Source organism: Sus scrofa, chromosome 7, assembly GCF_054392235.1.
Source record: "Sus scrofa isolate SSC_HxYL_T2T_F1_AM1 chromosome 7, Sscrofa_HxYL_maternal_Yorkshire_Landrace_v2.0, whole genome shotgun sequence".
NCBI classification, from domain to species: domain Eukaryota; kingdom Metazoa; phylum Chordata; class Mammalia; order Artiodactyla; family Suidae; genus Sus; species Sus scrofa.
Window position 1 is genome coordinate 5,349,336 of NC_139389.1, and position 72,089 is coordinate 5,421,424.

The following is a 72,089-nucleotide window of genomic DNA, read 5'->3' on the forward strand; positions in this document are numbered from 1 at the left end:
CCGGCGTTGCTGTGAGCTGTGTGGTGTAGGTTGCAGACGCAGCTTGGATCCTGCGTTGCTGTGGCTCTGGTGTAGGCTGGCGGCTACAGCTCCCATTAGACCCCTAGCCTGGAAACCTCCACATGCCGCAGGAGCAGCCCAAGAAATGGCAAAAAGACAAAAAAAAAAAAAAAAAATTTTATTGAAGTATAGTTGACTTACAATGTTGTGTTAATTTCTGCTGTAGAGCAAAGTGATTCAGCTCTACATGTGTTTCATATTCCTTTCCATTATGGCTTATCACAGTATACTGAATATAGTTCCCTGCGCTAGACAGTAGGACCTTGTTCATTCATTCTGTATGCAGTAGTGTGCATCTGCTAATCTCAAACTCCCAATCTTTCCACCCCCACCCAACAACCAGCAACCACAAGTCTGTTCTCTATGTCTGAATCTGCTTCTAGTTCATAGATGGGTTCATTTGTGTCACGGTTTAGATTGCACACCTAAGTGACATCACAAGGCGTTTGTCTCTTTCTGACCTGCTTCACTTAGTATGATAATCTCTAGGTCCATCCATGCTGCTGCAAATGGAAACATGCCATTTCTGTAAGAGAAATCTCACTAGCTACCGAACACCAAACATGCTAGAAAAAAAATCAACTGTACTTTTTATTCAGGGTTGAGTTCATAATAAACTAATGAAAGTAACTGAAGGCAGAGTGGGAAACAGTGAGATTCCATAGGATAATCTGGCTCTGGACCTGTCCTGTGTCCCCATCCCTGTAGCCTAGAAGGACCCAGTTTTGAGGAGCCATGCCTGCCCGGGGGCAGGGGTCAAGGCCTGGGAGTGGTTAGTCTGCCAGGGCCATCATAACAAAACACCATAGATGAAGTAGCTTATTCAAAAGAAATCTATTTTCTTACAGTTCTGGAGTCAAGAAGTCCAAGATTAAGGGACCGGATGATTCCATGCTGGTGAGGCCTCTTGTTGGTTTGCAGTTGGGCACCCTTTTTGCTGTAACCATACGACCATGCCTCTGCGTGCCCATGAAGAGAGGGGTGCTGTGTTCTCTTCCTCTTTTAGAAGGACACCAGGGTTATCCGATCAGGGCTCTGCTGTTCCGACCTCATTCAACCTTAATTACCTCCTTACAGGCCCTGTCTCCATCCACACGAGGTCACACGGTGGGGGGCGGAATTCAGTTCGTAGCAGGGACTGAGCTGGATGAGGCGAGGACTGGAGACTCCCCGAAGGGTGTCACTCTCGGTGACTGAACTAGAAGCACACCTCAGGTCTTTCCTCTTCTTCACTCCAGGGAGAGCTGTGGGGAGGAAAATGCCTCCTCGAGGAGCGTCTTATCACAGCCCAGCACTGGCCTGTGTCTGAGGATGAGACGCCCACTGCCCGCGAGCAGGTCCCTGGGAACGAACACACACACACACACACACACACACACACACACACACACACACACACACACACACACCCGAAGGACAGGGCGGGAGCAGTGATGAGACCCGAGGTGAAAAGTGACGTTAAAGCAGTCCATGTCTAGCAGCACCACGACAAAAAAACAGAGATGCTGGAAAGAAAATAAATCTTCATAGAAACATACTTTGTTTTGTTTATTGCTTTTGTCTTTTCTAGGGCCTCACCTGGGGCATGTGGACGTTCCCAGGCTAGGGGTCTAATCAGAGCTGTAGCCGCCGGCCTATGTCACAGCCACGGCAACGCCAGATTTGAGCCACATCTTCGACCTACACCACAACTCACGGCAACACCGGATCCTTAAGCCGCTGAGCAAGGCCAGGGATTGAACCTGCCACCTCATGGTCCCTAGTTGGATTTGTTAACCACTGAGCCACATATGGGAACTCCCACAGAAACATACCTTAAATCAAAATTCCCCAAAATCAAGTTTCAGAGGAATGTGAACTCACAATAAAACATCAGAAAACAAGTCATCATAAATAATAAACAACAAAATGCAGTTTCAGATCCACAAAAAAGGAAGAAAAATACTGGAATTCCCATATATATTACATAAAGAAAGTACATGTAATATGTTTAAAAAGGAAAACAGGAAGTAATAGAACCTTCCCAAATGACCAAGAAAGTCTGAGAAAGACCCAAATGACACTTCTGGAAATGAAAACAAATAAACAAACAAACAAAAAACAAAACCCACAACATAATTAAAAACTTGATAGGTTAATTGGGTTAGAGACAGTGAGAAGACAGAATTAGTGAAACAGACATCAGATTTAAAGAAAGTACACGGAATTCAATAGAGAGACAAGACAGAAAATGTGACACAGAGACGGAGGTATGGAGAACAGAATGAGATGGTGAAACATGTCTAATTCTATTTCCTCCAGGAGAGAAATGAGAGAAGGGAAGGCGCAATATTTAAAGGCAGAAGAGTTGAAAATTTCCATAATCCATGTAAGGTACTGGTTCTCAGATTTAAGGAGCTGAGTGAATCTGAACAGATTCATGAGAATAAATCCACAGTAGGTTTATTGTAGGATAATTACATCTGATTGCAGAACACCAAAGACGAAGACCTTAGACATAAATGGAGAGAGAAGACAGGGCAGCTGCAAAGGAATACTGACCAGACTGAGAGCTGTCACTGCAGGAGCAACAATGGAAACTTGGGATTCTGGGACAGTATCATTAAATTCTGAGAGAACATAACTCTCAATCTAGAATTGTGTAGGTAACTAACTTTCAATGACAATAAACTGGTAAACTTATAAGTAAACCTAAAAAAACTGACTGTATAAAATAACTACTTTTGGAGTTAAACTGAGATAAAACTAAATTCTAGACACTTACAAGTTAAGAGGAGGCAAGCAGACTCTGTTTCCAAAGTCTAATGTTTAGGAAAAGAGTGAAGACATTCACTTTAGATTCTGTAAAGTTTTAACTATGCAAATTAAATTTCATGGTAAGCATTGAGAAGATTAAAAAATGATTTTTACCTTTTAAAACTAATAGAGGAAAGGTAAATGGAAAAACAAAACAAAACTCAATACTCTGAAAGAAGGCAAAAACTAAAACAAGGAAAGTGAGGAAGGAAAAAAATAGGTGTAACAAAAAGCACAATAAGATGGTATAAATAAATTCTAATATATTAGTAGTTTCAACAAATATAAATGGATTCAAGTGTCCAATGAAATGACAGAAAAAATCTAGTTATAGGTTTGAAGGGGCACATGAAAACAGAACAAAAGATGCAACAGAAGGATAAAGAAGTATATGCCATACTACTACTAACCAGCTGGTGTGGCCTATGTAAATATTTCTTTTAGGAGTTCCCATCGTGGTGCAGCGGAAACGAATCCGACTAGGAACGATGAGGTTGCGGGTTCGATCCCTGGCCTCGCTCAGTGTTGCTGTGAGCTGTGGTATAGGTCGCAGACGCAGCTCAGATCTGGCGTTGCTATGGCTGTGGTGTTAGGTCATATAGCAAATTTCAACAAAGTCTAACCTTCAGTCTTATATGAATCTATTCTCAGACCATAATCCATTTAAAGCAGAATCAATAATAAGGACAGAACTTAAAAAAATCTACATGTTAATAAGAAATCAAAGAAAATCCCACCTACATATATATAAGTCAAAAAAGAAATCATGATGAAAGATAAAAAAGTACTAGAACTGAAAAACAATATTTCTATAGCACTCTAAATGGACAACACATTATTGCATTTGATCCTGTGAGCTACATATAATCCGCATCATCTCTGTTCAATAGCATAACAGCAGAAATGTATATTATGTACTACGAAAGCTAACTTTTTTTTTTTTTTTTTTGTCTTTTTGCCATTTCTAGGGCTGCTCCCGCGGCATATGGAGATTCCCAGGCTAGGGGTCGAATCAGAGCTATAGCCGCTGCCTACACCACAGCCACAGCAACGCTGGATCCTTAAGCCACTGAGCAAGGCCAGGGATGGAACCCGCAACCTCATGGTTCCAAGTCAGATTCGTTAACCACTGAGCCATGACGGGAACTCCCGAAAGTTAATTTTTATATGTAAATAAAATACATATCCAAAGCAACTTAGAAACTGGGAAATGTAAGTAAAAGAGTTCACGACAAAATATTAAAGAGAAAGTAAACCAATCATCCCTCTCAGAACTTATATATATTGAACAGCTAATAAAGTTACAAAGAAAGAATTTAGTATTCATGTTTAAAGTTCAGCAAGCCCATTAAATCATTTCGGTTTAAGAAGTCCCTTAGATCCTTATATAATATACACAAACTCATATGGCAAAGTATTTATTATTCCCATGAGATGAAGAAACCCTATTAGAAATCCCTGCACAAGGCGAGGGACTGCAGTTAGGAGCACGCTCCTGCTCCTCCACAGTCCTGGCTTCTCGGTTCCAGCATCTGTTCACAGTGCCCTGGCGATTAATAGCCCTCTGAGATCTGCCTACAGTACAAAGGGAATTTTCATTTAAGGTTCCCCTCCCTTTTCATGTGTGGGATATTTTTGGAAGCAGGTTTTTTTTTTTTTTTTCCCATCCACTGAAAGAGAATTAAGAAAATCCCAACATGCCTGAGTGTCAGCAAGTGCTCTTTTTAGTCCAGGTACCAGAAGATGATGGATGAACCTGTCAAGCCTACAGTAGCGGACAGAGAGAGTTGGCAGAAGTTCAGTGTTATTGAAAGAAATCTCAAATACTTATTTCATCTCCTCTATTAACTTTAATCACATTTTCAACATGCAGCCAAGAATGAAGCTTTGACAGTAAGCCATAAATTTACACAAGCAAGCATTGTCGCTGTTCTGCAGTAGCAACGCTGAGATAACACCAGAGAGCTGGGTGTTTTCTCTCTTGAGCCTTTCTTTACTGAAGAGCAATAAAAAAAATATCTCAAAGGTTTATCCATACCTCAAACTCCTGTGCCATAAATCTCTTGAAATTATTGCATTTAATTTTGCTTGGTTTATGGCAAATAAAAAAATCAACTCAGTTCCTCAATTAGATAGTTAAATGCAGATTTTTAAAGATCACAGTGATGACAGAATTGGTACACGTTTCATCACAATACACCTGCTTATGAGAACAGACGTTAAACACTAAAAAGCATTTACAGTTACCGTGGATTGTTTGCCATGTGGGCAAATACTTCTGGTTTACTCAGAGCCAGGATTTTTATATGGTTCCACAGGGACTCCCTGGCAGAGTTAGCTGATTACTCATTAAACAGTTGAAACATGTATAGACATTATTTATCTTCCAAAGCTCACCCACAGCAAAACAGACACGACATGAGGTAAATACTATGGGCAAGGTTATGGTTCTTGGAAAGACTAAAATCAACTAAAGCTTTGGTAAGCTTTTCCTTGTACGCATGTTTTCAAAGCTGAAAATAGGAAGTGCTAGAAGGCCAGCCCTTACCAAGTGTGTCTTGTCATCAGTGAACCCCAGGACTACGGTGCAGCGAAGCCTGCAACCCCACCCGAGCGGCCGTTCAAAGACCGGCACGGCTCTCTCCGCACAGCAGAGACAAGGTTTGGACTCGCCTCTCGCTCCAGTGTGGTCTCTGCTCCCAGGACAGGTGTGTTTGCCTACACTGTTCCTGGAACAACGCGGTACACACTCCTCCAGCAGCCGAGGCGGCTCTGACAGGCAGCCCTCGTATCCGCCTTCCAGCCATGACAACACACGAACATTAACCCAGCATGGGATGAATAAGAGTACTCGTCCCTGGAGTTCCCGTCGTGGTGCAGCGGTTAACGAGTCCGACTAGGAACCATGAGGTTTCGGGTTCGATCCCTGGCCTTGCTCAGTGGGCGAAGGATCCCGGCGTTGCCGTGAGCTGTGGTGTAGGTTGCCGAAGCGGCTCGGATCCCGGGTTGCTGTGGCTCTGGCATGGGCTGGTGGCAACAGCTCCGATTCGACCCCGAGCCTGGGAACCTCCATATGCCACGGGAACGGACCAAGAAATGGCAAGAAAAAAAAGTACCCTTCCAAGAAGTCTGTACTCACAGTTCTCGGCGATAACACCCAGTGGAAACGGAGACCCGTCCTCGTCACAAAGAGCACATTTACACCGCCTTCCTCCTGCTCCCCCCTCTCCAGTCATGACATGGAGGCACTTACACCGGAAAGAGGTGGCACTCTTCCTCTGCAAACATCTACATGAGACTCCAGGAGAAGCTTCTCTCTGCTGATGGAGTGCCACTGAACAATATTGCTAAGTTTGAAGCAGAGGCTAAACGGTTTGGTGGGAGCAGTTCTTTGGGGAGGAAGTCAAGGTTTTCTCATGAGTGTCTCGTTTTCGTGGCTCAAGTTCTCAGAAGGTTGAAAACTTTGCCAGGTCCTTCTCCATCTCGGCATACTGCTCTTTAAGCTTCTCCATGGCCTTTCTGTGCTCTTCGTCCACGTCTGCCTGTTTGCTGTGCTGCTCTTTCATGAAATCCTCCCACTGCATTATGTGCTGTTTTTCACTAGCTATTAAATGGTCATTATGAACCTGAGAAAAGAAAATGTGAGAGTCACGTGACATTTTCCAGACAGCTATTTTCTATGCAGAAGAGACAGAAATAACTTCACCTCTGGATATTTGCTTCCTACACTGTAACAATCAGCTTTTAAATCACAGGGATAAAACTACATCGTACTTTTAATGACCAAAAGAGCACGACCACCAGAAACAGCTGAGGTTTCTCTTCCATGACTGAATGTGGGCACTCACATCTCCGAAGTTTCAAAATGTCTAGTACCTTTAAATGACCGAGTCAAACATAACTCAGGTAAATTTTCATACCTGTTTCTCTCCAAATTCCATTTAATTGCAAATAATTTAAAAATTAGGTTTAAAGAACATATGCCAAAAATTATTTTAAGAAATTAAAACGCAGGTCTTACATAAAATATTTTTGAGACACATTAAAAAACCATACTTTTTCTTTTTTTTTTTTTTAGAACCACACCTGCAGCATATGGAAGCTCCTGGGCTAGGGGTCGACTCAGAGCTGCAGCTGCAGGGCCATGCCACAGCCATGCTAGATCTGAGCTGCACCTTCGACCTATGCCACAGTTTATGGCAGCACTGGATCCTTAACCCACTGAGTGAGGCCAGAGATCCAACATGCATCTTCATGGATACCAGTAGAATTCTTAACCCCTTAGCCCCAACAGGAACTCCAGAATCACTGATTATTTAATCAATGGAAGAGAACTCAAGAAACCTCTGGGTTCAGGTCCAATCCTTAAGGTAAATAAACACCAAGAGCATCTGTGTCAAGTATCTATATCCTTCTTGAGATGATCCTTAATATTTCTCCATGAAGATAAAGCTTTTTCCTTTGAGTACCACAATAAAGAGGAAATAAGTTAAAAAGGCATACATTTAATTTCAATTATCTCTGAATATGTACAAAGAGCTAAATACAAAAGGAGGGTATAAAGAATAACTTCCAGAGTTCCCGTCGTGGCGCAGTGGTTAACAAATCCGACTAGGAACCATGAGGTTGCAGGTTCGATCCCTGGCTTTGCTCAGTGGGTTGAGGATCCAGTGTTGCCATGAGCTGTGGTGTAGGTCGCAGACGCCGCTCAGGTCTGGCATTGCTGTGGCTGTGGTGTAGGCTGGCACCTATAGCTCCGATTAGACCCCTAGCCTGGGAACCTCCACATGCCACGGGTGCAGCCCTCAAAAGACAGAAACAAAACAAAACAAAACAAAACAAAAACAACACCTTCCTATCTCTGCTTCAAATATTTCACACACTTGTCTTTAGAAGTTTCATCACAGACTAAGTCCCATTAAACGAACAAACATTATGACAGATGCAAACCATAAAAACCTACAAAGCACCTCAAGTCTTACTAATGCCAGAGCTTGAAGGAAAAGGGGGCACCTGGTATACTCAGAATGCTGGTAACACAGACCCTGGCCACCAGCAAGAGAGTTAACAGGAAGAAGACTGAGGCCGTGGTTTCCTGCCGCCCCTAATGTCCTTGCCAGTCCATCTTCTCTCTCGTCTGGGTCACGATGAAAAGCAGGGTGGAAGCTGGATAAGCCAGAGTGCTCTGCGTATGCACGAAATGTGCATTTCTGCTACTTGCATATATCTTATCTCCTTCTGAGGGTCGAGCTTTCTCATGCTTCAGATGAAGGAATTTCGGCTTAAGGACACTAAATCTCCTTCTGCGTGGTCACTCGGCTATTAAACTGGAGACTCGCACTTAGCTCTTGCTGACGCCCAAAGCGATGCCTTTCCCATCGTGGAGTGCAGATCAGATCTTCCCACGAAAGTTTTATGTAGATGGCTAAAAGTCTTTTGCAAAACGAAACAAGAAAAGCTACTGCATGAGTTTTTTTTTTTTTGCTGCCAATCTGATCTAAAGTTCCTCAGTACCAAGGCTTTTGATGTCAAAAGAGGTTAGAGGTGAATCTCAGTTTCAGCTGTGGTGAAACCTTCCTGCAGACCTGGCATCTGAGTAGGCAGTACTGCGCTGGGGAGAGAGGGTCAGGACGGGGTTTGCTGACCCGAAACATTTGGGAAACATGTTCAACAAAATTTCAAACATGACTTTCGAACCTTTCAGCCTCATGGACTCGAATTCTCCAAAAGAAGAATAAAACACAGTAATACTTTACATTCACAAGTAAATTCATATCAAGTTCCTAAATATTCTTATACAAATATAAGCAATGCATCTAGAAAGCAGATCGAACCACTTTTTAATCCTCCTCATCCTAGGGTTTTTAATCTTTAATTTTAATCCTCTAATTTTAGCAAAGATTTTTATAATTCAAACAAGACAAGGCAACTCAAATAAAAACAAGTTTCTCCCCCCCATTCCCACAGGCAGTTCACTCCTCCTGGATGACGCCACTATTTACCACTTGGTTATAAGAAAAGACCTTAAATTAAGACACTGCAAAGACCAGTATCTCTCTTTTGTAGCCTCAGAACAGTATGACCAAAGATATATATCCAGGCAGCTTTTTCATATAAGACGGATATTACTTCTTGGCCTCCTCGTCCAGGCGAGAAGAAGGTGAATGCTACCAGCTCCTCACCCAGTTGAAAATCTAGTCTTGCTTTCATATCAAGAAGCTCTGGAAGTCACCCTACTTTATCCTTTCTTATTTAGTCCACCCTTAATAACAATAACTGCTTTGCAATCTTGCATTCTTCACAACAGTTAGTCAAAAAAGAGGGAGGGGTAGCTTGTTATTCCTCTACTGGCAACACTGCACTCTTTATATGGAAATGATACCCAGCAACCGGAAAGTAAAACCCACTTGAAACTTAGTTGAGAACTATTTGGCAAGAACTTTAAGCCATCAAAAATATTAACATACACAAACACGCAACCAATACCCCAAACGACAACCTAACACAGAGTCCGTTTATAAATACTGTAGTATTCATGAAAAGCGCTCTGATTCTGAATTTATCGGCCCTATTTTATACACAACCCTAACCAGGTTAGTTAACTGGTTTCCAAACCCACACCACATTAAAAGTCACAAATTAGATAAAGAAAATGCTGATAAATAAGAGGGAAAGACATGACAGACATCAGCCTTTGAGTAAAGGAGAAAGCAGATACAAAAACTTAAAAACAGACAGCACCTGAGGGCATTTAGAATAAATACTCTTTCTAATTCCCTGAGGAATGGCGACATGTGTACCATAACGTAAAATTTTATATTCTCAGTAATTCCTAATCCTTAAAAAAATTAACCTGTAACATTTAATATATTTTTTATGAAAACCAGGAAAGTGTAGAATATATTTTTAAAGATTTCCATCTAAAATAGTTATAAAAGAACAATGCTTAAAAAGACAGAACTCTCAGCTTTGTGCAGGCCTGGCTGTAAGGAATGACTCGTGCTCTAAGACTTCTGACACCTGAGGTTTTATGGAACACACGAGCAGAGAAGTCCCGAACTAGCAAATTTAACACATGGCCAGGAAAAGTGAGGCGTGAAGGTTACCCGAGGGCACACCTATTGCAAGGGTCAGGAACTGCAGTCCGGTCAGCTGCAGCCTCAACAGGACAGGATGACAAGGAGACTCCCTGACCTGAGGCGGCCGAGACGCCGCCTCCTAACAGGGAGCCACGGCAGCTCCTCGTCTCCGAGAGCCCTTCCAACAGGAGTCGCCTCCGCTCACTCGTGAGCAAGTCGTAACGGCCAAGGACCACGTTCAATCAAAGCCTAACATGGCCGTGAACCTGTTCACAACTAAACACGCCTCTCAGAAACAAGGGAAAATCTTTTCTAAACAGTGAGCTAACTGCAGACATCATCGCCTTGCAGAGGCATTCTGCTTTTCTGTTCGGTACATGGGGCTCTACGTAAGATTTAATCTGAAATAAGGATTCCTCTAATTTAAAACACGTTTGAAAGATAATAGTCAGAAACCATCATGCTAAGTGAAGTCAGCCATACAATGAGACACCAACATCCAATGCTTTCACTGACATGTGGAATCTGAAAAAAGGACAGACAGAACTTCTCTGCAGAGCAGATGCTGACTCACAGACATTGAAAAGCTTATGGTCTCCGGAGGAGACAGTTTGGGGGGAGGGGGGATGTGCTTGGGCTGTGGGATGGAAATCCTGTGAAATCAGATGGTTATGATCATTATACAACTACAGATGTGGTAAATTCATTTGAGTAATAAAAAAAATTAAAAAAATACAAAGAAAAAAAATAATGGTCATATCTGACTACAGTTATGCTCAGACAGATTCACACAAGACTAACAGAGGGAACATGATATAGAGCAATGGAACTATTTACCATTTAAAGCTTAAAATGACCTGTAATAGATAATTACAGTTAGCAGTTAAATTTCTAGCAGCTACCAAAAAAGTATACTACATTATACATTTAAAAGTTGATATTCAGAGTTCCCGTTGTGGCTCAGCGGGTTAAGAACCTGACATAGTGTGCCCAGGGATGTGGGTTCATTTGTTGGCCTCACTCAGTGGGTTAAGGATCTGGCATTGCCGCAAGCTGCAGGATAGGTCACAGATGCAGCTCAGATCCTGAGTTGCTGTGGCTGTGGCCTAGGCCGGCAGCTGAAGCTCTGATTTGACCCCTAGCCCAGGAACTTCCATATGCCACAGGTGTGGCCATGAAAATAAAAATAAAAAAATAAAAGTTGGGAGTTCCCATTGTGGCTCAGTGGAAATGAATCCGACTAGTATCTATGAGGATGCAGGTTCGATCCCTAGCCTCTCTCAGTGGGTTAAGGATCCGGCAGTGCCGTGAGCTGTGGTGTAGGTTGCAGACACTGCTCAGATCTGGCGTTGCTGTGGTGTAGGCTGGCAGCTGTAGCTCCGATTTGACCCCTAGCCTGGGAACCTCCATATGCCGTGGGTGTGGCCCTAAAAATAAAATACGATAAAATAAAACTCCCTGTTCCACTCTCTTAAAAAAAAAAAGGTTGATATTCACAGTGGTGGGAGTAATTAGTATCTTCATGAAGGGCAATTTTCAAAAAATCCGTTTAAAAAAGTGCAATATTTACGGCTCAGTAATTCCTCTTACATTAGCATTTCCCCTTAATTTTTATCAACGAAGTGTCACAGATCTTAGAAGCAAATTCAAGTACAAGAATATAAAGGGACAGTTCCCTCTACCCCCCCCCACCACACACACACATCAAATCCTTCCCCTGTACCCTTCTCCCTAGCATTATTAGCAGTTTGATGGCTGCACTTACAGACTTCTGTGTCTGTAAACGTGTGTCTTTAGTATCAACAAGATGTAGTCATATACATATGACAGGGCTGTAGCTTTCTGTTTTCAATTACAACGCACTATGTTCTAAGAGCATTCCAACAGCGGGGCGGGGGAGGGGGCAGGGCGGGCGCAAGCAATAAGGGGGTGCACAGTCTGAACAGAACTTAAACCAGTGACTCTGACAACCAAAAGGCTTTTTTATTTTCACGAGGCACTGGCAATACTGAATAATGTTACTCACAAAACATTCCAAAATCCTTCTTTGGTCTGAGTTCTAAACAATCACGGAGGTTACCACTGAAGTTTGGTAAAACATGCATCCGATTTGCACATTTTCATTGTTTATCCTTTAGGAAACTCTGTATTCCACACCGAAGTTAATTTAAAGGACTTCCAGTAATAGAGCCAGTCCTGGACAAAGTGCATCAGCTACACACAGACTGATTTCCAAAGTAAATCCCTGACAGTTCAGAATCATGTCACCTTTCTAACCCTTGGGTTACTAAACATTCTTGCATTTTAAAAAATGATAGGGAGTCAGAGACAAGATGCTGAGTAGAAGGACTTGAGCTCACCTCCTCTCACGAAAACAAAATTACAACGAACTGCTGAACAACCATCAACAAAACAGACTGGAAGCTACCAAAAAAGATACCCTACACCCAAAGACAAAGACACAGCCCCATCGAGATGGTAGGACAGGCATTTTCGTGATATAAGCAATCCCTTGCCTGCTGATGGGCGACCCACCAACTGGAAAATAACTATGGCAGAGGCTCTCCGACAGGAGTGAGAGTTCCAAACCCCATGTCAGGTCCCCCAGGCTGGGGGTCTGGCATCGGGAGGAGGAGCCCCTGGAGCATTTGGTGCTGAGGGCCAGCGGGGCTTGTGCACAGGAGCGCCCCAGGACTAAGGGCGCCTGCAGGGTTTCATGTGCACTGGGTCCCAGGGCAAAGCGGGGACTCCACAAGGATCTGGGTCAGACCTACCTGCCCATCTTGGAGCGTCTCCTGGGAAAGCGGGACGGCTGTGGCTCCCTGGGGGGCAGGACACCGGAGGCGGAGGTCCAAAGGAGTCATCCCTGGTGTGAACGTCCCTAGAGGTGGCCGTTTTGGAAAAATCTGACCCCAACCATCAGGGCTGAGAGGCCCCAGGCCAAACAACAGACAAGGTGGGAACACAGCTCCGCTCATCAGCAAACACACTACCCAAAGTCCTCCAGATACACAGCCACCTCTAATTACACCAAAGACAAAGCCCCGCCTACAAGAGGGACAAGACTCAGCTCCACCTACCAGTGGGCAGGTACCAGTCCCTCCCATCAGGAGGCCTGGCACAAGCCCCCTATCCACTTCACCCAGAAGAGAGAAGAGGCCAGAAGCAAGAGAAGCTAAAGCCCTGTACCCTCAAAAACGAGACCATTCAAAAAGCTAAACAAAACGAAGAGGCAGAGAAATAGGAGCCAGATGATGGAATAAAGAAAAAACCCCAGAAAAACAGCTAAATGAACTGGAGATTAGCAACCTCCATGAAAAAGACTTTAGAGTAATGATAGCAAAGACGATCCCAGATCTCAGAAAAAAAACTGGAGCCAAAGAGGGACACATGACAAGAAATGCTTAACAAAGACATAAAAGATTTGAACGAGCAAAGATGAACAACACAATAGCCAGTTCACAAGAAGGAACCCGGAGCAGGATACGGAAGACAGGAGAACAAATAAGCAAGGTGGAAGACGACTGGTGGAAATCTTTACTATTATCGTCTTCACTGTTTTGTCTTTTGTCTTTTTAGGGCCGTACCTATAGCATATGGAGGTTCCCAGGCTAGGGGTCTAATTGGAGCTACAGCTGCTGGCCTACCCCACAGACACAGCGACACAAGATCTGAGCTGCAGGAGTTCCCACTGTGGCTCAGTGGTTAACCAATCCGACTAGGAACCATGAGGTTGTGGGTTCAATCCCTGGCCTTGCTCAGTGGGTTAAGGATCTGGTGTTGCCATGAGCTGTGATGCAGGTAACAGACGCGGCTTGGATCCCATGTTGCTGTGGCTGTGGCGTAGGTCGGCAGCTACAACTCCGATTAGACCCCTAGCCTGGAAACCTCCATATGCCGTGAGAGTGGCCCTGGAAAAGGCAAAAAGACAAAAAAAAAAAAAAATCTGAGCTGCATTTGTGACCTACACCACAGCTCACGACAATGCCTGATCCTTAACCCACTGACTGAGGCCAAGGATCAAGCCTGCATCCTCAAGGACACTAGTCATATTTGCTTCTGCTGAGCCATGACCAGAACTCCAAAGACTCCACTTTTGCCGCTTCTATTCCATATATTTTAAGTCCTAGCCAGAAATTAGACAACAAAAGGCATCCAAATTTGAAAGGAAGTAAAATTATCTGTGTTCACAGAAACATGATCTTACATGTAGAAAACCACATATTCCACCAAAAAACCTGTTAGAATTAATAAATTCAGCAAAGCCACAGGATACAAAATCAATGCTCAAAAATCAGTTGTGCTTCTTTACACTGACAATGGACAATCCAAACATTCCCATTAACAACAGCACTGAAAGGAATAAAATACTTAGGAACAGGTTTAACCAAGGTGGCAAAAGACTTGTATACCAAACTATCGAACACCGATGAAAGTAGACACAAATCAATGGAAAGATATCCACGTTCACAGACTAGAGAATTTAGCATTCTTAAGACAATACCACCCAAAGTGATCTACAAAGTCAGTGGAACCCCTACAAAAGAAAGAGCAAAGGTGGAGGCCCCACACTACATTAACCACAAGTTCCTGATGCTGGGACACCTGGGCCCCGCCGATCCTGAGACTGTCCCTCCCAGGGCCGGCCTATTAGTAGAGATGGTAAGTGGCGCCCAGAGAGCATACCCTTTACCTGCAAGCCCACCACCCCAGAGCCCACGCCCCAACCACCTTTTTTACTGGGCTCTCACGCGCTGGGCCAGTACCCATCTGCCCAACTAGGGCCCGCCCCTGTGGCCCAGCACCTGCTGAAACTATTCAACCCAGCGAATCCTAAACCTGCCTACTCTGCCTCACCTGTCTTCCTAAGGAAATCACAATAAAAGCTTCTGTCCATGTCCCCCCGCCCAACTCTGCCTCCTGATCGACTTTGGTGCTTCCCCATGTGGCATGGCTCCCCCTTCTCCTGGGAACTGTGAGTGACAAGCTGTCTTTCTGTGGCCATCATCCCCTGGTCTGTTGACCTCACTAGATCTGAATAAAAATAAAACTTACCTTAAAAAAAACCCGTATTTCCTGATTTCGAAATTTCCCACAGAGCTATGGTAATCAATGCAGTGTGGTATAGGCATAAAGACAGACATACGGGCCAATGAACCAAAACAGAGAGTCCAGAAATAAACCCTCACATACACGGCCCAATGATTTCTGACAAGGGTGCCAAGACCATTTAATGGAGAAAGAATAATCTTTTCAACAAATGGAGCTGAGAAAACTGGATATCCACAGGCAAAAAAGAAAAAAGGAAACAGGACCCTTACCTCGCATCATATACAAAAATTAATGCGACACCTAAAACTATTAAATTCTTAGAAGAAAACTCAGCGGGAAAGCTTCATGACAGTAGATTTGGCAGGGATTTCTTGGACAGACACCAAAAGCACAGAGACGATAGTACAAACAGACAAAGTGGACTTCATCAATTTAAAAACTTTTGTGCATCAAAGGACACTATCAACAGACTGAAAAGGCAATTCACACAGTGGGAGGAACTATGTTCGAACCAGTATCTGACAAGGGATTAATATCCAGAACCTGTGAAGAACTCCTACAACCCAGCAACGACCAAAACCAAACCACCTGATTAAAAACTGGGCAAAGGGCTTAAGTGGACATTTCTCCAAAGAAGATACACCACTGGCAAAAAAGCACATTCAAAGATGCTTGACCTCACGAATCATTAAGGAAATGCAAATGAAACCACAACAAGATATCATTTATACCTATTACCACGGCTACTACCAAAGACACAGAAAATAGCAAGTACTGGTGAGTGTGGAGAAACACTGCTGGTGAAAACACGGTAAGAGGCAACCAGTGGTGAAAACAGTGTGATGGCTCCTCACAAAAGTAAAAACAGAATTACCGTGTGATCTACTTGCGGGTACGCAACCAAAAGACCTGAAAGCAGGAATCTGAACAACACTGTACACCCGAGTTAACAGCAGTGTTACCCACAACAGTCAAGAGGAGAAGCAACCTGTGTCCATCAACAGGCGAACGGACACACGAAACGCGGTCAACTCATACAACGGAAGGGGATTCAGCCATGAAAAGGAAGGATATTCTAACACGCGGCACAACAGGGATAAACCCTGAAGACACTGTGCTAAGTGAAATAAACAAGTCAGAAAGGTACAGAGAGTGTATGATTCTTTATACGAGATACTCAGAGGCGTCTAAGAGGCAGAAGTGCAATGCTGGTTTACAGGGGTGGGAGGAAGTGGGTGCAGGCCGGTAAGTGTTTAATGGGTAGTCTCAGGGATGATGAAATGGACAGTGGTGACGGTTGCAGAACAACGTGAATGAACTTAACGCGAGAGAATTGCACTCTCGAAAATGGTTAAAATGGTAAATTTCTGATATGTATATTTTATCACAATTTAAAACATTCAAATCACGTTTCAAAGGGTTCTTCCTCAAAGAAATCAATCGGATATTCAAAAAAAACGGATGTATCTCTCAAGATAAAAAAGAAAGTGCCAACTTTAAAAGAAAATAAAGAGAAAATGTATTAATGAGTTATAATGGCGCACCCAAAGTAATTAGCTATAATGGTTTCGGCCCTTCCACAACAGAGGAAGAAAGAGAAATAAAAACCCAGCTTACACAGAGCTCATTGGAGGTAAATTCAAAGGGAAGTCAATCCTCAGGGCAAACTGTGTCCAGGACCAGGTCTATCAGGGATACATGATAAAAACAAATTTTTGCACGCATCAGTCTAAGTCTGTAATTCTCAACTAGGGGGCGACTTTGATGCTTCTGTCCCCCAGATTTCTGGTCACAGCACAGGATAGGGGAGGTGATACTGGCACCAGCGGGTGGAGGCCAAGAACGCTGCTCAACATCCCACGACATACAGGACAAACTCCACGACGAAGAATTATCTGCTGCAAAATGTCAACAGAGCAGAGGCTGAAAAACCCTAACCTAAGGGCAATGCTGAAGAAGCCAACTCAAGTCAAAACGGTCTTCCAGAACATCTGTCAGCAGTACATGTGCCAGCAATTGTACACATGCCTTCTATGGGTACGTGAAGAAGTATTTATTTCGATGAGAAGTGTCAGAATAACAACTCTCGGGAATGATTTTAAATGGAACATTATGTACCATCATCGCTTGGGATCCGTGGGGTTTTGGTTGCAGGACCCCCCATGGATACCCAAATCCACGGATGCTCGAGTCTCTCATAAAAACGATGCAGGATTTGCACATAACCTGGACATCCTCCCAGGTGCTCATCTCCAGATTACTTCTAACACCTAACACGATGTAAACGCTATGTAAATACAATTTAAATGCTGTGGAAATAGTTGCCAGCATATAGCGACTTCAAGTTTTGCATTCTGGAACCTTCTGGAATTTAAAAATATACATTTTAAATATTTTGGTTGAATCCACAGATGGGGAACCTGTAGAAACAGAGGGCCGACTGTATTGATCCATTATCCTGCATCTTCAGACTCTATCAGGAAGAAATCTCATTGCTTGCAGCACACGCAAGTTCCTGGGCCAGGGATCAAACCTGCACCACCGCAGGGACAATGCCAAATCCCTAACCACCAGGCCACCAGGGAACTCCTCAGTTGGTAGTCTTTGAAAATGTATGGCAAATAACTGGGGAATGTGCGTTTATTGTTCTTCTGAATGTACTTTTAGATATCAATTGTGGGAAATGTGATGTAGATGAATGACGTTTATCATAACTTACTTCCCACAGAATTCCACAAATTGTCTTGACATAAAAGAATTAATGATTAATGGCAAGAGTCTATGTTATTCCATTACTACTCCCATCTTTCTTTGTTCTGAGAGCCATTCAAATACACAAAATGCGGCCCACAGTATAACCAAGGCAACAATTAACACTACATTGTAAAATGCAGCTAGAGGTCAATTTTGCTTTGCGCATTTTTGCTAGATGAGAAATTAAACTTTACCCCTCTGTCTTATGTATATATGTAGTCCAAAACATCTGCCACACAGTTTTAGCAAGACCAGATATGGCAGTAAAACACAAACACAAATTACCTTAAGGATTCTGCTAACTACATAAGCACTAGCAAGAGAAACAAGGATGACATTTCAACATAGTCTAAAAGACTGATTTTTAATATACATTCCATAAAAAATACTTTAGTAACATTCTCTGAGATAATACCTGTAAGAGATACATTTAAGACCAAAAGATCCTAAGGGTTTTATTATTTCTTAAGGCTATTTTTCTTAAGCCAAGGGACAGTCTATTTTAACATAGAAAATCGTCTTTCACCGATTGGAACTGACCACAGTAGGGCTCTTATCCATAGACGGGTTGCCTGCATCTTAAACAAACAATCGGGCTGGCAGGGCACAAATGCCAGCTGACATCCGAATGGGAAAGCTATTTTGCATAAATTATGTAACATAATATATCAGGTAAGTAGAACCAATATTTACCTGGAAGCTGAACTATCTGCCCAAGGGCACAGAGCTAGCTAATAAGGGGAAGCACCAGAAAGAGAAGATACCAGGTATGTTTTTTACATAATCTAGTCATTTTCCTACTTATATACAGTTAATACACCAAATGTGAAAAAAGTTCAAAGTGACTAGAGGCGCTAACCCAATTATAATTTAATTTCAGGTTAGTTCTGCTCAAGAATGACAAGAATTGCCATTTTATCAGAATCATAACCACTCTGAGAATGTCTTAGAATGTCTTTTATGTGAGTGCATATTCTTGTAAAAAACATCCCCTTTGCATTTTTATTTTGAAAGCCAAGAGCCTGTGTTACAGCCAGTAACTACCAGCACTGCCAGTATTTGATGATTCTCAACCACAGAACTGGTCCTGGTGCTTCAGTGGCGAATTATTCCGCTTAGCACGATGATGCTCTCCACTCCTCTCCGGAAATCTCCATGGAGACCGGGCACAGGCCAGCTCCCTGAGACCCCGGGCTTCTCCCATCTTTTGCCTTTGCTTCCACTGTGTCCCTTACCCCACGAGCTCTTTCTTCCCATCATCTATGGACTGGATTCCTTCTCACTGATCAAGGCTGGGCTTCAATGCCACTACCGTCCTAGCAAATTACACTTTTTGCCAAGAGCATGCAAAGCTCTTGTAATTTAATCACTGCTCTTACTCTGTCCTACGTTACATTATCATTAGCGGTTTGGGCCTCCTAGACTTTCAGCTTCTGTGTGTACTAACTGCCTTAAACTTGACAAACTAAAATCTTTCACCCCTAGTGGCACCTTGCGAAGTAGAGGACTAACAAAATATCAGCTGCCCAGCTGGGCGTGGCACACCGAGACCCTCCTGTGCCTTCAGACCGCTCTCCAGACCCTGTGCATGCCCTGCACCCCGACACCCCAACGTCCTGCCATCTCACCCAGGGCTCAGCAGCAGCCCTGCTGTCCGACCTGGCCCGCCGGGATCCCACTCCTCTCAGGCAGCCTTCCCACCCGGCCTGACTGTCAGGTCCTGTGGAAGGCCTGATTCATCAAATTGTTGAATTTCTAAACTTTTTTCTTTCTTTGTCTTTTGTCTTTTTGTTGTTGTTGTTGTTGTTGCTATTTCTTGGGCCGTTCCCGCGGCATATGGAGGTTCCCAGGCTAGGGGTCCAATCGGAGCTGTAGCCACTGGCCTACGCCAGAGCCACAGCAACGCGGGATCCGAGCCGCGTCTGCAACCTACACCACAGCTCACGGCAACGCCGGATCGTTAACCCACTGAGCAAGGGCAGGGACCGAACCCGCAACCTCATGGTTCCCAGTCGGATTCGTTAACCACTGCGCCACGACGGGAACTCCTCTAAACTTTACTATTATTTTTTTTTTGTCTTTTTTTTGCCATTTCTTGGGCCGCTCCCGCGGCATATGGAGGTTCCCAGGCTAGGGGTCGAATCGGAGCTGTAGCCACTGGCCTACGCCAGAGCCACAGCAACGCGGGATCCGAGCCGCGTCTGCAACCTACACCACTGCTCACGGCAACGCCGGATCCTTAACCCACTGAGCAAGGGCAGGGACCGAACCCGCAACCTCATGGTTCCTAGTCTGATTCGATAACCACTGCACCACGACGGGAACTCCTGAATTTCTAAGCTTTATACCCACATTGAGAATTGAGCAGAGGGTGTAGAGATTTAAACTCTGGCATGGTTAATTTTTTTTTTTTTTTTTACAGTGTCAGATCTGACCATTATTGTGGATTAACCAGCATCCCAGAGAAATGGAGACAGTTAACACTTGTTGATACACACGCACACAAAAAGGCATTCTTTTCAGAGTGACTTAGTATTTTTAACATTTCTTAGTAAGTGTATCTTTAGTAGTTTAGAGCAATAAATAAGTTATAAAAGTACTTATGGGAACCATAGTTAAAACATCAAATTATCGCCGGAACTTAAATTCTTGTGCTATTTTTTTCTTCCACGTCTGAATTTAGTTAAGATAGAATTCAAATAAGCAAAGCACTACCCAGCAAGTGATTGGCACTCTTAGGACTATTCATTAAAGAACTCATCTGCAGGCAGGAATGCTTTCTTTTCTAGAAGAAATATACACAATATACGCTAGGCTTTAGGCTCAAAGATTTATATTTCCAGTCGGAATCTGGTGGGTATTTTTTGTTCCATGTCAGAGTCCTATTCACTTTCCTCCAAGAGACAAATACCACTTTCAGGGAAAAGATGGAAATGTTGAAAAGCAAAAAAAGAGAGGTCTGAAATTTGCATTATAAAGCCATAGATGGTGCAATTATGGGACCACACCTCCACAACACAGCATCAACGAATCAGCCACCTTTTAACCTTTTAAAATCACTGCACAAAAGAAAACAAATCCAGAGAATTTTTTATCGAAACCAACTGCTAAAAATACGGCGAAAACAAAAGCCCCGGAGTTACAGGCCCCATTATCCGAATGACCCTCTTTTACCTTTTTCCGCTCCTGTTCCCTCTGTTGGAGTCTACAGACCGAGGCAGTAGCTGCTTGCACTGAAATAAAACAGACAGTGGGTTTTCAATCAGCAGCCCTTGTTTAAGGGGAGACGTACCTGGATTAAAAAAAAAAACACACTCGGATAGTTTTAGTTCTCAAGAAACCACACAAAAAAAGACTTTTTTTTTAATGAGTTAAAACTCAGTTTTTAATAAGTTACAATTGCTGGTCATGGAGCGGGGGGGCTAAAAGGGAAAAAACAGGCCGGCCAGTATAGTCAGGCTGTTCTACCATTCGTGAGCCTTGAGCTGCATCTGGCAGGACTTCCAAAGGCAAGCTGTCGTCGTTGGGGACCCCAGAATTCTCTAAATAGGTCTGAAACACCTGACAGATGTCCCTTCCATCTGCCGAGGAAGCCTTCCTATCTCCGTGACTCACACACTCCCTCCCCTCCCCCTCTTCTTGCTGGCACCTCTGCTCTCCCGCAGGCAGTACCTGGCATCTAGAATGCCTCAACGACTTTCTGCGCTTCCTCACACCCCTTCTCTCGTCTTCCAGCTCATCCTGGCTGCCACTGCCAGTTCAGAGGTCTCTGGACCTTTCACTGAGTCATTTCTCTTTGTAGTGAGTTAAAACTGTTGGTAATCACTGTAGGATTATGTGCTAAGTACTTTCCAGGTATTACCCCTCTTAATCCCACTTTCCTACTAGGTGAGAATCACTATCCCATTTTACAGATTTTTGGCATCTGTGAAAAACTGCGCCATAGGGAGTTCCCACTGTGGCGCAGAGATAACAAAGCCAGCTAGCATCCATGAGGATGTGGGTTTGATCCCTGGCCTTGCTCATTGGGTTAAGGATCCAGCATTGCTGTGAGCTGTGGTGTAGGTCGCAGATACAGCTCGGAACCTGCGTTGCTGTGGCTGTGGCGTAGGCTGGCAGCTACAGCTCCAATTGGACCCCTAGCCTGGGAACCTCCATATGCCATACGTTCGGCCGTAAAAAGCAAAAAACAAAACAAAACAAAACTGCAGCATAAAGAAGTGAAATGATACTTGAGGTAATATGACTACAGGTACAGAAATCAGGCCTTAAAATTTGACCTCTGGCCCTGAGGACTTGGCTCTTCAACACTCTACTCTCATGATTTCAGCAATAAAATTGGTTTCACTCCATCAGGGGTTCAAACCTCTTCATCTACTGGACTGAGTTTTGAACACAGGGGTCTTTCACCTACTTCGCAGGTCGGTCGCAGGCAAGAGCCCGTCAGTCAAGCGTGGAGCTGAGCTCGTGTTACTCGTGTCACGGACCTTGGACACGTCTGCTCGCTCGTTCATTCAGCCACGGGTTGTGTGTTTATTGAGCAGCTGCCACGTGCCAGGTACCACCGTGGCTACTCCTAGCCCCGCAGCATCGTGGTACCTCATTTATAAAATGAACCTAACAGCCACCACGAGGCCTCAGACGGACAGAAGAAGAGATGAGACGACGCGGTAGGTACTACGCTGACGAAGTTTAATAAGAAGAGCCCCTTAGAGAGGTGTTTCCCACACGGGAAGCGGCCAAGAGGCGTCACTGCTACCAGGGCTCGGCGCTCGCCCCATCCTCCCTCACTCACTCCTTCCTTCTAATCAAAGTCTTCGCGTGCTTCGAACCCCGGCTCCAGGCCTAGTGCCTTTATGGAGCCCTTCCACATACGGATTTTCTCTCATTTGAAAGTCTTTCTTGAGGTATGCGTGTGTTCTCCCGCTTAACCACGCACTGGTTTAACTGAGGTTTACTAAGGGTTCCACAATCGTGCCTTTCTATCCCACCCCGCCCGGCCCCCCAGTTCAGACAGGGCAGGGGCTGTGATTTCTCTTTCAGAAAAATGCTCTGTCCCTCCCTATTGGAATATGGCAAAGAGGAGGATGCAGAGTTTTTTAAAAGTCGTGTTTTGAGCAGTAACCATTCATTTTAGTCATAGCAAAGATAATACTTCAGTACTTAAAACTCAGTTCCCAATCATTGTTTGTTCTAACAGAGAAGCCGAAAACAAAACAAAGGGAGCCGATTAGATCTGCCTTCTTTCTGTGGCATGTTAATATTACATCATCTCTCCCGAGCAGTAGTTCCATCATGTCCTGTTTTTCTTGTCTCTTTTTTTTTTCCTGGCTCTGAACAGAACTTTAAGAAAAAGCCACTTTGTGGTCTCTGGGTACCTCAGCATTTTAAGATCATTCTAGGCTTAATCTAAAAGAAGACTTAGGAGACTGTGGCATTTAGTTTGTCGCTGGGAGTGGGTGGCCTTTAACAATTCAGCGAGATCTGACAAAGGCCGGCTTTTGCTCCTCAGGATAATCTTCCGACTTGGCACATGCACTTGGAGAAACTGCAGTCTCTGGAATGATGCACTTTTTCTTTCTTCAGCCCCATGATTGAAAAAAAGTTTCCTTTCCGAACGGCGTGAAATCTGCTTCTGCAGCATCTCAGAGACCCGCCTGACCAGGCCCCGCGCCCCGCTTTGGAGGCCGCAGCCTCTGCCCGTCCCGGCGAGACGCGCGCGCGGAAGACTCAACGCCCCGACTCGTTCTCTCCAAACCCAAAGGGTCTGGTACCGCGCGCGGTAACTCAGCGTCCCTAGGTCCTCACGTCAAAAGGAAAGCAAGTCACTCCGTCTGCCGGCGGGGGCAGGCGGTCAGGTGCGCCAGGGGCGCAGGTGAGGCGGCCTCTCACGCACCCACCTCAACCCACAAGCGCCGACGTCGCGGCGCCGAAGCGCCAGGCTCTGCTCCGGGGGCCGAGAGGCTGCAGAGAACAGCGCCCCTGCTCGTGGGGAGACAGCGCCCCTGGGCGGAGACGGTCGGCGAGCCGGGGTGACGGATGCTCCGGAGCAGGAGCACAGAGCGAGGCGGGGAGGCCGGGGGAGACGGGAGCGCAGAGGCCCCGGGGCAGAAGCGGCCCTCGAGGAAGGAGGAGGAGGGAAGAGGAAAGGTCGGAAACGACAGCGGGGGGGTGGGGGGGTGGGGGGGGGGCATCGTGCAGAACATTCGGGCCACTGGGAGGGTTCGGGCTTGTACGATAAGCAAGGTGAGGCGCTTCTGATGCAGTAAGAACAAGAGCCAAGCTGGATTTTAAAGGGACCATTAGGATCTCTAAGCAGAGAACAGGGAGTAAAGAGAGACGCAGAGGTGAGTCACGGGGCGACGAGGAGAGCAATCCAAGGGAGAGATGACTGCGGCTTAAACCAGGGTCATCCGACTCCGGCGACATTCTCAACGTTGAGCCAAAAGGATCTGCTAATAGGATACACAGGAGGGAGGGAGAGAAGGAAAAGGGGGAGGAAGGAGGGCAAGATCAGGAGGAAAAGAGGGAGGAGGAGAGAAGAGGGAAGGCGGGAGGTGGACAGAGAGGTGGGCAGGGAGCACTTCGGAGACAGCAAGGCGGCCGGGCGGGGGCGGGGGGGACGGGAGTTCCGCTTTTTCAGCCTGAGGAGGGGGGGGGGGGGAAATGGCGCTGCCATTACTGCAATGGGATGAAAGGAACTGAGGGAGACGTTCCAGCTCAATTCTGGACAAGTTACTCTGCTGACATGCTTGCAAGACACCCAGGTGGACTAGGCAGCTGGATATAAAAGTCTGGACTTCCAGGAGTGGTCCAGGGTGAAGACGTAAATATAGAATGACGGACTGCTACCAAGAAGCATTATTTAAAGCTGTGATGCCATATGAAATCACCAGGCAAGTGTGTACAGATGGAAAAGACGTCCCAGAACCCAGCCTCGGGGCCCCCCAATGTCACAAGTCCAAGAGAGGAGTAGAAACTAACCAAGTACACTGAGAAGGAGAAGCCTGCGTTGTGGGAGAAAAGCCGGCAGAAAATGAGTCCTGGAAGCAAGGGGGACGGACTTTCCTTAGGACCTTTTGAAAGACACGCAGAAGCATCATCCTGAATTTGAAGAGGCCTGAGCTCTGGAGGCAGAACAACTAAGTCTGCACGATGGTTCCTCCAGTTGCCATGGAGAAGAACCATGGATGCTGAAAAACACTACACATTTCTGTTTCCTCAACTGTAAATACAGTGGGGAGAGGATGATAAATATTCACACGGTTAAGATAGTTAATGAAGAAATTACAGGCAAAAATTCTGATTAGTAAAGTGCTGTTAAAGTTAGTACTTTAAGGAGTTCCCGTCGTGGCACAGTGGTTAACGAATCCGACTAGGAACCATGAGGTTGAGGGTTCAGTCCCTGGCCTTGCTCAGTGGGTTAAGGATCTGGTGCTGCTGTGAGCTGTGGTGTAGGTTGCAGAGGCGGCTTGGATCCCACATTGCTGTGGCGCTGGTGTAGGCTGGTGGCTACGGCTCCGATTAGACCCCTAGCCTGGGAACCTCCATATGCCGAAGGAGCAGCCCTAGAAAAGGCAAAAAGACAAAAAAAAAAAAAAAAAAAAAAAAAGTTAGTACTTTGAAAAATGAGTTCTTAAAAGATTTCGAGTACAGAGGCAGAGTGAAGCAAAATCAAACTCAATCTCCAAAATATCTTATAAAATAAATAAGAAGCTTTTTAAAAAGGCAAAAAAAAAAAAAAAAAATGAGTTTCCATTGTGGCTCAGTGGGTTAAGGATTCGATGTGTGAGGATGTGGGTTCGGTCCCTGGCCTTGCTCAGAGGGTTTTGCCATGAGATGTGGTGTAGGTTGCACACACGGCTGGGGTCCAGCATTGCCATGGCTGTGGCATAGGCCCCAGCTGTAGCTTCAATGTGACCCCAGCCTGGGAATTTCCATATGCCGCAGGTGTAGCCTTAAAAGGTGGGGCGGGGGGGGGGGGAGCAAAGAAAAAAATCCATTTACTGAACAACTAAGAATTATATAACTACATTTACGCTTTGAAAAGTGGTGTCCAAGAACAGAACACAAATTCTATAAAGAACTGAGATTCCTCACCTACCTTAACTGCTCCATCTCCCCAACAATGAGAAAAAGAAAACAGGAGTTCCCGTCGTGGCGCAGTGGTTAACGAATCCGACTAGGAACCATGAGGTTGCGGGTTCGGTCCCTGCCCTTGCTCAGTGGGTTAACGATCCGGCGTTGCCATGAGCTGTGGTGTAGGTTGCAGACGCGGCTCGGATCCTGCGTTGCTGTGGCTCTGGCGTGGGCCGGTGGCTACAGCTCCGATTCAACCCCTAGCCTGGGAACCTCCATATGCCGTGGGAGCGGCCCAAGAAATAGCAACAATAACAACAACAACAACAAAAGACAAAAAGACAAAAAAAAAAAAAAAAAAAAAAAAAAAAGAAAAAGAAAACAGGTTGACATCATTCTTTTTTTTTTTTGTCTTTTTAGGGCTGCACCATGGCATTCGGAGGTTTCCAGGCTAGGGGTTGAATTGGAGCTGCAGCTGCTGGCCTACACCACAGCCACAGCCACGCTGGATCCAAGCCACGTCTGCCACCTACACCACAGCTCACGGCAACGCCGGATCCTTAACCCACTGAGCGAGGCCGGGGATCAAACCCGCAACCTCATGGTTCCTAGTCGGATTCGTTTCCACTGTGCCATGACAGGAACTCCAAGTTGCAATCATTCTTGTAACTCTAATACGCTTTCATTTGTAGAGAGAGTGGGCTGGGGAGAAAGAAATATAATATGCGAGAGAGAGAGAGAGAGAGAACAGACAGAAAGCATCCATTCTGAAAGATAACTAAAGAATGCTTCATAGGTCCTTTGAAATACAAGACGACAGTATGACTTTTTAAAAAGAGATCAAACATAGAGCCTGAAAAGTGAGACTGCAGAGCTAAGGAAAGAAGCAGAATTACAACCACATCGTTGCAAATCTAAAAATAAATTAAAAACAGAGAGAAACGGAACAGTCTAAGACTACATAAGTAACTGGCGACATCATTACTGCAGAATGGAAAACAAACACCATAATCCCTCATCCGTAAACAAAGTTCCGATCCACGAACAGGAGGCTGGGGAGGAGGGGCGAGCGGGAAGGTCTGCTGTCCTGACCCCCCATCCCTCGTCACATTAATTACTGCAGAAACAACGACACGACGGTAACGTCTGCACTTTTCAAATAACTACCTTGCTTTGAATGATCTTTTAGTAACTACTACCTTTTATAAAAAGGAACATTTATTTCAAAGTATTTCCTGTGTTTTACTTGCGATTTTTATTCTAGTACATTCGAATAAAATTTAAAATTGATACCTTAACTAAAAGCCCGTCTGACCTCATTCTTAGCAAAGCTCTCCCTGAGCCTCAAACCCTCCCATCCATTCATTCGGCTTCCACTCCTCCATGCATCCCTCTGTGTGAATACACACACACAGGTCTGGAGTGACAGTCCTCAAAGTTAAGCCACAACGGCTATCTTTAGGTAGTTCAGGTAATTTACTGCTTTCTTCTTTTTCTTTCTTATTTCCTTACTTCTGTTTTCTTTTACTTAGCATATGTCCTTTTGTTTAAATATTAAAAAAAAGATAAAGTCACTGCTCTTAAAAAGAGAGAGGAAGGCAGGAAGGGAGAGAAAATTCTTTTACTGTGGCTTTGTTAGTTACTTTGAGTGAGGAATAACCTAGAGGCTTTCTGTCCCTCTTACCCCCTAAAATCAAGGACAGGTCCTCAATACTAAGCAAGATTTCTAGACGACCAACGTGGGCAAGTCTACAAGCTTATGAAATGCATAAGAAGTAGATCCTGAACACTCGCCAGTGTCTTCAGTATGAGAAAAATGTAAAGCCCATATGTTTTTTCCGTCTTTCTAGGGCCACACCTGGAGTACAGGGAGGTTCCCAGGCTAGGGGTCGGATCTGAGCTGCAGCTGCCGGCCTACACCACAGCCACAGCCATGCCGGGTCCAACCTGAATCTGTGATCTACACCACAGCTCATGGCAATGCTGGATCCTTAACCCACTAGGTGGGGCCAGGGATGGAACCTGCATCCTCATGGACACCGGTTGGGTTCTTAGCCCACTGAGCCACAACGGGAACTCCTAAAGCCTGTATGTTGATGTTACTTTATGGGTTACTGTTACATATACTCTTAGAGCTCCCATTTTTTAACGGTTTTTTAGGGACTACAGGTGAGTTTTGATTCCAAAGCTTGTGCTCACCAAAGACAAAGACACTTTGCTAGGATGCTCTAACAGTCTCTGTTTGAACACTCTGAGACGCGCCCTCCCCTGCCCCCCCCACTGCTCCACAGTTGCTTATTATTAGACCAAGAGCTTAAGACCCACCACCCAGTTCTGAGTCGTTCAGCTGACCACACTCCCAGCTCAGCTCTCAAACATGCAGAGATGAGAGAAACGTGGCAGATCTGCTAACAGACACAAAACGAAACTCAACTATCACTGACCTGGTAAAGTATTGCTTAGGTCGCTGTATCTCCCATAGATAAACCCCCTCATAAGCAAGCCAGCAGCACCTCACGAACAAATGTCAAGTTTTTAAACATGAAATCTCCCAGGAACAACAGCTGGGTCCAGGCCAATTTTAAAAACTACGTCGGCTCTAAAAGCAGATACTTATCTCCACTGTACCCTGATGCTCAAGACACTAGCGACAAGGAAACACTTAGGCTGGAGCCTGCTCAGGAAGCCGTGTCTGCTCGTAGCAGCGAAATCTCCTCCAAAGCCTGCAGCTCGTGGTTTCTCATGCTGACAAGGAGGTGCTCCTCGGAGGCTGAAACGTCCATAATGACTTCACACTGTCTGTGTTTTAATTCTTCCCTTTAGGAGGACAGCATGGATTCCCTGTGACCAGTGAAACTCAGCGATTTCATTGTGGAGACTATGCTTTTAACATGAGGCTTAACACCAGAAATAGCTTTGGCCCATGGTTCCCGTCACGGAGCAGCACTCAAGAACCCAACTAGCATCCGTGAGGATGCAGGTGCAATCCCTGGCCTCACTCCGTGGGTTAAGGATCTGGCGTTGTTGTGGCTGTGGTGTAGGCCAGCAGCTGTAGCTCCAATTCGACCCCTGGCCTGGGAACCTCCATAGGCCTCGGGTGTGGCCCTAAAAAGCAAAAGCCAAAGAAATTAAAAAAATATATATTTTGCTTAATGAAGAAAGTGATAAAATACAAACATTTATATAGGATTTTTTTTAACATTAGAAACACTCATATCCCGTTTGAAAAAGAAGATTCATTTCACATTCTAATCCCTGGTCATCGAACTTTTTCTCACAGCCAAGTTTTTTTAAGGTAAAACATGTTTCGATTTTCTTACATCCACCGTGCTTTGCAGGATCAATGCTCTCAACATCCGGGGCAACACAGTAAGCACGGGCGCACCACCTTCTCTGTGACTTGCCTCTCACGGGTCCTGCTTAAGAAATCTCTCTCCACCTCCCTCCAAACACGGGCGAAGCCCACCCTGGCGGAGCATCTGAAAGCAACACCCACAACGGCGGGCTTACATCTCTGGAGAACGTGGCTCAAGCTGTCTTCCATGGTTTCTGTACATGTGGGGAGAGTGTGTTCATTTGTTTCATGGATCATGTTCTTCAAGTTTTCAAGCGCTCGCATTTCTCGAAGACCACGTTTCTCCTGTTAAAAGAAAGCACACAGCTAGTACACACTGTGTCTTAAGGCTTCATAACTACTTTCTGGGATTTCCACCCAGGTTTTGGTTGTTATGTGACTACTCACTGAAACGTACACAGCCTTCTTCTAATGGAAGCATTTTTTGAAATTATGAAATGCTTCAAAACGTGTTAATATCTTCATACCCCTGTCTTAAAATGGGCATGAGAAATACTAGAAGAACAAGAGACCTAGATTTGACGTGTTTCATTCTGAGATGATCTGACTTGACATTGCATTTTGTTGCTCTTATCATCATATAGCTTCTATTTTATTCTCTGATTCCACTTTCCTCAAATAAAAATGTGTGGTAAAGTAAGACACTTTAGACACTTTAGACACTTCCGACACTTCCTTCTGCAGAAAAGAGTTAACACTGGGCCTGAGACCAGAAAGGCCTGCTTGCAAGGCTGGCATCTGGGGACTTGACCAGCAAACCTACCCCACATGGTATAAAACTCCCCGTAAATGAAAAGACACCTCTTTCCTGCCCGGGGTCTGAATTTTGATAGATGCGAGGCAGAGGCTGCCTACCTGTCCAGCCCCCAGTGAACACCCCCGACTCCCAGGCTCAGACGAGCTTGCCTGGGAAACAGCTCGCAGGTCACGACTTGTTCCCGGGGACCGAAGCGAGTCCTGTGAGACTTCACAGGGTGAGGAGGACCCTTGGAAGTTTCCGCTGGGTTTCCTGCAGCCTTCTCCCCATGCACCTGTTCCCTTTGCTGGTTTAGCTCTGCGTCCCTTGCCCAGAATAAAGCCTCACCACCAGGAGGACCATCTGCTGAGACCTGTTAGTGAAACATGAACTTGGGGGTGGTCTTGGAAGGGAACCCATCCCCCCTTCAGAAAGCTGAGCTGAAACCACCCTCTCACTTGAGGGTGGGCTAGACTTAGTGACTTGCTTCCAAAGAACCGAGAGGGGAATGAGAAAACGATTAGCCTCATGTGGAGTCAATGAAGGTGACATCACCCGTGACGTCATGGGTGCAGCACGCACCTCCTGACGGAAGGCGACAGGAGGGCACTTCACGTCTCTGGTATCCTCTCCCACAACCAGAGTTTAATCTTAAGAAAAACATCAGACAAACCCAGACTGAGGGACATTCTACAGGATGCTGGCCAGGACTCAAGACTGACAAGATTCTGAAAAACAAGGAAAGACTGAGAAATTGCCACAGACCAAAGAGGGCTAGAGAGACATGACAATTAAACGCAGTGTGGTGCCCTGGATTAGATCCCGGAACAGAAAGAGGGCTGTAATGGAAAAACTGGTGAAATCCAAGTCAAGTCTGGTGTTTCATTAGCAGGAATGTACGAATGCTGGTTTCTTAGTTTTTGCCAACGTACTGCAGTAACGTAAGACATTAGCACCGGGAGAAGGGGGACGAGGGGCATCCAGGAGCTCTGCACCGTGTCCGTGACTTCACCGTAAGTCTTAACATAATTCAAGACGAAAGGCTTACTCTAAAAAAGAAGGGGGATAAACTTGATTGGCAAGAAATCATGCTCGTGACTGGGGGTTTTGGTTTTGAACCATCCTTAGGGAGCAGCTGTGGTCAGGTTTTTACTCTAATGCTTCAGGAATAAAAAAGTTATATAGAAATTTATATAAAAGTTGAGAGAGGATTAAAATAATGAACCCTATGTACTTATCACCAGGCTTCAACTCTGGCCGGCTGTGCCCTCGACAACACTGCAAACATCCTCCACTCGCCAGCCTAGATTCTTTTTAGGCAAATCTCAGATAGTAAATCACCTCAACTGTGAATATTTCAACATCTACCTTTAAAAGACAGACTCTTCTTAAAAAAAAAAAAAAAAAAAAAGAGTAAGACCAGACACCTCCCCCCCCCCCGCGCCTCTCTCTCACACACACGCCCTGGAGTCAACAATAAATCTCTAAAACTAAGCATTGAGGGAGTATGCACACTCCCGCAAATGTCCCAATGTTTCTTTTTTATCCCCCAAGTCATTTAGGCCAACATCTAAATAAGATTCATACACTGCAACTGCCTAATGTGTTTCTTAAATCTTACATAATTGAGAGTTCCCCTCCCTCTTTCCCCTACACAATTTATTGAAAGAAATGTGAGTCACCTGTTCCGTAGTTTCCCACAATATGTTTTTCCTGAATGAGTCCTAAGGGTGTATTTAAAGACGTTCTTGGAGTTCCAGTCCTGGTTCAGTGGTTAATGAACCCGACTAGTATCCATGAGGACTTGGGTTTGATCCTTGGTCTTGCTCAGTGGGTGAAGGATCTGGGGTTGCCGTGGGCTTTGGTGTAGGTTGAAGATGTGGTTCGGATCACCCCACATTGCTGTGGCTGTGGTGGAGACCGGCGGCTATAGCTCTAATTCAACCCCTAGCCTGGGAACCCCCTATGCTGCAGGTGTGGCCCTAAACAGACAAAAACAAAACAAAACAAAAAAAACGCTGTTTTAAAATTTTTTGAAACAATTTCTCTCAATTTCCACTATTCTAAAACTTAGGTTTGCTTTACTACATGTTACTTGATTTTTAGGGATGGCTCCTTAAAATTTCACCTTTTAAATTATGTAAAATACTTACATGGCCCCTAAATCTCATCTATAAAAGCATGTATATTCACAAAGTCTTGCTTCTATCACTATCCTTTGTATTCTCTCTCTCTCTCGCTTTTTTTTTTTTTTTTTTGGTCTTTTTGCCTTTTCTAGGGCCGCTCCCTCAGCATATGGAGGTTCCCAGGCTAGGGGTCTAATCAGAGCTGTAGATGCCAGCCTACGCCACAGCCACAGCAACGCGAGATCTGAGCCGCGTTTGCAACCTACACCACAGCTCACGGCAACGCCGGATCCTTAACCCACTGAGCAAGGCCAGGGATCGAACCCGCAACCTCATGGCTCCTGGTCAGATTTGTTAACCACTGAGCCACGATGGGAGCTCCCCATCACTCTCTCTTTAGGTAATTACTTTAAAACTTTATCCTCCCATTGTTTTAACTATAAGGATATACATCCACGTATGTACACATGTACCTATATATAAACACACATGCAGATATATAAACGTGTGTAGACACACGTGTAATTGTATATATGTGAGAGTACGTGTGTGTGTGAATATATATACATATATTCCAATTGTTTCCTTCTTAAACAGGAACATGATATAAGCTTTTAATCACTGACGTATGGTTGATTTACAACGTAGCAATGACTTCTACGGTACGACACAGTGATTCAATGATACACGTATACGCATCCATTCTTTCTCAGATTCTTTTCCCATGTAGATTACCACAGAATACTGGGGCGAGTCCCCGCTGGCCAGTCACTCTAGACACAGTGTGCAGGTGCCGACCGCAAACCACCGTCTGTCCCCTTTCGTAACCACAGGTTTGTTTTCAAAGTCCATGAGTCTGTTTCTGTTCTGCAGATAAACCCTTGAGCATCCTTTGGTTACGTTCCACCCAGAAGTCATGTATGTCTGCCCTTCACTGACCAACCTCACTTAGTACGATGATGTCCAGCTGCAGCCACGTGGCTGCAGGTGGCACTATTTCATTCTCCTTTATGGCTAACATTCCGCGGTACACTGGCAAGCACATCTTCATCCGCCGCCCTGTTGGTGGGCATTTAGGTTGCTTCCAGGCCTTAGCTATCGTAAGCAGGCCTGTTGTGAACACCGGGGTTCATGGATCTTTTCGAAATACAGTTTTCTCTGGATACCCAGGAGTGGTAACTCTAGTTTCAGTTTTCCGAGGCGCCTCCAGACTGCTTTCCGTGGTGGTTGTTTCGATTTACATGCCGACCGACAGTGCGGGGCCTTCTCTTTTCTCCACTCTCTCCAGCCTTCACTGTCGTAGACCCTTTGATGATGCCCGTTCTGACGGTGCGAGGTGGTACCTCGCTGTAGCTCTGACTTGCGTTTCTCTAGCAACCCGCGATGTTGAGCATCTCGTCATGCGTGTTTGGCATCTACGCAGACTTCTCTGATTTCACTTCCAGTCAAATTCGTCAACACACATGCATAAGTACACAGGCTGCCTCTATGTGGCCACGTGGTCTATGTGTGCTCTCTTCTGGGTTTCTCCGTGCTTTTAAAAAGCCGGCGGCGTTTCTGCCTCACAGTTATGTTTATGCTAATTAATACCTGATATAATACCCTCTCCCTGAGGACCCCATGCGGAGGGGCGTCCTTTTACTCCCAGCTAAGATTTACAAGATGACGAGTGAGGCTGCTCTCCTTTTCACGCAGCCCCTGCCCCCAAACCCCATTCTCTGAGAGGCTGTGTCTACACTGGAGGACACAGAGCCAGGGCATGCAACCTGGCGAGACTCTCTCTCTTATAACCACCGTTTAGCCTGAAAGAACATGCTGTACTAAGTGAATTTGTACCCTCACCTTTTTAACAGCCCATTAGCGACAATTATTAGTTTAAACAACAAAGAGGCCCATCTGGTCTGTGCTTATTTTTATGCTGATATTTTGGCTAAGGTGTACTGTTGACACCTACTACAAAAGGATGATTATAAACTAATGTCTATTTGTTATATGAGTTATTTCTGGGGTAGGAATTCTCAGAGCACAGCTCAGCACAAACGAAGCTTGTTTTCCGAGGTATAACACCCCATCAAATTACACACACAGTTAATTTTTCTCAAGTTGAAACTGCTAACAAGTGCTCATGGAATGTGCTTAAAACAATGCCTGGCACTAAACACTTAAAAATATTAGCCATACTCTTCGTTAATACTCTTAGTACAGTTACTATTATATTTACATTAAAGATGTAATTTGGTCGTATTAGGAAATGAGAGAACCAATGCAATAGTTAAAATTCTCTCTCAATCACAAAGTCAGTCAGTTCCACGAGGCTTTAGACCATACTGGAGACAAATACGTTTAGCATACGCCATGTGGGATAGACCGTTTCCTGGTATTTAATAACCTGACAGTGACTCCCACAATCTAATAAAAATGAGAGATCAGATGTCAAGGGAAATTCTGCTTTTTCCTGCCTTTATCAATTCAACTCACATTCACATGTATCAACATGAATGTTGACAACACCTGTAATCACGATATTTCTCTGAACCATCCTTTTTTTTTTTTTTTTAAATCCCAATTTTAATCACATTTCCTCTATTTTTTCCCTATTTCCCTAACATCTCTTCTTCAAAGCAAACACCAGCCCCTCTCAGGTGGGAGTCGTTTCTGGAGCTGTTCCCTCTTCTGAGCTCTCAATCACTCTGTGCTTTTTTATCATCAAAATTCCGCCATGACAATTCTTGACGTTCTCAGCAGACTATAAACTCCTGGAGGTGGAGACTGTGTCCTACTTATTTGTGCCTAGCTGGTGTGACCGACAGTTCTGGATCCACTCCCCGCTTCTCTCAATACCCAGTACTATCTGGTGCTAAGTGTGCATGTCACAGAGCCACAGAGTGAAGGCCGGCTGTCACCCCCGCCTTCCTTTCTGCTGCATGAAACACACGTCACAGCTGTGAGCGTGGGCACAGGAGCAGCACAGCAGGGAGGACAAGGGGAGGCGGGAGGAGGATGTTGACATCGTAGGGCCGCCAGGCCTGCCCGGCTCTGGGTGCTGCCAGAGAGAAGCAAGCACTTAGGAGAGCCACTCTCCCAGGGGTCTGTCACTGGTGCCCTACGCCTTCTCCATGAGACGCCCAGCACGCAGTAACCAGTCAACCAAGCAGTCAGAGAATGACGTTTGCTAAAGATGACCGAAGCAACTGGTACAGGCCGCACGGCCCCGAGCCTGAGCAGCACAGGTCTCTCCTCGGCCCTGAGGAGGCGCCGGCATCTCTGGGGCTGCAAAGATAGCGCTGCAGCGACCATGCCTTTACGTGCTGGCACAACCAGGCTGATGCTCACTGGTGCCCTCCCCCCGCCCTGCTCCCTGCTCGGGGATCTCTGTCCACAGCACTTGCTGGAATCAAGGGAATCCAAGAGGTGGGTCCAGTCCAGAGCAACTGTCCTCAAGCACTAACCAACACAGAAAGAGAGCAGAGAAAGAACCTAAATACTGTAACAGAAGGCTGACAATTTAAGTAATGCTGCCACCGTGTGGCACTTCCTCCCTTCTTGCAGAAATGAAATTTCATGAAGGAAAAGACGATCACTGCCGTGTGCACTGACTTCTTAAAATATATCAACTATGAACACATGAACTTTTATTTTATTTTATTTTATTTATCTTTTGTCTTTGTTGTTGTTGTTGTTGCTATCTCTTGGGCCGCTCCCGCGGCATATGGAGGTTCCCAGGCTAGGGGTTGAATCGGAGCTGTAGCCACCGGCCCACGCCAGAGGCACAGCAACGCGGGATCCGAGCCGCGTCTGCAACCTACACCACAGCTCACGGCAACGCCGGATCGTTAACCCACGGAGCAAGGGCAGGGACCGAACCCGCAACCTCATGGTTCCTAGTCAGATTCGTTAACCACTGCGTCACGACGGGAACTCCCACATTAACTTTTAAATGCTAGCCAGTTCTTCTTGAAGTGAACCACGCTGAAATGGTACTGAGAAGATGAAACTTGAGGACCTACTGTGCAGCACAGGGAACTGTATTCAGTATCACGTAATAACCTAAAATGGAAAAGAATCTGAAAAAGAATGTATGTATGCATGTGTTTATATACACGCATGTATGTACGTGTACATATACGTGTAACTGAATCACTCTGCTGTTCACCTGAAACACCGTACACCAACTGCACTTCAGTAAATTAAAAAAAAAAAGAGGAGTTTCCTTCGTGGCTCAGTGGTTAACAAACCCATCTAGTATCCATGAGGACACAGGTTCAATCCCTGGCCATGCTCAGGGGTTAAGGATCTGGCATGGCTGTGAGCTGTGGTGTAGGTTGCAGACGCAGCTCGGATCCTGCATTGCTGTGGCTGTGGTGCAGGCTGGCAGCTGCAGCTCCGATTTGACCCGTAGCCTGGGAACCTCCATGTGCTGCGGGTGTGGCCCTAAAAAGACGCACACACACAAATTAAAATACACAAATTTTTAAAAATTAAAAAAAGACAAAAATTCTAAGAAGCCCTGACAGCTCTGCCTTGCCATCCCTCCCTGTCCTGATGAGGCACTTTCATTAAATAGACGGTGTTAGTATTTGGGCCAAGAGAGTAAAGAACCGTAAATAATGCACATTATCTATTCAAATCTAAATCTCTAAAATGCTTATACATGGAATCGAAACTATGGCACAAATGAACCTGTCTACACAACAGAGACAGACTCAGATACAGAGAAGAGACCTGCGGTGGCCAAGGCGGAGGGAGGGGGATGGACGGGGAGTTGGAGGTTGGTAGATGCAGACTATTCCATTTACAAAGGATGAACTCGACCCAGTCTCTCGGGACGGACCGCGATGGAGGAGACATGAGAAAGGGGATTTACACACAGGCACGACCAGGTGACTGCTGCACAGCAGAAGTGAACGGGCACAGCGCTCTAAGTCAGCACTAAGTGCGTTCAGCTTTTCTCCCGGGAGCTGAGGGGCGCTGTCGGAGGATCACAGAAAAGGCGGCTGGGCCCAACGTAAAGGGTCGTGTCCACGCGACACAAAACCCTCGGCAAGATGGACCGGGAGGTCCCTAAGGACCACCCCGAGCACTTTTCAGGAAAAGGAGCGACTCTGTGACAGCCGGAGAGAAGGGAAACCCTGCTGACAAAGTATTTCCAAGCCCCTCAGAGACCCTTGGTCAAGGACAACCCGCGGCGGCCCTGCTTCGGGAAGGGTGGGCCCGTGTCTGGGTCACTCACAGACGCAGCACTGGTTCCTGACGCGACGCCTCACTCCGGAGACACGCTCAAGACGCGGTGTCTGCCCTCCCACAGTAAGCCCACAACTGTCACACCCAGTGTGAAAATCGTATCCTTTAGTATACACTTTCCATGATGTTTATGCCATTTGCTTAGCAAATCCCTATATCCCTAAAAATACTAGACATTGAACCAAAACTCATTCAAGATATTGCATATTCTAGATGAATACATTTTATTTGTCTATGCTTTTTTAGGGCCGCACCTGCAGTATACGGAGGTTCCTAGGCTAGGAGCTGAATCGGAACTACAGCTGCCAGCCAACGCCACAGCCACAGCAACACCAGACCCGAGCTGCATCTGCAACCTACACCACAGCTCACAGCGACGTCAGATCCTTAACCCACTGAGTGAACCCAGGGATTAAACCTGCATCCTTATGGATACTAGTTGGGTTCGTTACTACTGAGCCACAACGGGAACTCCTAGATTAATACATTTTAATTTGATTTCACTTGCCTTTCTCTTAGTAACAGTTACCGACATTTGTCTAACATTGATCTAACAGGGATTTTTTTTTTTTTTTTTTTTTTTTTTTTTTTTTTTTTTTTTTTTTGCTTTTTAGGGCTGCAGCCAAGGCATGTGGAGGTTCCCAGGCTAGGGGTCAAATCGGAGCTGTAGCTGTCAGCCTACACCACAGCCAGATCCTTAACCCACTGAATGAAGCCAGGGATTAAACCTGCAACCTCACGGTTCCTGGTCGGATTCATTTCCACTGCACCATGACGGGAACTCCTGACAGGGATTTTTTAAAAAATGATACATCATTTAATCCTTAGAAAATCTCTGCATTACATACGGCTTTTCCCATTTTTTAAAAGAGGAAACTAAACCTTAACGAAGCAAATAAGCATAGCCAGGAAGAGGGATGCCAGCATTTGAACCTGGACATGCCAGCCACACCCAGCTCCAAGGCCCAGGTTCTCCAGGCTTTAGCACAGCCTCCGCTCCATGCAGAGCTGGGAAATTTCTCTCCTCTCCGGCACACGCCCATCTCCTGATGGTGGCTGTCCCCACCCCAGTTAAAGGAGGTGCTGCCTTCAAAGGGAGTGAGCTCTTGAACGTGACATATTCTGCGGCTGAAATGTACCAGCACTTCTTTCGTCCTCTGTTCAAGACTCAGACTCACTCACACGGCCCTTTCCCAGAAGCCACCTACATTATCCAATGAGCGCTCAGCCACTACCTGCTGTGCGACTTGCCGCACACTGTTGTCCATCTCTGTGCTCAGTTTCCATTAGGTGAGGGCTGGATCAGGGAAGCCACCTTAATTTGAAAATTCTATGCTTCTTTTAATATTGAGTTGACCTTTACAGCTACATTTACAAATTTTAAAAAATAAAAATTATTCAGAATTCCAAATTAACCAGACCGGCAAAAAAAAAAAAAAAAAGACAAGACTTATGAAAAGCCAGACACTGGAAAAGCCAGGTTTTAGTTCAAACTCTGTTAACTGTTCTTCTGGATAATATTAAGCACCTACAAGGTACAAGACATTCTTTCAGGCATTTTGAACACAATAAAGACAATCAAATAGCTATATTCTAACGAAGGAAGACAATCGATGAACAAGAGTAAGAAAGACAGAGGTAATTCTAAGCGCTTGTGGTGGGTGAGAGGGTCCCTGAGATCCCAGCCCCCATCCACACACACCTCTCAGTTCCTCACACCCTAATGGAGCTGCTGCCGCGAAGCGCCTCTGCAGGTACAGCTGAAGTGTCAAATCAGCCGACCCTGGAGTTCCTGCTGTGGTTCAGTGGGTTAAGAACCTGACCAGTATCCGTCAGGATTCGGGTTCAATCTCTGGTCTCGCCCAGTGGGTTACGGAGCTGGCGCTGCTGTAAGCTGTGGTCATGGATGTGGCTCGGGCCGGGTGGACCCCCAGCCTAGGAACGTCCATATGCTGCAGGTGTGGCCCTAAAAAGACAAAAATAAATAAGTAAATAATTTTTAGAAACACTCATTCAAATCAGGCAATCTTAAGGGACCCGACTTACTCAGCTGAGTGTGGAACTGAGCAGGGCCCGGTGGGGCTCTGGGCTCAATGGCCTTTCTGTGTCCCCCATTTCTTGTTCTTAGGAAATGGGCCTGGTTCAGCCTCCACGGCCTTCCCTGGGTTCCTAGGGGCAGGTTCGGACAGCTGCTGATCAGGGAGGGGAGGGGATGCAGAGACCAGGGAGGAGCAGTCAAGAAACAGGGCAGCACGGCCTTGGGGCAGGGTCCTGGCTCCCTCTCAAGGGAGGCACAGAATAACACAGGCGTCTCACACACCCAAGTGAAGACTTATTTTCCTGATGCTTTCGTTTTGAAATGAATATTTTAAAACTGAACAGCTTGGAGCTCTTCCTTCCGCTTCTCCCTCACCTGACTATACGCTAAACCCAATCACCTGTAAGCTAAAGATGAGGCACCCTGGGCACGACTGCCTGTTGGTTAAAGATTACTAACACGTGTTTTTCGGGAACTTTACTAGTTTGTTCTCTCTCATCAAGATGCCCCTTCCACGAGGACTGTTACTCTAGGCAATAACCCAGAAGACCGCCCCCAGGATCCCACCCAGACTGGACCCCAGCTTCCACGACTGAGATTCCCCAAAAGAAAGAATGCATGTCCGCCCCAACCCTGCTTCTCATCGGAAACCCTCTTTTTCTCCTTTTGGCTATGAAACTGCCTGCAGTTCTTCCCCAAGGGGGGGGCACAGTCATTACAGCATTTGCCTGCTGTGGCCCCCTTTGCCTTATGCTGCAGCTCTGTTCCTCGACCTTGAGAGCTCTGTACCACAAGATTTCTGGACTTTTTCGGGGTTTATGGAAAGGTGCTCACCCAAAACTCTGTCTCTGTGTCTCTACTCGGCACCCACGGACAGAGGCCAAATTTCAGCAACAGGACCTTAACGGGACCTGGGCTCTTCTCAGCGAGAGAGCCTGCAGCAGGTCTCTGAAGACGGAAGGGGCTGTGCAGCAAGGAATGGGTGCAGTCCCAGGAGCAGAGAGCGCCGCGGCTGACAGCAATGAGCTTGGCAACAAGCCGAGTGCTGCCACAGTCCCGTCACCCAGAAGGAGGCCCCCGGGCACCAAGTAAGAACAGAGCCTGGCCAACCCTTTACACTGAACCTTGTAAGCCCCTGAGCAGAGTACCCGCCACGCTGCGCCCGCCCAGACGTTATTCTCATTACTTTATCTACATTATTGTTAATACACATCTTTATGTAGCATAAGGAAGTGGTCTCTGGTCAATTTTCTATGTGCGGGATAACTATTTATATCCTACAACAATAATAATGACGAAAGTAACTAACAGTTATTCCCAGGTACCAGACAATATTCTAGGATATACACACCTTTTTTTTTTTTTAGTCTTTTTGTTCTTTTAGGGCTGCACCCACGCACATGGAGGTTCCCAGGCTAGGGGCTGAATCAGAGCTACAGCTGCTGGCCTACCCCACAGCCACAGCCACGTCAGATCTGAGTCACGTCTGTGACCTACACCACAGCTCATGGCAACACTGGATCCTTAACCCACTGAGCGAGGCCAGGGATCGAACCCAAGACCTCATGGTTCCTAGCCGGATTAGTTTCCGCTGCGCCACAACAGGAACTCCATAGGATAGACACACCTTTAATCTTCACAAAAACCCAGGTATGATGCAGATTTTGAACTCAGAGATGGTGCCTTATGCTGCAGCTCTGTTCCTCTACCTTGAGAGCTTTCTGGACTTTTTCGGGGTTTATGGAAAGGTGCTCTCCTTTTAGCAGGCTCAGACTTCCTGATTGGTGCCTCACTGAAAATAAAACCCCAACTTACACAGTCACACATCGCTTGTGTGACACCACTTACCATCTACCCAGCAGCAGTTTGGGATGCAACGGTTCACTGCTCAGTGAACCTGCTGTGCACGTGCAAACCCCGTCATAGGAGACAGGCAGGCTGGTGCCTCAGCACTGCTGGGACACAGCACACGAGCCGGGTGGCAGATGGAAAAGCTAGGAGAGCGGCCAGGTCATAGAAGGATGCTTAAGCGCTGTCCTATAGAGAGAAAATGCTATCAGAGGGTTTTAAAAGGCGAACTCCTGTCAGTGCGCTCCAGCAGCAGGGCAAAGACTGGCAGACTGGGCTGAGTGAGCAGGAAATTACCCTTCTGTATGTTAACACACTAACAGGGCAATCTTTTTACCCAAGCAGTTTCAAATACTCACCTCAAATTCTTTCACAAAATAACGGGTTTCACCTTGGATGACTGGTCTGTGATCTAAAAGCCTTGAATGAATTTCTCCAAGATCTGTAAAGACAACATGAAATCCCAGGTCAATCAATGCTCAGTGGCACAATTTCTCGCTCGTCTCACTCTTGCGGTTCCTCATAAACAGATACAAGTTAACATCTGCTTCAGACTATGTACTAAGAGGAAATCTCACCCGCTGCTAGCAAACCGGGAAAGTGCTTCAGAGAGCAGTGTGGCAACATCTAATAGAGCCAAAGACACGCGACTAGTAAGGAAGGTGCCCTAGGAAAACTCTTACGCACATGAGAGAGAAATGTATAATGTTTATTACAGGATGAACATAACGTCAAAAAAAAGAAAAAAGGGGAAACAAACACATTCATAGCATGGCTACTGCAAACCAGCGAGTGAAAATGGATACACGAGAGTTCCTTTTATTAACATGGATAAATCCCACAAACATAATGTTGGACAAAAAAGAAAGTTTCAGGGAGTTCCCTTGCGGCACAGAGGGTGAAGGATCTAACCTGCATTGTTGCTGCTGTGTTGAGGGTTCGATCCCTGGCCTGGGAATTTCCACAGGCCATGCCGACTCTGGCCTCACACTTTTGCTCACACTGTTCCAAACTAAGCCCCCAATACCCTTGCCCTCTCTTCTCGACTGCTCACACTTTATTCTTCAAGCCTCGGACCAGACACTCCATGCACGGGAAGCTCCCCCCACCTCCTAACACCCACCCAGGGACCAGAAACACTCACAGACCCGGCGCGTAAGTACTGAAGCCATCTACGTATTTCCCTTTCACCAGATCCTGGCAATAAAACTCAACAAGTACCTTTTCACAACTGAGAGTCTTCAAGTAAGGTGAACTAAAAACCTATTTTCAGAACAAAAAGAGTAAATAGGGCCACCAAAAAAGCCAAGGAGGTTCTAGACATAGTTTCAATTATTACTAAATTTTGGATTAACGTGAAAAAGTTTCCTCGGAACTATCGTCTTTGAAAGAAAATTAGATCTGAAACTAATATAATATTGTAAATGAACTATACTTTGATTCTAAAGAAAGTACTACTTGGAGTTTCTGCTGTGGCGCAGTGCATTAAGAGTCCGACTGCAGCAGCTCAGATAGCTGTGGAGGCGCCGTGGGGTAAAGGATCCAGTGTTGCTGCAACTGTGGGAAGGATCACAGCTGTGGCTCAGATTTAATCCCTGAGCAGGAAACTGCCGTAAGCCACAGGTACAGGCTTTATTAAAAAAAAAAAAAAAAAAAAAAAAAACCTTACATCAAAAGCCCAAATTTCTGTTTATCAAAGGACACAACCGAGTGAAAAGGCAACCCATGGAGAAAAAGAACATATGCTGCTCGTGTCTGAAAAAGAATTATAATTCAAATTAGAAAAAGAACTCCTACAACTCAACAAGAACAACAAAAACCAACTACCTGATTAAAAAATGAGCAACAGGAGTTCCTGTTGTGGTGCAGTGGTTAACGAATCCGACTAGGAACCATGAGGTTGCGGGTTCGGTCCCTGCCCTTGCTCAGTGGGTTAACGATCCGGCGTTGCCGTGAGCTGTGGTGTAGGTTGCAGACGCGGCTCGGATCCCGTGTTGCTGTGGCTGTGGTGTAGGCCGGTAGCTACAGCTCCGATTCGACCCCTAGCCTGGGAACCTCCATATGCCGCGGCAGCGGCCCAAGAAATAGCAAAAAGACAAACAAAAAAAAAAAGAAAAGGCAAAAAGACCAAAAAAAAAAATGAGCAACAGAACAAATCGACATTTCTCCAAATAAGATACACACATGGTCAAATAGCACATAAATAGAGGCTCAACATCACTAACCTTGGGGAAATTCAAAGCAAAACTGCAAGATACTATCTCACACCTATGAATGGTCACTACCTAAGAAACAGAAAATAAGTATTGTTTTTGATGCGGAGAAATTGGAAACCTTGTGAACTGTTGTAAGAATGTAAAACAATTCAGCTGACATGGAAAACTGTGTGCTGACTGCTCAAAGTTAAAAAAGGGACTTATTGTTTGATCCGGCACCTCAGTTGTGGGTATACAGCATGTAAGAACCTTACCAGACATTCCTACATCACAACAGCCAAAAGTGGGAAGCACCCAAGTGTCCGTCCATGGATGAATGGATATACAAAATGTGGTATATATACACACACACAATGAAATATTTAATTTTCAGCCTTAAAAAGAAAAGGAAATTCTGGAGTTCCCTGATGGGTCACTGGGTTAAGGATCCCATGCTGTCACTGCTGTGGAGTGGATTCCATTCCTGGCGGGGAACTTCCACATGCTTTGGGTGAAGCCAAAAAAATTAAATTAAAAAAAATAAATAAATAAAAGGGAAGTTCTGATGCAGGAATGCACCCTGAGGTAATTATGCTCAGTGAAATAAGGCTTTGAAAACAAAGGACATGCATGATTTCATTTACATGAAGTACCTGAAGTAGTCACATTCAGAGACAGAAAGCAGAAAGGTGACTGCCAGGGGCTGGGGGTGAAGGGCAGGTTGGGAAGTTAGTGTTTAACGACTACAGAGTTTCAGTTTGGTAAGATGAAAAAGTTATGGAGATGGATGTTGGTGATAGGAACCATGAGGTTTCAGGTTCAATCCCTGGCCTTGCTCAGTGGGTTAAAGATCCAGCATTGCCGTGAGCTGTGCTCCAATCTTTCGTGGCTGTGGCTGTGGCGTAGGCCAACAACTACAGCTCCAATTAGACCCCTAGCCTGGGAACTTCCATATGCCACCGGTGCGGCCCTAAAAAAGGACAAAAGACAAAAAAAAAAAAAAGGGGGGGGGGAGTTAGGATAAACTTCAGGGGTTCCCACTACAGCTCAGGCTCAGGGGGTTATGGACCCAAGGATGTCTGTGAAGATGGGGGATGCGAGCCCTGGCCTGGCTCGGTAGGTTAAGGACCCCCTATTGCCGCAAGCTGCAGTATAGGTCACAGGTGCCGCTTGGATCCGGTTCTCCTGGCTGTAGCATAGATCCCAGGTGTGGCTGGGATTCCACTCCAAGCCCGGGAACTTCCATATGCTGCAGATGCGGCTGTAAAGAGAGAGAAAAAAAAAGATAAATTTCATATTACATGCATTTTGCCACCATTTAAAACTTCTTACAATAATAGTTCACTAAGATTGCACATATAAACAATTATAACTTACCCCTAACACCTACGCACCACGCCCACACTAATTAAAGAAACAACCTGAAGTCTCCACAACTCTAACAAATACAGTTAACATGTTAACCTAAGGATGTCATTCTTGGATCAGTGTTGAAGGACTCTGGAATCCACCAGGGCTTCAACATCGCAGGACGATGGGGATGCGGGGACAAGCAGGGGGTTAAGAGAGGATGAAGATGAGAAAGTGTATGTCTAACTGGCAAAGCTCCTACGGCACAAAACAGAGTGGTTGAGAGCTTGGGGAATCAAACTAAGTCAGCTCCGTGAGAATCCCGGCTGTAAGTAGGTCATAAACTTCTCCCAGCTCCAAGCAGACCGGACAAAGGGACAAAGTTACACTTGTAAGGCCTTTCGTGTTTTAAGACGCTTGCGTATTCTCTCGTTCACTTCTTCCACGCACGATCCAGAAGCAGACAGGGTCAGGGCGTGGGTAAAGCCAACAACCAAGGCACACACCTCCTAACCGCCCTGCCTGGGAACGCGAGCCCTTCCCAACTCCCAAGCTCAGGGCATCACGCGTGGGTTGTGAGCCCTCGTCCAACCCGGCGCTGCGCGGGGCCCCGGGTTGGGGAAGTGGGAGGGGCGGGCCGGACGGTTCCCGGGGCGGCTTCTAAGAGGAAGCAAGGCGCGGGGTGGTTTGCTGTTACTGGGAAGCACCCGGCGCGGGGAAACAGGTGGACCGGGGTAGAGGCCCCCCGCCCCCACCACCCCGCCCCCGCCACAAACGCTCGTGCATCAGGGAGCAGGGGGTCGACCTGGAGTTCGGGCCCAGATCAGGGGGCGCGCCTGGGAGGTGAGGCTGCGCTGGGTTCCACCGGGGAGATTCGTACCCTTGATAATGAGGTGCGCTGGCGAGCTTGTGGTCCCCAGTGAGTCCCTCTTCCTGCCGCCGCCGCCGCCGGCGCCCGAGGGGGCCTCACAACCCGTGGGGGTCTCCGTCCCTCCGCCACTCATCCCGACCAGCTCCGCCCACCCGCGGGTGACGCTGCGCATGCGCAAAGCTGAGCGGCTGGCTTTCCTGGCGCGCAGTTCTTAGCGTCATCAAAGGGCGTAGGGGAAGCTGAGTCTACCCAGCTGGCGGTTCCGGGAAGGCACCTGTGGTGTAGTTAGGGACGCGACCATGAAGAAGCCGGTGCCGCCATGCTGGATTAGGGCAGATGCTCTGGGACTAGGAATAGGAAGGTGCCTGAAATGAGAGCTAAACGTATTCCTCCATAAACCTGCTGGAATTTGTGTTAGGTTTGAGGAGAAGGACTCCAGTCGCAGAATAATATTAACAATAATGGTATAAATATATTACCTATATCATTACGTGCCACCAGTATTGTATAGATGTTGACGTGTGTTCATTGCCACTTTGGGGAACAGTGTTGGCACTTCTTTCTAACAAATGAAGAAAGGAGGTTAGAGATTAATGCTCCCAAATCACTTCTCAAACTCATTCATTGCCATGTGAGGAGTAAAAGGAGTTCCTGTGGGGGATCAGCGGTTTAAGAACCCTACAGTATCTATGAGGATTGGGGTTCCATCCCTGGCCTCGCTCAGGGGGTTAAAAGATCTACATCGGGGTGAGCCAAGGTGTAGGTCGCAGTAGGCTCAGATCCCACGTGGCTGTGGTGTAGGCCGGCAACTGCAGCTCAGATTCCTCCTCTAGCCTGAGAATTTACGTATGCCGCAGGTGGCCCTAAAAAAAAAAAAAAAAGAAATATATGTTCTTGGCATTTGTAATTATAAAAATCTCATCTAGTTGTTATATGGACTAAGATAAAATGCAAGTAATTAGGAAAGGGGCCGTTTTGCTAGGCTGCTTTAATTCGTAGTTGTGAAAAGACAATTACGCTGTTGCCATGTATCTAGCGCTGCTATTTGGTAAGCTCCATGAAGTTCATCTTGAATTCTCAACAAGTCTTCACGCCTGTTCAAAGGGCAGACAGCACAACTCTGCAGTGACTCCTTTATCTCCTGGGCTTATCCGTGGTTCTAAGAATCATTTCTTAATCCCTGCCCTTCTCCCTCCTCTCTTCATGCAGTTCTTACCCTGTAGGGTCTTGCAGTCACCAACATTTATAATCGAGGGCCTGTAAATGATGGGATGGAGGAAGGTGCAACACAAATATGGGACACCTGGGGGCAGGAGGGGCCAGGAAAGACTTCCCAGAGGAGGTCTGTTTTGTCCTCCCTCCTGGAATGAGGAAATGTTAGCCAGGTGGAGGTGGGATAGAACTTGGGAGTTTTCCAGCAGAAGAAATAACAAAGAGGTATAAAATACACGCGTTAATAAATACTATGTGAACTTGGTTAATTGTTGGGTTTAGCTAGTTGTTGGGTCTAGCTTCTAACTTTTCATCTCCCTCGCTTTGGCAACAACCTATAGAAAATTTAAGGATTTTAAAATGATTCATTATGCACCCCACTTCTAGGCACTTCTTAACTCAAATTTTCTCCTACACCTGCAAGACTAAATTCTCTCTAAACGTGTCTTCTGAGTGTCTTTGAACTACTGACAAACCTGGGAGGGCTCACTCTAGTACACCGAGACTGCTTTCCTCACATTATCATGGTTGTTAAAAATGCAGTCTGGGTTCTGCTTCCTAAAGCTCTCTTTCAGTAGTTCGGGGGTAGTAGCTGCTTCCTCACTTTCCCAATTGCCAGTTGGTCAGGATACTCATGATAACAGAACTGCAGGTGCAGTTGTTCAGACTTTGGGATCAGACAGAATTGGGTTCAATTCTGGCTGTGACACTTGCCTGAAGTTCCTTTTCTATAAAATGGCACGAAAACATCCATATTATACAGCTGATAAAGAAGATAATACCTGGAGTTCCCGTTGTGGCGCAGTGGTTAACGAATCCGACTAGGAACCATGGGGTTGGGGGTTCAATCCCTGGCCTTGCTCAGTGGATTAACGATCCGGCGTTGCCGTGAGCTGTGGTGTGGGTTGCAGACGTGGCTCGGATTGCTGTGGCTCTGGTGCAGGCGGGCAGCTATAGCTCCAATTAGACCCCTAGCCTGGGAACCTCCATATGCCACAAGTGCAGCCCCAGAAAAGGCAAAAAGACAAAAAAAAAAAAAAAAAAAAAAAAAGAAAGAAAGAAAATAATACCTGTAAAATATTTCGTCCAGTGTGTGGCACATATCAAATGCTCAATAAATTTTATGATTTCAGTAACTTCCTCTATCTCCTTTTAAAAATTTTTTAAATTTTATTATTATTTTTTAAATGATCCACACCCACAGCACATAGAAGTTCCCTGGCCAGGGACTGAATTCGAGCCCCAGCTGCAGCAATGCCAGATTCTTTAACCCACTGTGCTGGGCCAGGGATCAAACGCAGGCCTCTGCAGCAACCTGAGCCACTGCATTGGGATTCTTTTTTTTTTTTTTTTTTTTTTTTTTTTTTTGTCTTTTTGCCATTTCTTGGGCTGCTCCCGCGGCATATGGAATTTCCCAGGCTAGGGGTCTAATCGGAGCTGTAGCTGCCAGCCTATGCCAGAGCCACAGCAACTTGGGATCCGAGCCGCGTCTGCGACCTACACCACAGATCACGGCAACGCCGGATCCTTAACCCACTGAGCAAGGGCAGGGATCGAACCCGCAACCTCATGGTTCCTAGTCAGATTCGTTAACCACTGCGCCACGACGGGAACTCCTGCATTGGGATTCTTAACCCTCAGTGCCACACTGGGAACTCCCTCTGTCTCCTTTTAAAGCCCTGTATGATCTGCTCTCATTCCCCCAATTCGCCTTTACCCACCATCACTATAATTTCTTGCACTTGTTTTGCACTTTACGATTTAGAAAATGTTATCACACTCCACATACCAAATGTCTCTTCATGCTCTCACTAATCTAGTTTAGCTAAATATACACACAGGCCACATTCTGCTCCTCCCATCAGGAGATGGAGTTTGCCCCTCCCCACTCTGGCACATATCCCCCCCGTCCCCCCGTCCCCCAGTCTGGAACCAACCTTCTGACTTGTCTTGACCAGCAGAAACAAGATGAGCCTAAAGCCACCTGGCAATTTCTGCTTTTGCTCTTGTCAAGAAGTCTAAGCTGTCCTGCTGAGGTGAGGCCATGGGTGAGACATCCCATGTAGAGAAAGGCTTTCTGGGTGAGAATGGAGCTCCCCAACAGCCAAGTGTGAGGCAGGCCTTCTTGGCTCCTTCATCCCAGGCCTCAGTCAGCTGACCGCAATCCCATGAACTGCAGTGGAGCAGATACTACAACGTGAAGCCAGGAAACCGCCTAATCCACACACAATATTCTGGAAAATAATAAATTCTGTTCTAATCCACTAAGGGGTGTGTTTAAATTATGCCCACATCTTTTTTTTTTTTTTCTTTCCCAGGGCTGCACTTGAAGCATATGGAAGTTCCCAGGCTAGGGGCAGAATTGGAGCCACAGCTTGCAGCTACAGATCCTTAACCCACTGAGCAAGACCAGGAATCGAACCCCCATACTCATGGAGACGATGTTGGGTTCTTAACCTGCTAAGTCACAATGGAAACTCCATAATTATGCCCACCTCTTATAGAAAGGATTTGACGTGGCTTACAAAGATCTGTAAACGTACTCCTACAAGGCGGTACCATAGTTAATGAAACAGCAGAACCATAGTCTGAGCCCTGGTCTATGCACTTCAAGGCTGGTGCATTCAAAACCAGTGGAATTCAATCAGCTGGGGTGAAGGGGGGGGGTGTCTCTCTACTGTGTCAAAACTGTGCCAGACACTCTTTCTGCCTCTTTCTCTTTAGACACCCCCTTCCCAGAATGCTTTCCTTGCCCCCTCTGCCAGTTCCATGACTTGAATAAACTTCACTTATGTTGTAGAATAAAGACTATGGCTCATCTTGGTCGCTTGTTCCTGGGAGATAACTTCTAAATCCTTAGAATTTCCCAAGTGACAGGAGTAACTTTGTTATTCCTGCTGGACCTGGGGTTATGCTAGTGGTCACTCCTGTGGGTACCTACGTGTTTTAGGATGGGGGGCTGGCTATGCCTGAAAGACCAACATGTGATGAAAGGGTTGGGGCTTTGAGCCACATAATATCAGCCTGACTTCTAAGGAGGGTCAGGGAGCTGGGGACTGAGTTCAGTCATGTGGGCAATGATTCAATCAATCATGCCTTCCCCGAGATACCCCAATAAAAACCCTCTGGACACCAAGCAGGGTGAGCTTCCTGGTTGGTGGTCATATGTTAATGTGCCAAGAGGGCAAGGCAAACTGAGGACACAGAAGCTTAGCATTGGGGACCCTTCCAGACCTCACCCTATGCATCTCTTCGTTTGGCCAGTCTTGATTGGTATCATCTGCAATAAAATTGTAATCATAAGTACAGCATTTTCCTGAGTTCCATGAGTCATTCAAGTGAATTATTGACCCTAAGAGGATCAGGTGAGAACCCCTGAAATTTATAGACAGCTGGACAGAAGTTGCAGTGGTCTGGGAAGCCCAGAGCTTGTGGAACCTTCTGGAGTCTAAAGAGCTCTGGGCTAACTCTGGGAGTCAGTGTCAGAACTGTGTGGCCAGTGAACCCACACGTGGCACTGAAGACAGGCCAGCTAATGTTTTAAGTGCTGTATATACACTACCTCATTTAATCCTCATGGCAGTCCTTTGTAGGTGGTATTATTATTATTATTATTATTATTTTCATTTTACAGATGAGGAGACTGAGGCAGAGAGGCTAAATGCCCGGCCCGTTTGGGGCAGAAACAACCGGGTACAGTGGGTGATGAGAGCATGGGGAAGGACCATCCGGGAGAAGGAAGAGGGGAGCCACACTCACTCTAACCGGTCATATGGCCATTGCATTTCCTCAAACACGTTTAACGAATCCGGATGGAGCCTTTCAGTGAGCCCGGCACAGTGCTAGGAGCTGGGACATAGCTCTGAGGGAGGGGGCAGGCGACCTGCGGGGCCAATATTAAAGCCCCGCGCAACTACTCTTCTCCACTGCTGTTGCATTATAGCCTGCAGATATACGTTCCAGTTGTTTGACTGTAGTATTTTGCCCACTGCTGAGCTGTGTTGTTCTCTGAGACGGTCAGGTCCAGGGTACGCCTCTGTTCCTTTCTCCTCTTTTGCAGAAATCCGTAAAGTGCAGCATAGGCAGCAAAGAGAGCCGTCCTGCTCCAAAGCTTGTCTCCCCTCAAGCAGTTTCTGGAGCAGCTCCATCCCTTGGAAGCGCCTCGCTTTACGGGGAGGGGCTGCGGGAGAGGGGGACAGAGCCGACCAATCGGAAGGCAGGATTCTCCAGCACCACACTAGTCCCACCTCCAGAAAACTGGACAAGGGGAGGCACAAAGACACAGGCACGAGCTTTTCTTTGGATGAACCTCCTCTATGTTCGATTGTCATCCAAGCCACAGATGGGTGTAATATAATGGTTCTCATGGTGGGGTCGCCACACCAGATCTCTTGAATCAGAAACTCTAATGCGACCCCAGCAATCTGTGTTTTGAGAAACCGGAGGCGATTCCCACGCATGCTGAGACCCAAGGCTTTCAGGCAACAGCTGTCACTCACACCCTCTAACTTCTGACCGTGACAGTCAGCTCTACAGTTCTTTCATCCGTCACGGGGTTCAGTCGGACGCTGAACAGTTAGGAACTGCAAAGCTGGTGAGGCCAATCGGATGATTAAACATCTCTAAGGGCCTTTAAGATAGGGTGTGTGTGTTGCAAGAGGTTGGGGAAAATGGGGCAGTGGAGGAAGAATAACCCGCATTGCACGAGACTAGTCCCTGGACTGAGCCAAAGAAACTCTGGAATTTGCAGTCAGATGGCTGGAAGTTTGTGGCCTCAGTCAGAGGCCTGGGGCCTTTTTGTTCAGAGCGATGCCTTGTCAGGTTAGTTGTGTGGCTACTGTAGTTCAAGCTTAACTTGGACAGACAGGCCTGCCAGGCACAAATTTCTCAAGCAGATTATGTTTGGGGCAAGGCAGAGAGAGGTTGGGGACAAAAATCATCCACTGCAAGGCCTCGGGGACAGATGACCCTCAGCAGGATGGGCAGGCGGGGTCTGCAGGACTCCTGAGTCCTGGCTAGCCCTGGGGACTCAGCCTCTCTCAAGTGGAAGAGACATCACGCGTGCACAAGCCGTCGGATTAACTCGCCAGGCTGGAAGTTGTGTTTCTCCCCGCAAGAAACACAAACTTAAAAGATGAAAATATGCCCAAGGGAACTGCGATAACGGAAGGAGAAACTTTTGAGACATGGTAGCAAAAAACGGCCAACATGGCCAATCCCCTGACTGCCCGCCTCCCTTCTTCTGGCCACGCTCCTAAGTGAATGATGAGTTTGGTTGGATTCGCCAGCAATCGGAATTAGTTTTATTCACCAGCAATACGGGGAATAAAGGCAGGGCCTGCAGGAATGTGGGCCCCAGGAACAAGTCATTACTGCAAAATCAAATTCCCCACCTCATCTCTGATATGCCTGAATGTAACCCTAGAGGTGGGCGTCCTTCCCTGTGATAAATCCAGCCGACGAGACTTGGGGCAGTGGGATAGCGGCCCCGGCGTGTCTAAAACCTGGGCACAGCCAGATACAAGACGGCAACTTTCTCCCCATTTGCTTTTGAAGTAAAATTCACCCAGAGCTCCAGGACGAGTTGGGAATGTAATTCTGCTTCAATAAATCACGACTAAAATGAAGATGCCTAGATATGTAGCAGCCTACTCCTGTGTGCGGAGAATTCAAAATTTAGTGCCCTGGTCACCGGTAGGGACAGGTTATCTAATGGGGAGAGATAAGAAATATTGCTCTCTGGGGTTAAAAAGCTAAATGTCTGAAAGTTTGTGTGACATCTTACTCTTTTTTTTTTTTTTTCAAGGAATGAAGTCAGATGTTAGAAAAAGTATATATAAATAAATGAAAAAGCTGTCCCTCACAATAATTCTAATTTGACTGCCTGTGAAATAGTTGGCTATTTCATCTTTTGGTGTGATATATGTGTACCTGATTGTAATAGGTCTGTTCATGCCTAATACCTCTGCTTAAATTTTTTTTTTTGTCTTTTGTTTTTTTAGGGCCACACCCACGGCAAATGGAAGCTGCCAGGCTAGGGGATCAATCGGGGCTGTAGCTGCTGGCCTACAACACAGCCACAGCAACGCGGGATCCAAGCCGCATCTGTGACCTACACCACAGCTCACGGCAACGCTGGATCCTTAACCCACTGAGTGAGACCAGGGATCAAACCCACGTCCTCATGGATACTAGTCAGGTTTGTTAACCACCGAGCCAAGAGGGGGAACTCCAAATATATACGTTTTTTCCTTTGCTTAAAATTTTTAATACATTTTTTTTGGGGGGGATTGAACCCATGCCACAACAGTGACCATGCTGGATTCCTAACCCACCAGGCCACCAGGGAACTCCTTATTGACATGTCTTTTTTTTTTTTTTTTCAGGGCTGTACCCGCAACATAAGGAGGGTCCCTGGTCTGACTGAGGTGCTGACCAGCATGTGGGTCAGTCTCTACTCTGCCCCAGCTCCTAAATTGACATGAGAATAAAGTGAATGTTGCCAAGCGTCTGATACAGAGCCCAAAACACAGCAGACACTCAGTAAATGGTATCTGATCATTTTTATTTATGTTTAAAGAATGCTGAGCAACTGGCAGCCTCCCCAAGGATGCTTTACATGCTGTTTCAGGAATCTGTTTATTACAAGATGTCAAATATAGAAGGGGCGTTCCCTTGAGGCACAGCAGGTTCCCTTGAGGATCTGGTGTCGACACTGCAGTGGCTTGGGTCACTGTTGTGGCAGAGGTTCCACTTTGGCCCTGGAACTCTCATATGCCTTGGGCACGGCCGGATTTAAAAACAACAAAAAAAATTGCAATGGATTATGGGATGAGGAGTGCTGCAGGAGTCTAGGATTTACAGGAAAATGGTGGAAAGGGCATCCACTTTTCAGAAGGAATGGCATAGACTTTTAGAGTTTTGCTGATCTTTCTGGAAAAAAAAACCAGTATGCTCTCTTTTTTCAACAGCTTGGAAGATGTAAGGATCAGAGAGTCTTCGACTGGTGAATAACACGACAGATTCATGTGTTAGCATGATCACAAGATGCTCTGCCAAGCTGTCTCATCTCAGATGGGGTTGCTGAACAGGTGCCTCAGACATGACCGGTGGAAAGAGGCTTGTGAATGTTATTTATTTATTTTGTCTTTTGTCTTTTTAGGGCCGTACCCGTGGCATATGGAGGTTCCCAGGCTAGGGGTCTAAATGAAGCTGTAGCTGCCGGCCTACACCACAGCCACAGCCACACCAGATCTGGGCTGCATCTGCCACCTACACCACAGCTCACAGCAACATTAGACCCCCGACCCACTGAAAGAGGCCAGGGATCGAACCCACATTCTCATGGATACTAGTCAGGCTCGTTAATCACTGAGCCACGACGGGAACTCCTGAATTGGTTAATATGACTTGATAAAACTGTCGGTTCTGGATCTTACAATCTTCCGTACAGTTTGTCTTTCTCGAATCACTTTCTGTGCCGGGCACTGTGCCAGGTCATTTTTATACATTTTCACTGCAAGTTAAGTCACCATCAGTCACTTTGACCTCTATTTCAGAGGAGGCATTCACATGCAATGACTCATCTGAGGTGTCATAACTAATATATGGTGAAGCTCATGTATTTGACTCCACTTGTTTCTCTGCATAGAGCATCAACAGCAGCCTTTCTAAATGCTGGTTTTCCGTTTAGAATAATCTAGTACCGAGTCCAAAATTCACGGGGTGGTAGGAATTTCCCATTGCTTTTCAGCTACTGCATATTCCAATAAACCCAACGACAACAAAAGAACCATCAACTCAAGGGAATGTATCTGAGTCCACTTCCCTCTAGGGCAGTGCAGGAGTTTAGCTTCAGCTCGGTGAACACTGACCACAGGAAAGAAAGAAACAAACAAAAAGAGATTTTCTCAACCATGTTTACTGGCGCACATAAATATCTGAAAACAAATCCATCTGTCTTCCCTTTTTTGCCTTCTTGGCACAATGTACTATAGTTCTTAATAAACAAAGCACTTAGAAATATTCAGAAGGGGAAAATGAATTTTAGAAGACGACGGAAGAGGTCAATAAATAGCCAAACATGTCAACCACTGGAAGGACTATTTTTTTCCTAAAAGCATTAAGCCACTGATTTATAAGCTTTCTTAAAATAAATTTCATCTATAAAAACAAGATAGTTTATACCTTGATCTCAAGTTTCGACAGCAGTTCAAGTTTTAAAAAAAAAGTTTTAAAAAAACTGCAAAATTTCAACTAAGGAACAAGTAAAACATTGGGACGCACGTATATGCTTTACAAATTCTGCCGGCTTCCACACATAAAGCACAACTGCGTACAGATGTACATTAGTCCTCTGGTCCAGAATACACTCTCCGTTTAAAATGTTTCACCACTCTTCTGCAGAGCACGGACGGCTTCTAGTGAGAACTAGTATATAGTCTGTTCTTGATGAAAACAACGCTAGACAGATGTTGTCTGATGCCTGGGTAATGCTGAATGTGACAAAACCAGCGAGACACATTAAGATATTTCTCCTTTTCTTGAACAGTCAGGTCAACCTGAGTAGAGATTAAAAACACACACACAACACAGACATTACATAAGCGCAACTATGAATATCATTTGGGTAGGAGCTAGAAATTGGGGGAAAAAAAACCAAAACAAAAAACCCTACAGTTTTCAAAGCCAAATATACTCAAGACAGGAGTGAAACAGTTCAGCCACTTGGAAGAGCTTTCTATTTGTTTGATGCTTTTATGTTCAATTCAGAACCAAAAGTACTTTATAGTGAAATCTGAAAAATTTACATTATACCAGGAGCTGGAGGACTGAAGAGTCTGGTTTTTGTTTTATTGGAAAGGAAAATGGGAGAAAGGGGGAGAATAGCTTCGGAAAGACTGAGACGGTTCTTTCTCCAATCTTCTTTGCAAACCTAAAATAAGAAAGGTTTACTGGCATCTAATATACTTGAGGAGGGCATATTATGTACACTCAAATATATATCTTTGTAGGTGACTGCTTCTTCCTACTAAACTCTGGGGGAAAACTTCACAGAAGAAGACAATGACCCATTGAATGTCAAGTGGTTATTGCTCAATTCCAGAAGGAAGGGCCACCTCTAGTTTTCCAGGGGTGGGTGTTTCAGATGAACAACAGGCCTTCTAAATTCTGTCTGCAAGAAGCTGAACTCTATCTCCAGAGGCGGGTGGTAGCAGTGCACACAATGACTATCAAGCTCCAAGGATGCCCAGAGATTCGATTAGAGAAAGATGCAATCAGAACCCTCGGCACCTCTCATTTCACAGGGCTCCAGCTTCCAAAATAGGTGATGTGGACTTTTCTCTGAGCCAAATCTTCAAATCATGAAGAGGTGTCAAGTAAGAAGCCAGCAGGACAGCCTCGGACCACGTAAGAGAAGTGATCTTGCGTCTCCTGCTGTTGATTCGTTTATTTAACATATTGCAAAAGTCTCCATAAAACTGACAGGGATGTTGACACAGAGAAGAACCCTCAGCCAGAACCCTTAGTGCTCTGCTAGCGGAGGGCCTCAGTGAGACGGATGTCCTTCAGAATTTAACATATACTTGTGCCTACAGGCAAACGTCCTGCAAAGCTACCAGGTCAACGAAACGGAAGGACAGGTCACTCCGGTGCCTGATAATTATTTGAGAGTAGAAACAGTATTAGCAATAAAATTAAAACGTAGATACGTCGTATTTTCTCAATAAATGTTTAACTGAACTTGTATTTTCATTTTACATTTACGATTATTTATTTACCATTTATTTTTTGTTGTTTTTCTTTTTGCTTTTCAGGGCTGTACCCACAGCACATGCAAGTTCCCAGGCTAGGGGTCCAATCGGAGCTGCAGCCGCTGGCCTACACCACAGCCACAGCCATGCGGGATCCGAGCCCCGTCTGCAACCCACACCACAGCTCACGGCAACGCCAGATCCTTAACCCACTGAGCAAGGCCAGGGATCGAACCCACGTCCTCATGGATCCTAGTCGGGTTCGTTACTGCTGAGCCACAACAGGAACTCTCCTCGAAGGCAATTTAAACAGAAAAACTGGGAGAAGCCATCGTGCTCTCCTCTTTGCCTCCATGACTTTAGGATACGACTGTTATCAATAGCTGGTCTGCTAGGATGACCTTTGGGGTCAAATGTCCACCTTTGTTGGACCAGTTTCCTTAAATTATGAGCAGGGAGAGTCTCGTTGTTACTGTTACATAAAGATTTAAGTTTCAGGTTTAAATCCCACATACAAGCTGCCATAAAAAATTACAAAAATAGGGAGTTCCCGCCATGGTTCAGCAGAAAGAAATCTGACTAGCATCCATGAGGACGCAGGTCTGATCCCTGGCCTGGCTCACTGGGTTAAAGATCCGGCACATTGCCATGAGCTGTGGTGTAGGCCACAGATTCGGCTGGCTCTGCCGTGGCTGTGGCTGTGGCGTAGGCCGGTGGCTACAGCTCCGACCCGATCCCTAGCCTGAGAACCTCCACATGCCTCGGAGTTGGCCCGAAAAAGCAAAAACGAAACAAAACAAAACACAGAAAATAAACTCATCCTGTTTAGGGGGTTGCAGGGTGGCATCTAGTTCTCAAAAATATGTCCCTCTGTTTACCTACAATATTGTTTAGGCCATGGCATGCAGATAAAAAAATCAACACATTAGTCAAGAACACTGGTAAGGAGTGTGTGTGTGTGTGTGTGTCTTTTTAGGGCCGAACCTGTGGCATATGGAAGTTCCCAAGCTGGGAGTCTAATCGGAGCTGTAGCTGCTGGCCTACACCACAGCCACTGCAATGCCAGAACTGAGCCACATCTGCCACCTACACCACAGCTCATGGAAACGCTGGATCCTTAAGCCACTGAGTGAGGCCAGGGATCAAACCCACAACCCCATGGTTCCTAGTGGGATTCAGTTCCACGGCGTCACAACAGGAACTCCAAGAATGCCTCTTTTAAATTTAAAAGTTACTTTTTATTAAAAGAGAATTCATGGTTTCGCATGTAAAGAAGTATTATTCCTAAGTATCTTGTGTGCTACACATAGGAGACACTTAAACAACCACTGTGGAATAAACCGAACATCAGACCATATTTCAAAGCATAAAACATGTACGTTCTTGGTAAAAGACCAAAGTCTTTGTTCTTTTTCTACATCTTTACCACACGTAAAACTCACCACTGAATTTAAAAATGAGAGATTTCTAAAATGTTCAACTGCTAGCAAATAAGTTGCAAATCTAACAGGAAATGGGACAAGTTTTCACTCATTCACGCATTCATACGTACCTACATAGATACATAAAATTCAAAACCAACTTCAGTAGACCTCTTTACTGACAGTTCCAGCAAACAGAAGTAACCAGAATTACTCCAATTTGATCTCATGTCAGCTGCTGAAATATCCAATGACTCAAATGTGACTGCTTACAATGGAGCCTTTTCAGGACTCTTTTGTTTGAAAAAGACTCTACTCAGCTGTTTTCTGAAATGTCATTTCTTAGAATGAACCCAAGAGCCCGGAGAAGAAAGCAGTTCCAGACAATGAGGTCCCGACGCCTGTCTGGTCTGCGTTCGAGCTGTTCACCCAGATTTTGCATCAGGGGGAGAGGCCAGAGCCTGTTGACCATGTGCATTTCAGACAGCGCTGCCATCACAGAAACATGCTGCCACCAGGCCTGCTACTAAAGAAAACAACAACAAACTACCACACTCGGCAAAATCAATATTCTCCAACTTCAAAATTTCACATTTTCACTCTCCGGTGTAAAGGCTCAGTCTCTAGAACCACAGCATGAAAATGATTTTTATTCCAAGAGCTTCTAACGTTGCTTCTAACATTTCCTAATTTATCCCAATCATTTTTAACGAGATGATCTACTGTCCATTTGTCTACTGGCCCTCAGAAAATGTGGCTACAGATACAGCACTTTTCCAGAAGGATCTGGCTACACTGAACCTTTTGGTTCAGACTTTGGAGCTTGTCTTTAAGAGTCCGAGGAAGCTATGACTGGAGAGCTCCCCTCCTTCTTCGGCGGACGACGTGTTACTGAATGGACCGTAAACAGAGAAACAAACAAACGCAGCCGCCGGCACCACCAAACTCACATTTTTGACAGCTTTTGGGATGGGATCCCCACCAACTATTTTACTCACAACACTGGTTTTCTATCATCCCTTCCAGGTGACTGTTTTTTTTTTTCCTTCTCTTTTTTTCTAACAGGAAACCCAGTGCGATTGTCTGGTAACCATTTCCTGCTCCTTACTGGCCTGCGTGCCAGTGTGTCTACGCGATGCTTGGCTCTTTCGACCTAATCATTCCTTTTAATTTACACTGGCACTCGTGAACTAGTGTGAACTTTAAAGCTCAAGAGATAATGTTCTTAGTCACTAGGTTTCCCATGCAGACAGGGGAGAAGCTCTCTCAGGGGCCCGTTCCAGGAGGGCGGGGGGGATGCTGGTCTGTTGTCTTTCCAACTGGCCCCAGGTTACCTCTGGGACGTGCTTTAGGGGTGGATTCTGGATTGTTCTGCAGCTCTTTCTTTTACTTCTCCTTTCTTTGAGAAAGAAGGACACCTCCCCTGGCGCTCCAAACTCCAAAACAAATATATTTCAATTGATAACAGTCTTACGGTCAGCAGCACACACCCCTACAGAGAACCTGAATAATCTTGGGTGACAGCCTGTTCACAGGCTGAGATCACCCTGAGAAAGCACTGCGTCGCTGCAGTGACAATAACGGGCCACAGTCACGGGCAGCGTAACAAAGAACAGTGTGATAATCCTCAGAGGGAAGCAAGCGAGAGACCGGCTCTCACAGGGTAACTCAGCCACGAGTGCAATCCAGCTCACGCGGCAACCAAACAGCGTAATTATTTGATGACCTGAAGGTTCCCAATGCTGTTTTGGGCACTGTGCTGATCCCATATTAAGTATCTAAAAACGAGAACACGTAAGTGAAGGAACACGAGGGCAAACATAAACACACTTCGAAGGCCAACAAAGCACCAGAAGCCGCGTCTGACGCACGTGAGCTCGTGCTGGGTCTGCACCTCACATCGACCCTCCTGCATCCAATGCCCAGGAAGCATTTTTTCCCATTGGGGCTTTATCTGCACCACAGTGCGGGGCGGTCACAGCACAGGCACCGTCAGGGAGGCCTGCTCCTGACAGGCCTTTATTCCTCCCAGGTGCTCTGCCTGCACGTGGACGAGGGCGGGAGAGAGGCTGTGGCTATAGACTCCTTTCATGAACCCACAGGGATGGTGAGCAGTGACTTACATGTTATTCCACTCTTTTTTTTTTTTTTTTTTTTTTTGCTTTTTAGGGCTACACCTGCGGCATATGGAGGTTCCCAGGCTAGGGATCGAATCGGAGCTGTAGCTGCTGGCCTACACCAGAGCCACAGCAACACCAGATCTGAGCTGCATCTTCGACCTACACCACAGCTCACGGCAATGCCAGACCCTTAACCCACTGAGCGAGGTCAGGGATCAAACCCACATCCTCACGGATACTAGTCGGATTCATTTCCACTGTGCCACAGTGGGAACTGCCCCCGCTTTTTCCCTTCCATTTTTGGTCACCCCTCAGCATATGGAGTTCCCCAGCCAGGGATCAGGTCTGAGCTGCAGCTGCAACCTATGCACCAGCTGGGGCCATTGGCAGATACTTTAACCACTGTGCCGGGCCGGGGACTGAACCTGTGTCCCAGGGCTGGAGAGACGCCATTAACACCCCTGCACCACAGCGGGAACTCCCCATTCAACTTTGTTTTGAAAATGTAAGCATGATACCCTTACCTACAGTACTGCAGCCACTACATATAAAGCGGATATACCAGGAGGATACTCTATTCTCAAACCAGGGGCACAGATCACTGCATATGGTTAGGAGAACCCTAGCTCTGAAAGGCAGCATCGAATGAAGCACTTCTAAGCTGCGGGAAAACCAAACGCCCCTGCGGGCACCCGGACTCCCCGGGGACAGCCTGGCGGCTGGGGCCCCGATGCTCCGCATTATGGAATCCTGGCCTTGTTCTCTCTGCTGCCAAAGGCTTTCCACCCAGGCTGCCTCCTTTTCAGAGGGTTTCCTTTTCCTACCGCATGACCTGTATTCACCCGAGAAGGGAAAAATGTAAAAACGTATAATCTGGTTTGCAAGAGTCACACTTCATTATTGTGCTTTTTTAACTAGATGGGAGAAGCGCTGTCCTTCTCAGCAGCAGCCTGAGGCTTCACTAAGCCAGACCTTGGACGGTCCTCACGGCCGGCACTAGCTCCTGGAAGGCACCACGTGTGAGACAGAGATGACATCTCCCCAACACCAAGCTTTAAAATTAAGTAAGGCCCCCTTTAAGTGCCTGTGAAATGTCACCAAGTGCGTGGCTGCTGCTCTGAGGGGTCAGTTATTCCTGCTCCCCTCCCGGGCGGCCGTGCCCGCAGCTGCACACTCTCACTCAAATCAAGTGATGGACTCCTCCAAGTTGAAAGACAGGGTCTGCCACGGGGACAGACACCTGGATACCGTAAGAGCAAACCCTTTTTACCTTGGGGGCTTTGTGCATTTTGAAATAAGGTAAGTTATGCCATGTCCCCATTCTAAATTCAAAATGCTCCTAAAATATTTGACTCTAGAATGGAGTAAGAAGAGGCTGGCGTGAGCAGAGGATTTCAGCTCTCCTTAGACTGTCTTCGCATTTAAATAGGACTACTTTAGACATTAATTATTTTGGAGTATGTAACTAAAGACTAGACTCTCACGATAAACACAGGCTGCTTAAAAGAGGAAATATAAAGAGGGTGAGATTACTCAATCTTGCTCTTCTCAAGAAGCACTTGGCAGAATTCCCGCTGTGGGGCAAAGGGTTAGAAATTCAACTGCAGCAGCTCAGGTCATGACAGAGGTACAGGTCTGAGCCCTGGCCTGGCACAATGAATTAAAGGATCTGGCATTGCCTCGGTTGTGCCATAGGTGGCAGCTGCAACTTGGATTCAATTGCTGGCCCAGGAACTTCCATATGCCACGAATGCAGCCATTAAAAAAAAAAAATTAATAAAATAAAATAAAAAGGCACTTAGCAGCATTAAGCACTGTGCCAGGAGCTGGAGGGGCATGAAAAGAAACATGACCCGATTCTCCTCCATCTCCTTATTTTGCTTTAAACCAAGTCATATCCCCCCCAAGTCGGGGAAGTTGGTCCTGCTTTGCTCCCGGTGCCCCAGGGTAATATTTAACAGCCTTCCCTTCATTATCAAAAGTGCTGTTTTGGAAGGGAAATTATAGGGCCATTCCACTTAGAAGCAATGCTTTTAGCCAAATTTACCATAAGCCTTCTAAAAGGATGAAAATTCCCCAGAACAGCCGAAGCCATCCAGACTTTGCTGATGTGTCCCTGACAACGTCACGATTCTACGCTGCCTCTTTATTCGCATAATATTCCAATCAGAGATTCACCCTAGATTCCATTCTCTCTTATTCACTAATTGTTTTCATGCCAAACAGTCTCATCTCTTTGATGAGACCAACAGTTGCCTGAAAAGAGAGCTGTCTCCCTTTTCTATGGCCCTCGAGGAGTGTCTGGGGCGCAGGCAGCAAGCTCTCCGGACGCAAGCCGGAACCGGGAGAGCAGGATGCTGAACCAGGGGTCGTCCCAGGCCACTGCAGGGACCTCACAGAACTCAGTCACTCAGAGCTTAGAGAAGTGATGCGTAGTAGGCCAAGTAAACCCGAATCCTGGAATTCTGGCTGGAGTGCGGGATGAGAGCAACGATCACACGTGACTGGGGAATTTTCCTTTCCACACGTTCTGATGCTGGGACGTCTCAGCCCTCCTGGAAACGGAACTGTGTCTTTTCACAAGGCACTCAATGTTCTGAAGCAGGCATTTCCTTCTCTGGAACAGGAGGGTTAAAACCACTAGCCCTGCTGCCTTTGGAGTGATGAGGTACAGACAACAAATACGCAACTCTGTCATATGTAACAGGGGGACCTGAGCTAGTTCTGGTGCCCGGTGTGCAGGGAGGGAGGGTGGATGGATGCCGCCAGGCACGGGTGTCACCAGTGTAGACCGCTAGCATGTGGCTCCGTGGTTTGTAATCAGAGAGAACGTTTCCAACAACTGCAGCTCGGAGTGAGATGAGCCCAAGCCCAGGGTCCTGGGGGTGCCATGGAGGCAGAGGAGGGGGCACTTCCATGAGCAGAAGGTGCCCAGGGGAGGAGATGCCAGGGAAGGCCTGTGGCAGTCCTGGGAGGAAGGCTCTCCCAGTGCAGGGAGGAGGAGCTGCTTCGTTATTTTGAGAAAGAAAAAGACACGTTCAGAAGGGAAATTGCTGCAGCGGCCGGAAAGACGGAGGAGACAGGTGGCAGGAGGCCATGGCCACAGTCCCGACAGAAGAGCCTGAGTCCTGGAACCGGGGCAGGGTCACCCGGGGTCACAGGAAGAGACCCCAGGAGGAGCACCCAGGAGGCAGAAACAGGACTGGCTGGATGGGATGCGAGAGGCACAGAAAATAGAAAAACGTCTGGGTTGCTTCTTCCAAGGGGGGAAGGTGGGCAGTGAAGGGATGTTTGGGGTGAAGCGCTCGTGTAAGGCCAAGGGAGTTCCTGTGGTGGCTCAGGGGTCAAGAACCCAACTAGGATCCATGAAGGTGCGTGTTCGATCCCTGGCCTCGCTCCGTGGGTTAAGGGTCCGGCATTTTGCTGTGAGCTGTGGTGTGGGTCGCAGACACGGCTCGGATCCCGAGTTGCGGTGGCTGTGGTGTAGGCTGGCAGCTACAGCTCTGAGTAGACCCCTGGCCTAGGAACCTCCATATGCCATGGGTGAGGCCCTGAAAGGACAAAAGACAAAAAAAAAAAAAAAAAAAAAATCTGGGACAAGATCCACAAAAGGGGCAGGAGAGGGGGTAGGAGGCTGGAGGCATGGATTAGTGGAGGAAGAGCCTTTCGGAAAAAGGAGGTGAGAGATGAGGACGTGCCTGGGATGCTCACAGCCCCATCTTCCTCCCTCAGGGATGCGGGCTGTGACCCTGACGGCAGATATTCCTTCTGGAGGAAGGAAGAGGCGCTGGGTCTGCGGGAAAGGGCTCTGGGCGAGCCCAGCTGCAACAGGATGGGGTAAAGGTACCTTGACACCAACCTGCAGCTGCGTGGTTTCTCAGTGGGAGAGAGGGCTGAAGGCGGTAATGGACGGACCAAGAGCGGGGGAGTCAAGTTACACAAAAGGGGATCCAGGCAGGATGAGGAAGAAAGCCAACAGCTTTGGAAGAAGGGAAGGCGCCGCCTGACTTCAGACAACCACGGGACTAGGGAATGAAGTGAGGAGATGAGAGGCTGCACGGAAAGGAGGGGCTGCAACCAGGCCGCCAGGTGGCAGGGGCATGTGGGTCCAGCAGAGGGGAGCATCGTGGCCAGCGCGTGGCAAGAAAGGGAGCTGGGAAGAAAAGCAGGAGCAAGAAGAGGAATCGAGCAGGTCAAGGAACAGGAAACCCCTACGACTGATGGATACACGGGAAGGAATATTTGCATTAGGTACCTCGTATAAAGAGAATGCCTTTCGTTTTTGTTTGGTAAGTTGAAAAATGCCAATTTGATTTCAAGTCAAGACAGACAAAAAAATCATTCTAAACAAAAACGGCAGTAACTATTCAAATACTCACAATAAAGCGATGAAGTCCATAGTATAACAGGATATCTGCTAACGTGAAGTTATAGCCTGTAAGGTAGACTTTATCTTCAAGATATGAATTGAGATCCTACAAAAAAATAACAAAATATTAATTAATTAATTAATTATTTTTGTCTTTTTGCCTTTCCTAGGGCTGCTCCTGTGGCATATGGAGGTTCCCAGGCTAGGGGTCTAATCGGATCTGCAGCCTCCGGCCTACACCACAGCCACAGCAACTCAGGATCCGAGCTGCGTCTGCAACCTACACCACAGCTCATGGCAACACCAGATCCTTAACCCACTGAGCGAGGCCAGGGATCACACCCACAACCCCATGGTTCCTAATCAGATTTGTTAACCACCGAGCCATGACGGGAACTCCAACAATATACTAATTTAAAAAACAACAATAAAGTTAACTACCATCCATTTAAAACATTTAGAACATTTAGAAGGCTGGAGTTCCGTTGTGGCTCAGTTGTCTTTTCATATGCTTATTAGCTCTGTATATCCTCTCTGGAGACTTGCCTACTCAAGTCCTTCGTTCATTTTTTAAAAAAATTTAAATGGATGCACCTGGGGCATATGGAAGTCCACTGGCCAGGGACTGAATCTAAGCCACAGCTGTGACCTACACCACAAGTGCAGCAATGCTGGATCCATTAACCCACTGCACCAGGCTGGGGATCAAACCCATACCTCTGCAGCAACCTGGGCCGCTGCCGTTGGATTCTTAACCCAGTGGCCACAGCAGGAACTCCAAGTAAGCAAATTTTTAAAAATAATGAATGTGCTCATAACCCATTATGAAAAAAAATGCCACAGCATCAATAATGTCAAGGAAAAAAATGCAAAGTAAACAAAAAGATCACTTTTTGGTTTCTTTTGGTAGTAAAATTGGGGTGGTAAAGGAGGAAAGGGGTCCATGTCAGCAAGGGTTTTGTGGAAGAGGCCAAACTGCAATAATGTATTTTTCTGGAAGGCAAACGAACAACACAGCCTTAAAAGCATGTCCAGCTTTAGTCTAGTAATTTCCCTTGCAGGAGTGTAGCCTAAATGAAACAAATGGGAATGTGTTAAAATATTTAACAGATATTTACTAAATTAAACGGGGATAGACTAAATTCTGGCACAACACATGATGGAACGCTAACAGGTTATCAAAGGTAAGTTAAGTTAATATTTACAGTTTTGCAAAGACGTTCATGACATACTGTCAGTGAACAAAACACCCCAAGTTACAGTGTCCGATGGCTGTCCATCCAAAAAACAAAACACACACACATCTAATGAAAGAAAAAGCATGTGCAGAACACAAAAGGAATTCAATAATGCAACATCTGATGACTGAGCATAAGTGTTATTAACAGGTCAGCTCTCTCTTGATGGTGGGACTGTGAATGTTTGAAATTTCTTTTATTTGCCTTTTTTTTGGTTTTTTTTTTGCTTTTTAGGGCCACACCCGTGGCATATGGAAGTTCCCAGGCTAGGGGTTGAACTGGAGCTGCAGCTGCCGGCCTAGCCACAGCCACAGCAACGCGGGCTCCGAGCCGTGTCTGCCACCTACACCACAGCTCACGGCAACACAACGCTGGATCCCCCATCCACTGAGTGAGGCCAGGGATCGAACTTGCATCCCCACGGATACAGTCGGATTCCTTTCCGCTGAGCCAAAACGGGAACGCCTATTTGCTTATTTATATTTCCTAAAGTTCCATAATAAACACTGCCTTGAAAATAAAAATGCTACCATGAAACAGCAAAAACCGATGTAAAACAGAAGACAACCTTTCCTCAACCGCGGGCACACGGCCCAGAACCACACTGCAGGCGTTACACATGCGCTGGTCTCCCCCGCTGGTCTGAGGTCTGTGAGGGCAGAGGGTGGGCCTAACAGTCACTGTTCCATCAGCTGCTCAGACCAAACCTGACTCATCACCATAGGTACAGATGAGCAAACAGGGGCAGAGCAAGGACGACAGCCCAACGCACCCAGTGCCTCAGATATTAAAAAAAAAATAGGCAGTATCTACAGTCAGCTTCTCCGGTTGAAATTTCAGATAATGATGTTAAATATCCCAGATACAACACTTTGGCAGAATTAAGTCTATGCTCCTAAGACCAAATCGATGAATCCAGCTTTTGAACTGCTATACCCAATTCAATGAAATCCTGCTTGTAGAGGTCAGAATTAAATACATTATTTACTAATGCCTTGTTTTGGAAAACCGTAAGAGAGGTCATATTTCCTTTTTATCTGCCTGAAATCTCACGTGCACTGAGAGGGTCCCTTTGGAAAGGCTGCCCAATGGATGTTTAAGAATGAGTAGCTGGAGTTCCCCTGTGGCTCAGCGGGTTAAGAACTAGTATCCGTGAGGATGCGTATTTGATCCCTGGCCTCGCTCAGTGGGTTAAGGAGCCAGAGTTGCCATGAGCTGTGGTGTAGGTCACAGACATGGCTCGGATCTGGCGTTGCTGTGGCTGTGGAGTAGGCTGGCAGCTGTAGCTCCGATTCGACCTCTAGCCTGGGAACCTCCATGTGTCTCGGGTGCAGCTCTAGAAAAAAGAAAAAAAGAAAAAGAAAGAATACAGTTTAGATCACTTCCTCCAGAATGATCAATGAAAAACTTTCAGTACCATAAGATCTGCTTGTACAACTTACATGACCAACTTGCATTAGGTTATAATCGGAATAAAATTAGGAAACAGAAGGGATTCCCACAATGACATGGTTGTTTGGGAGACCACTAAGGTTCCTTCACATTTTTAGCTTTAAAAAATTTTTATTTTATTTTTTTCTTTAGGGCTGCATCCACGGCATATGGAGGTTCCCAGGCTAGGAGTCTAATTGGAGTTGAATTACACCACAGCCACAGCGATGCAATCTGAGCTGTGTCTGTGACCTACACCACAGGTCATGGCAGCTCAGGATCCTTAACGCACTGAGCGAGGCCGGGGATCGAACCTGCATCCTCATGGACACTGTGTTGGGTTCTTCAGCTGCTGAGCCACAACCCAAATGCCTGCTTTATTTTTATGTAAGTAATTAACAAATATAATTTTATGTGGAAAGCTTTTCACGCTTGATGACTCTGCAGCCACATTCAGTTTATATCAATAGATTCTTTTATTTTAATTTGCCTTCTTTAGAAAGAAAATACAAATCCTAAAGCAATAAGTCTCAAGGGAGGGCAACATGGGCTTTCTCAGGCCAAGTGGACAGCTTTTTTCAAACTACAACTCCCAAGATTCCGATTCCCCGTTGCCTTTAAGAAAAGACTTTATTGCTCAGGGAAACACGACTGCCGAGTAGGGGGAATAAGTGTCAAGCCATCATATGAAAAAACCATGCAAAGCTGTTACCACTGACTACGACGAGTGCTTGGAAGGAAAGGCACAGGGGTTGTGTAGGAGAGAAAAGCAGTTAGAACAGGAGCTGCACCTGCTTGTTTGTTTGGTTTTTGTTCTGGCTGCAAACGTGGCATGTGGGAGTTCGACGGCCAGGGACTGAACCCGAGCCAGAGCAATGACCCGAGCCACAGCAGTGACCAAGCTGGATCCCTAACTTCGAGACCACCAGGGAACTCCTGCATCTGCTTTAGAGACAGGGAGCCGAGGACGAGGCTGAGGAAGAGGCCCTGGTGCTGAGGGCTGAACGGAGGGGCTGGCAGCGTCTGATGGAGGCAAAGATAAGCACAGGGCCAAACTCTCAGGAGGCGGGAGGAGACGTGTAAAGAAGGCCAAGCGCTTCAGCGGCCGAAGCTCAGGGAAGAGCGGTCCCTGTTATTATCAGCAGCGCTCGCCTTCCAGCCTCTAAAGGGAAGTCGCCATACCTTCAACACAGTGCGGATGTCGTCTTTGCTGGACTGCCCATCCACGCGCGTGACCCTGAACTCTAGCCACTGCTGCACCACTGCCTTTTCCTCTGCCGAGCTCCCCAGCAGATGCTCCTTGTTGGCCTGCTTGACCAGGTGAGCGGCTATGGTGGTCAACCCCGTCAGACTCGGACCACTGTTTGTTTGAAGAACTGGGATCTGAAAACAAAAACAACAACAAAAAAACAAGAGTTCTTCCGAGAAACTGGAAAAACAATTGCCACCGTGACTGTAAGGTCTAAGGAACCATGAAATAAACTGTTTTCTCAAATACTCTAAGATATTAAATTACATACCAACGAGGTCAGGAAAACAGCAGTTATCTGATTACCTTTGATAACAGATGCCTGCCAATGGGATACTAGTAATTACAGGTTAGTAATTATCAGCATAGTGTTTCTACATAATTTATAATTATGTATGTACAAAAAGAGAAAATGGAAATTCTAATAATACCGCATTAATTTCAATCCAGATTACCCATTCTCTCTTTTAGCAAGGTGAACGAACATACTTAAATAAGCCCAACTTCTGTAATAACAAAAATAAACAATTTTTTTTTTTTCTTTTTATGGCTGCTCCTGTGGCATATAGAAGTTCCTGGGCTAGGGGTCAAATCGGAGCTGTAGCTGCCGGCTACACCACAGCTGCAGCAACACCTGATCTGACCTGAGTTAGATCCTTAACCCACTAAGTGAGGCCACCAGGGATCGAAACCACATCCTCACAGAGACCACGTTGGGTCCTTAACCTGCTGAGCCACAACAGGAACTCCTAAATGTTCTTGACGCATAACTAAATGGAGCGTTTTGATAAATCTTAAAAGAAAATGTAGGAATTCCCTGGTGGCTCAGTGGGTTAGGGACGTGGCATTGTCACTGCGGTGGCTCAGGGCTGCTGCTGGGGTACGGGTTTGATCCCTGGCCGAGGAACTTCCACATGCCGTGGGTGCTGCAAAACAAAAAGAAAAGGGAGAAAGAAAAAAAATGCCAAGTATCACCAATGGGGAGACTATCCAATTATAAATAACAAGGATACGATCTAACCGGCCTCAGAAAACCAAGAGAATTATTCCCCAGGAAGATGGCTGCTCTTTTCACCATGAAAACAGTATCCGGAACTCAGACAGTTTTTTAATTTATTTTTTTCCTAGGGCCGCACCCGCAGCACGTGGAGGTTCCTAGGCTAGGGGTCGAATCCGAGCTGTAGCTGCCAGCCTACACCACAGCCCCAGCCATGCCAGATCCAAGCTGCGTCTGCAACCTACACCACAGCTCACGGCAACGCTGGATCTTTAACCCACTGCACAAGGCCAGGGATGGAACCCGCAACCTCATGGTTCCAAGTCGGATTCCTTAACCACTGAGCCACGACGGGAACGCCTCAGACAGTTATTTACACTGTGCAGGGCCCTCTCACACCCGGGCAACAGGAGCATGGGAGCTATATGGGGAGATTAACATTTTATGGATACAGATTCAAAGGTTACCTCCTAAAAGCTAAAGGAAGTAACTAAAGGTCGTCTCAGCTTTCCACTTCCTCACCAGCTACTTTCCATTCACTACGCAGCTCCCTCAACTCCCCAATAACTTCCTTAAAAAAAAAAAAAAAATGCATTAAAGGAAAACAAGATACAAGTCACTGGAGGGGCCGCCAATGTTCCATTCCTTGCCTGGGTGGGGACTCGCTTTACTGCAGGTGACTCACTGAGATGTGTGTGCTGAAGGAAGGAAAGCGCTCACAGGTGCTGAGTGAAGGGGAAAATGACAATTCTAAAGAGAATCACGTGTAAAAATAGATAAATTACCCACAACCCCATCACACTAACTCAAAAAACTCCCAGTTTCTTTCTTTCTGGCCATACCTGTGGCATATGGAAGTTCCCAGGCTAGGGGATGAATCAAAGCTGCAGCTGCCGGCCCACCCCACAGCCACAGCAAGGCCAGATCCCAGCGGTGTCTGCAACCTACACTGCAGCTCAGAGCAACACTGGATCCTGAACCTGCTGAACAAGGCCAGGGATCAAGCCAGCATCCTCATGGATACTAGCCGGGTTCTTAACCCAGAGTCACCACAGGAACTCCCGCAGTTACGTTCTCATCAAATCATGACATCTTCTGAGACAGGTAAGTGACTGCATCCTCAGTTCACAGACAAAGAACCAAGGCCACCAGGTTGGCAATGGTGGCATCAGGGTTTGCATAAAGCACCAGTGACCTGGAAGTTCATTCTCTTTCCTTTACACATCCTAAGCAGGCAGACCTTATGTAGTTGAGATCTTGAGACACACACACTATTTCACATTCATTTTAAGGTTCCATGGTCTTTAAAGCAATCACTTTCAATGGCTACATAAATAATATTCCAATGTGCTGATGCATCACAATTGAACAACCATTCTTCTAGAGCTGGATTCCTGGAGTGTTTTCAATTTTTTTTTTTTTCTTTTTTGGCCACCCTGCAGCCAGGGATCAGATCCAAGCCTCGGTAGTGACCCATGCTGCAGCTGTGGCAACACTGGATCCTTAAGCCACTGTGCTGGGCCAGGGATTGAATCTGCATCTCAGTGCTGCAGAGATGCTGCCAAACCCGTTGTGAAACAGCTAGAACTCCATTTTCAAATTTTAATTATTATTGATAGTATTGTGGAGAATGCCTTATTGCTGGCTTATTGCTGTCAGTTGTCTTCCCCTCAAATGAAGGAATCATATAGCCTCATCTCTTTTCCTAAACACATTAACAGAAACTTTCAATAGCCTCCCTCCGCTTAAGGAAAAAAAAAAAAGTGTTTTTTTGGTTTTTTTTGTTTGGTCTTTTGTCTTTTCTAGGGCCACACCCACAGCACCTGGAGGTTCCCAGGCTAGAGGCCCAATCAGAGCTGTAGCTGCCAGCCTACACCACAGCTCATGGCAACACCGGATCCTTAACCCACTGAGTGAGGCCAGGGATCGAATCCGCAACCTCATCGCTCCTAGTCAGATTCGTTAACCACTGAGCCACAACGGGAACTCCAAAAAAAAAAAAAAAAAAAAAAAAAAAAAAGTTTTAATTCTAAACTCCACAGCCCTCAGCATAGGGCTCCGCACTATAATTCTGGGCTTGCTTCGCACTGCGTCATTCACGATCCTGTCCATCATACGTTCATCACACTGTTATCCCATCTACGTGTCATCCCAAATTACCCAACCTTTCATAGTTTATTCGTCTTACACATGTCAAACACGAGCTCTTCATGAAGTTTGCAAACCCATTTCTTTGGTTTTGTTTTGGTTTTTGGGTGCGCCCTGGCACTCAAAAGTTCCCAGGCCTGGGATGGAACCTGAGCCACAGCAGTGATGAGGCTGGATACCTAACTTCCAGAACACCAGGCAGTGGGTTCCTTAAAAAACAAAAACAAAAACAAAACAAAACAAAACAAAACCAGAACCAACTGGGAGTAGTGGCAGAGGGGAGGAATCAGCAGGAGGCCAGAGGAAAAAGCAAAAGCAGGCCAGTCTGGCTCCAGTGCCTACTCTGCACCACTTGGTGGGCTGCTCTTAGGTTAAGTCCTGCATCCTCTCCTTCAGTTTCACACTACAACACGACTGGAGTTCCTGCTGTGCCGCAGCGGGTTAAGGATCTGGTGGCGAGGTGAGGCACCTCCCTGGCTTGGGCACCTCCATATGCCACGGGTGCGGTCAGCAAAACAACTACAACACAACTGTTCTGGAGTCGAGATTTTAACAGGGATCAAATGAAG

General features: G+C 46.2%; 2 protein-coding genes across 11 annotated transcripts in view; both read right to left on the minus strand.

The window, feature by feature from the left end:
* Nucleotides 1–4,686: 4,686 nt before the first annotated feature.
* Nucleotides 4,687–45,736, minus strand: BLOC1S5 (biogenesis of lysosomal organelles complex 1 subunit 5). Of its 3 annotated transcripts, none has more exons than XR_014808822.1 (5): nt 45,590–45,736; nt 41,524–41,606; nt 27,831–29,460; nt 20,916–21,788; nt 4,687–6,482 (listed from the first exon to the last, which is right to left on the minus strand). XR_014808822.1 is itself a non-coding variant. In NM_001098591.1 (5 exon segments), coding segments are annotated over 5 exon segments (576 nt in total). In that variant the 5' UTR covers nt 45,714–45,716; the 3' UTR covers nt 6,274–6,302.
* A 7,604-nt stretch (nt 45,737–53,340) lies between these two features.
* Nucleotides 53,341–72,089, minus strand: part of EEF1E1 (eukaryotic translation elongation factor 1 epsilon 1) — a 19,669-nt gene continuing 920 nt past the window's right edge. The window contains exons 2-4 of one of the 8 annotated variants that reach the window (XM_005665556.4): nt 68,309–68,509; nt 64,468–64,563; nt 53,341–55,727 (exon numbers count right to left, since the gene is read on the minus strand). In XM_005665556.4, coding sequence (XP_005665613.3) covers nt 55,599–55,727; nt 64,468–64,563; nt 68,309–68,509 — 426 coding nt within the window. In that variant the 3' untranslated portion in view covers nt 53,341–55,598. 8 annotated transcript variants of the gene reach the window in all.

Excerpts from the sequence above, each read along its gene's own strand:
- BLOC1S5 (XM_084965789.1), bottom strand. The coding sequence starts at position 45,713 with ATGAGTGGCGGAGGGACGGAGACCCCCACGGGTTGTGAGGCCCCCTCG. Across the intron at positions 41,607-45,589 it reads AGCGCACCTCATTATCAAGG|ATCTTGGAGAAATTCATTCA; the intron begins GTACGAATCTCC and ends TTGTCTTTACAG. Across the intron at positions 29,461-41,523 it reads ATTTTGTGAAAGAATTTGAG|GAGAAACGTGGTCTTCGAGA; the intron begins GTGAGTATTTGA and ends TTCTTTTAACAG.